The 72,089-nt window shown below is 37.9% G+C and overlaps 3 protein-coding genes and 1 long non-coding RNA gene across 4 annotated transcripts; 1 reads left to right on the top strand and 3 right to left on the bottom strand.

Moving 5' to 3' along the window:
- Nucleotides 1–2,044: 2,044 nt before the first annotated feature.
- Nucleotides 2,045–6,234, bottom strand: LOC140950395 (hydroxylysine kinase-like). Its single transcript, XM_073399614.1, has 2 exons — nt 5,321–6,234; nt 2,045–3,940 (listed from the first exon to the last, which is right to left on the bottom strand). The coding sequence occupies exons 1-2, from the start codon at nt 5,852–5,854 to the stop codon at nt 3,323–3,325; spliced, it is 1,152 nt and encodes a 383-aa protein (XP_073255715.1). The 5' UTR covers nt 5,855–6,234; the 3' UTR covers nt 2,045–3,322.
- Nucleotides 6,235–10,839: 4,605 nt separating this feature from the next.
- Nucleotides 10,840–12,480, bottom strand: LOC140950955 (G protein-coupled receptor 161-like). The gene has a single exon (XM_073400168.1). It carries the CDS (start codon nt 12,167–12,169, stop codon nt 10,904–10,906), a length of 1,266 nt encoding a protein of 421 aa, XP_073256269.1. The 5' UTR covers nt 12,170–12,480; the 3' UTR covers nt 10,840–10,903.
- A 9,167-nt stretch (nt 12,481–21,647) lies between these two features.
- On the top strand, nt 21,648–26,243 carry LOC140949839 (uncharacterized). Its single transcript, XR_012167125.1, has 3 exons — nt 21,648–21,856; nt 22,090–22,199; nt 25,950–26,243. It is a non-coding gene; the product is annotated as an uncharacterized lncRNA (long non-coding RNA).
- A 998-nt stretch (nt 26,244–27,241) lies between these two features.
- On the bottom strand, nt 27,242–56,347 carry LOC140949480 (uncharacterized). Its single transcript, XM_073398639.1, has 9 exons — nt 55,873–56,347; nt 49,794–49,904; nt 48,400–48,531; nt 47,226–47,470; nt 46,683–46,770; nt 37,469–37,618; nt 36,492–36,736; nt 35,513–35,600; nt 27,242–28,254 (listed from the first exon to the last, which is right to left on the bottom strand). Exons 1-9 carry the CDS (start codon nt 55,949–55,951, stop codon nt 27,242–27,244), a joined length of 2,151 nt encoding a protein of 716 aa, XP_073254740.1. The 5' UTR covers nt 55,952–56,347.
- Nucleotides 56,348–72,089: the final 15,742 nt, after the last annotated feature.

Raw genomic sequence — 72,089 nt, forward strand, 5'->3', positions numbered from 1 at the left:
GTCTGACCATCATCGCATACACACGTAGCCTGCGAAGCGCAGACGTATTTCCGGTCGTCGCTTCTCTCCCTCCGAAAAATAGCGTCTGCGAACCCGAGCGACAAAACGATTTCCGTGACGTAAAACATTTTTAGCCAATCGCGGTTTAGCTCTTAAAATCAAGGAACTAACTCGCGAGACTTCTCGCAGGATCGTGCGCGATGGATATGTTTTCAAGTCGAAATTGAAAGGACGACGTGGCTTCTGTATAGCCGTCCTTTTTTCTCAGAACGACGCGTTTACGAAAGTTAATTTGCCAGGAGTGTGGGACTGATTGACGAAATAAGTATCAAGAGGATTCATATCGAAGAAAAGATTAGAGGACATTTTTCATCTATTTGCCTACGGAGTCAATGATTTATCAGACGTAGTTGTTTTGATCATATTCGAAACGATAACTGTCCTAATGACAGTAGACGCATCATGCCGTTTGTTGCTTCTGTTCCTTTCTGGTTCCTGGCAGGAAAGTATGCCTTGGAGAACTCTTCGATAGTTTGTCGTGTGCCGTTTTAGATATTTTTTAGTAGATATCCTTTATCTTTGAAAGGCAGGACATATGGTAATTGATTTCCCATGCGTGGTTGCTTCTTGGTTCAGATAGAACTTTGATCAGATCGAAAGCATTTTATATTTGCTCCGGTATATTTCTTTAAATACATGTTCTTTTCAAGGTTCTCATTTCCATAGTTTTTTGTGAGATGAGTAGAAGCGTCGTAGCTGAAATGTCATTTTGACTATGATCTATTTACTGCATGCTGTAACTATTTTATTTCACGCTGGGTCTGGCCCAGGTTTATAATATTTCAGATCATTGTGTTGTGGCGATACTAGAATTATTAACGAGCGATTGTTAGAGATTTCTGCATCAGTCAAGGATGTGTCTGTGTAATTGATTCACCACCTTTTGTCAGCGCTGGTTAAATTGAAATAAATAAGTCTGAGCGCGATGTCATTAAGCTATGTTGCTTTCCTTTCGCTGTAGCGATTATTTTGTCCAGGTTTTGTTTATGTCACGTACTACCGTATTTTATAAAGCGAAACCGAAGGCCCACATCACATACATAGCTTAAGAAGCAGTTGCTTCATAAAGAAGTCAGCATTCAACGTCGCAGGAAACCTTGTTATGGTCGTGAAATTCACGTTCCAAAGCGTATTTGGTAATTCTCTCCAAAATCCAAGACACTTCAGCGCGCGAGGTCGCGAGGAGTCACTCGAGCTGTATTCTATCCTTTGATCTGATTGGCCTACATCAAAACAAAAGGTTTTACGTCACGGAAATCGTTTTGTCGCTCGGGTTCGCAGACGCTATTTTTCGGAGGGAGAGAAGCGACGACCGGAAATGCGTCTGCGCTTCGCAGGCTAATACACACGCGGCATTGTGAAATATTACGATTTTATAAAGTACTACAAACACGTTATGGTGCAGCCCTTGCGTGACCACCAATTAGGTAGCAATTAGCGAAAAGTTCTACATATGACAGACAAGATGCATGGCAGCCCATGTCTGACCCATGCGAAATTAAATTCCTTTAAATTCCTTGTAATGTAGAATTACGAATGTAAAGTTTAAAGGCATCAGACTTCCATCGGCCAAGAGCGCGAATCTGGGCGTCAGAAAAACCTTTGTCTGCTGCGAGGCAGGCCGCGCCGATGCGAAAGCTGTGACTCGTATAGCGTTGAGCATTTAAACCACAGAAATTTAAGCAACGCCTAAGTTCGGTGTTAAATTGGTTAACCGTAATCGGTGTATTGTCTGTATGGCAGAAGAGGGGACCGGGCTTGTTACCCCGGAGATGGCAATACCGGAGTACGAACTTAACAGGACAAAACGGCGAATCTGACCGATTGAAACCGGTGTGGACCTAGGCGATCTGGTGAACACAGGCGCGGATGACAGGTGTTCGAAGGGGGAACCGGAGGGGGAGTGAACGTCACAACGTGTTCCAAACCCCTCCCCACTCCCTATCGAACGCCTACCACGCAGGGTAGTTCACCAGACTGAGTTCGCATAAATAACAGTCTAATCACAGGCATACAATCCTTCTTTTATTTGTGTCACGGACCTGGGTACTCTTTAAGAGGCATTTTAGTCAACAATTTTCTAAATGAGATATGAAAGTGTTTTTAAACAGATCAACACAAAAAAATATATTTACAAATAGAAACAAGATGATATCAATTTTTTTAAATTATGCGGGCGGTTTGACTTAAGGTGTTTCGATAAAGTTTTTCGGAGACCATACCGATATTTCCATGCGCCATAAAAGTGATTCAGTTATCCTTGTCCTATCGCTCAGTGAAAAGTCGCCACTGACAGACCCGAGTTTAAAAATTAACTGTTTTGACGTTACGCTAATTTTTCCAAATTACTTTCATTCTCCAATTTTTTTTCTCCAGTAGATAAATTGATTTGAGGTATTGTAGAACTGAAAGTCTTGTATCAGTAGGATAGGCTTTTTGTAGTCCGGCTAGCAGTAGGCATACATTTATTTGGTTTTGATTTTTAGAGCAATCCGAGTATCAATCCTAAGGCTAAAGTATTTTGTTATGTTGTGGAATAATTTGAAAGAAACCGTTCACGAGTTCCACAAGGCAGTCATACTTTTTTTTGAGCAAGACCTTCACCCGTTTTCTTTCCTTATTTATCCTTATTGACTGTGTTACCAGATAAATGTTTTCTTTAACATATTGGTTTTTCAGGGACACCCAACGACAACTTCTTCCTAAACACATTGATGAAGACACTTTTTAGGCTATTCACAGTAGTTTAGAAATACATGAAATACATTCTAAGTAGCGCTGTGAAATTTGTATCTCTTCGGTCATCCTAGGGGAACTTGAGTCTTTCTGAAATTGTGAGGGCTTGAGTGTCCTTTTCCCCTAAATTTACGATGCAATTTGACGAAAGAGAGACATTTTCTGATTCTTCTCTCCATCAAATTTTTGAATCCGCAAATTTTAGGTTTCCTTTTTTCTACGAAAAATGGTCAAAGTTGGGAAGTAAAATGTGAAAATTAGACTTCAAAAAATCGTTGGGAATAAATTAGATAAGCTTAGAAAATTGTACATGAATGGAAAGGTTATCTAGAAATTTTTAGCCGTCCTCAAGGGATAGAAAAATTCTAGGCGATAATCGCTTCTCCGAACAGATATTTTACAGAAAACAGTCGTTGGGTGCCCCTGGTTTTTATTTTTCACCTAAACATTGAGAGGTGATAATATTAGGACCAAGATTGAAAATTACCTTAATCCCTATGATTCCTACTGGAGGCAAGCAAATATTTTATTGCATGAGGAAATTCCCGGCCTTCTTTAGCCCAATTTTCCTCCAACATTTCAAGACTTCTTCCTTAGAATTCTTAAACCAAGCTGTGAGATTAGCAGAGTATTTTTCTAAAGTATGATTAAGGTATCTGTTGTCTGGATGTTTTATTTGTTCTTTATTAGTGATGATAACAACTTGACACAAACGGGCCAACACCACATCGTACAAGAGATCGAACTCCAGACCGGGAATGGGACAAGCAACCTGGTAACCAGCCACAAGATAACCGCTGTCCACTAACATCTGGTCTTCGTTAATGAAGGATGCTAAGGCGTTCGCTAACTCAAACACCACACATGAATGGCGTATGTCACCAAAATCAATCAGCCCTGAGATTTTAAGACTACCTTGGGTCGTGTCGACAAGAAGATTTGCCGTAGTGACATCGTTGTGTATTATTCCACGACGAAGATGTGAAAGCTTTGGAATCACTTGAGTTTTAAAAGTACCCATTACTTTGTGAATAATGCTTTGGATCTCTCTGTCGTTGACAAAGGTGATGTATTCCTCAAGAGAAAGAAAATTCTCCAAGCTCCACCTGTCGAACTTCTGTGTCAACACGGGAGATTCAAAGCCCTGTAAATAAAACAGAAGAAATAAGAGTCATTGCTGAAAACAGTCTTGAGTAGAGGAGCCTAACAACGGTCTATCTGAGATACAGCCAACCTGTAAATAACGGCCCTGTATATTACGGTCACCGGACAACTTTCCAAAATTTTCAGTGGCCTTATATTTTCTGCAAAGTACATAACGGTCACCTTGGCATTTCCCAAAGGTTGTACACTACAAGTCTCCCTCGCAGCCGTTTTTTGGATGTCACGCAACGCTCCCTCTCCTGCTCTTTTGGGGGAGCGTTGCGTGACATCCAAAAAACGGTTGCGAGGGAGACTAGTTGTACACAGGTTTGACTGTAGTTTAGAACATTGTTTTCTTTAATTGGGAGTTTTAGCAACGACGATGGCAACCAAAGGCTACGAGAACGTCAAAACAGCAAATAGGTTTATTAAACAAAACATCAAGTTTACACGTGCATCACGCTTTTTCAGTACATTTCTTTGCCGTTGCTCCACGACTACGACGTGAGAATGCCTAATTTCACGTTTTATGGAGGACGTAAACAAGCGACAGGGAAATCTTGTTTCTCTTTCTAAACTTGAGTGGGTCCCCAAGAAATCAACTCTAGGGAAATTTACCTACATTAGACATTTTCAGTGAATTGGAATTAACGCGATAAAGTTTGAAAAACGCTAAGTCATTTTAAAAATGACGATTTCGCTGTCGTAGTCGTCGTCGATGCTAAAACTCCGTAATATGAGGGTGAAGGCGGAGGAAGTCGGGAGAGGTGCATAATCAAATTCGCACTGCTTGCGAGTAACAGTCTGCCGGCTCCGCAGTGGATCCGCTGGGTATCCCAATAAAATAGAGCGTTTTCACTCACGTGGCTAGCATCTAGCCAAATTTATTGGAACAAAAGAAAGCGTTTGAATAAGAAAAGAGTTCGACTTCCACAGGATTGGTTTGGGACACCAACATGGCCGACGTTTCATTATTTTGGGACACCAATATGGCCGCCGTGACGTCATGTGAAAACACTCCATAGCGTAGTAAGCGCGCGGGGGCCGATGGGCTGCCGGGCGTTTTTTTTTCTCCTTCTCCCCAGCCTCTCTACGACACAAATAGGCCTTTGCGGAGGAGAGAGACCGGGACCTAGCCCTGTGTTTAAAAGTTGCAAATTTGCCTAAGAACTAACCTGCGACCAGGTCAGGTGATCCTTCTTCCCTTTTCGCAAATTTGCCACCGACGTTCGGCGCTATCCCCGAAAAAAGAACGCCTGATTGCAGGTTACCTATAAACTGGCGGCTGCAGCAGAATGAAGTCATCCCTATTACCTCGAGCGTAATTAGCATATCTCGTAGCTGTTGTGAGGACTATTATGCTATTATCTCAGCATTTTACCTGAAAAGCCCTACTTAACCGCCCAACAAACTGGCCTATGCAGAATAAGTTTTCTTGGCTTATCCTCCCCATACTTTCAGCTGTTTCTCCAGGAAGGAAGGAAACCAGTCGAACGATACACTCCTCTGTTTTTTCGTCATCTAGATCACGTGGCAATGGAACTCGAGCATATAATTTCGTTCCTGAGCTCCCAGTAACCGGGTAAACTAAAGCACAAGGAAAATCTCTGCTTCTTAAATATCTCATTGCTTCATTTTCAGCATCAACTAAATCTCCGTGTTTACTGTCATCCGAATTCAATATTTTGAGCACGTATTCCCTGTCGTCCAAGACCATAACTGATTGATCAGCTTTAGTTAAGTGTGGTTCTGTTTTCGGCTTCTGCTTCCCTCGAATGTAGAAATTCCTATCGCAGAAACTATCCAACTCCTTTATCTCGGCTATTTTTTCAAAGCTGTAGAACTCCTTTGCTAATTTTCCTGCAAAAGTGTGGCTAACACAGGGCCTACGAAGTATACAACCGTCACCGTCCATAGCACAACAAAACAACAAAAGTCGGAGAGAGCATTTCACGTGACGTCAAGGCGGCCATATTGGAATTCCAAAACAATGAAACTGTGGCCGTGTTGGTGAACCAAGACAATCCTGTGGGAGTTTAACTCTTTTCTAGAGTAAACGCTTTCTTTTTCGCAGTGAATCAGCATAGCTGCTAACCACGTACCGTGAAAACACTGTATAGTATTTACAAAATTAGCATAAGCACTTGTTTTAAAGTCAATCAAGCATAGTTATATAGTAACTTAGAGCATAACAAGCGCTTGCAGGTGATTCAAAGCATTGTTGCACTAGCTTCTTGATCGACAGCTTCTGAACTGGAAATGTTAGGTAAATCATAGTCATTAAAAGGGAGCTTAAACAACGACGACGGCGACCGAGTCAACGAGAAAGGCAAAAAAGCAATAGGTTTGTATCGACAAAATAACAACACTGTGAAACACTGTAGGTTCATCACGCTTTTTTTGTACATTTCTTTCCCGTCACTGCACGACTACGACGTGAAAATGCCAAATTTCACGTTTCTGGAGGATGTGAACACAAGACAACGACTTTCTTTTTCTTCTCCTGAACTTCGTTATACGGTCGTTTAGAATTCAACTCTAGAAAATTTTTTTTGACCAATTCAACGAGATAGAATAAGCGCGATAAAGTTTGATGCAGCGCAAATTCACTTTTTAAGTGACGTTTTCGTGTTCGTTTTGCTTAAGCTCCCCTTATGATAATATCAGAGCGGTGGGCAAGCAAACTGATTTTAACTAAAGCGACTTGGACTCTAGGACCTTGCTACCCATGCCCGGGGGGACTCCCATATAAAAGTGATGGTGATACTCATCGCCTCACATTGGGGTGTAAATGTCAAATTTCGGTCTCACTTAGGGTGTTTGGGATGGAAAGTCATTATATTTGTCCATTCAGGTATCGCTTAGTACTGTGCATAAAGAAATTTACAAATAATGCTCTGACACTGACCACACAGAAATCTCCCTTAGGGGCAGTTTAAGCTTGAGCTACACCCACATTGGTCTCCCTTAGGGGTTAATTTAGCCTCCAACGCAGGCGTTTTTAGGGGAGCTCGTCTTTCATCCCTCTCCTAAAAACGCCAGCGTGGGAGGCTAGGGTTAATTTGACTTTTCCGATGAGCATCCCCGTCAATTTTATATGGGAGACTCCCGGGTACCCAAGATGATCTTTCGTGCGCAAAATCACTTATGGGCCTAGCAGCAGCAGTACTAGAGCCACTGTAGTCATATTGGTAGCCTAGCCGGGAACTGCCAAGAAGAAACTTACAAATACACTCAAACGCTGTATTAAGCGGTCACCCTTGCACGGGGAGTGGCCAACTGACCGCGTAATGCAGGTTGACCGTTCTGACATGTTAGCAAATGTTAGCTAAGATATAATTAAGACAGTGAAGTTACCAACTGAGGGAAAATGATATCTCTCACAAGACAAATTGACGTCGAAGTGTTTTCCCCTTTTATTGCACTCAGAAAAGGAAGAAAGTGAAATACTGCTAAACGTAACGCCATGGACAGTGTATTTATAGCACTAGTATGGCCCATCTTGACTTCGTTTGGGTCTGGAATTGTCCAATCCATGTTCGGGCTGAAAAATGGTACGACTCATTTACTAGCAAAGGCTCTAAGAATTGTTTGGAGGGACAGCGAAAAACATCGCTGACAGAGGCACCATTACTTACTCTGACTGAAGAAGACTGACATAGCTGGTGCATCAGGGTCTGAAGGAATTCTGTAATGGTGAAGGTAAGTTACATTTCTAAAAGGTAAGGTACATTTCTGAAACTATTATTCTGAAACTATGTGCCATGTTTGTTGACAGTCATGCCGGATCCTAAGGTCATCTCTTTTTGTCCCCTTATTCATATTAACGAGGGAAGCGCGTGGAAGATGCGCGCGTGAGGAGATGGGAAGAAAGGAGTTCCTTTTCTCTCTCTCCTTGCCATCGTCCCCTTCGCTAAGATGCCGTGACAGTCTCCCGCGACGGTTTCAGGACCGCTTACAAACGAAAAGAGAGGCCTGGGGACGAGTGAGCTTCTCAGCATGCAGCAACCAGTCATGCGGAATACAAAAATACATACGCAGATCACCAGACAGGGGCACCCAACGTTAATTTTCGGAAAATATCTGTTCGGAAGACGATTTGAGAACTAGAATTTTCGGAACATTTGTAGTAAAATTTCTTGCTTGCTTACCTCTCCTAGGATTTTCGAACATATAAAAAATTAGACTGCTCACAGTCCCCTATTTTTTCGTGAGATCGTTTAGATATACCACGTCTTACCGTCACGGCTATCTTGATTTTCAAATGTATCGAGGGGGCGGACGTCGGGGATTATAGTTCGGGGGGGGGGTGGGTGCGAGAAAAATAGAGGGACTGTAATGTTAAACATCACTGCAGCTCGCGTTCACGGAGCGCGTTGTACTAGCCTGAGTATCAGGCCTTCCTAAGGGGCTAGGGGAGAGGAGATTTTAGATGGGGGAGGAGGCTCTCTCCCTTTTTGGCTTCCATCTTTCCCCTTTTCCGCAGAAACGCCTGATACTCAGGCTACGTTGTACCAGCAACGCAGGCGTTTGATTAGTCATTAGACAATAGATGTTAATTTGCGTTGACAACGGGTTTAGTTTAAGTTGCCGACATTGACAAGTCGACGTTTCCATTAACGTACACTTTCATACCATAAGGCACATCTTGCGCAAACACACGAAGGATTTTTGGTATTTTGATTAGGAAAATGTTTTCTTGTGCATGTTTGCCGATTTGATTTCGAGGAATGGCCCAGAAAACATTATAAAATCACTGTTTCGAAAGGAGATATATTACGCGTAATCGATGCTAAATGTGTCTGGCATGTTTTTCATCACCAGCGGAGTTTCTTAATTAATGAATGGTAGTAAAAGGCGTGAAATTCCTGTCACGCCTCCTGAACTTTTCTCGCTTCCTCCTAAACAGCCCCCGCCCCCGCCCCCTAGGTAGTTTTGACACTCGTGCAAGAACGCAAAGCTCTCGATCTCGATGATCTTATGGAAAAATAGAGGACTGTGAACAGTCTAATAAAAAATGGCATAATTGCCCATTTTAAACGGATTTTTATCCTAAAAAGGTCACCTAGAATTTTCGGGAGCCTTTTTTTCTGGCTGAAGCGTTCGAAAACGTAAGTTTTGATCCCTATAATTTTCGGATCACTAGACTTTCAGCTAGACAAAAATATGCCTATATCTAGCGTTCAAATACTAAAATACTTCCATTAATGCTATGTTTAAGTGGTTTTGAACCATATTCTCTTTGGGTGCCCCTGACCAGAAGGCGTCAGTTACTATACCTAAACCAAGAAGAATCTCAAATCAACCTCCAAAATCAAAGGAAACAGAACCCCCGCAATCCGTTGTGAAAATCTCTGTGATTTTTTACATGGTCTTTGCATTACACAGTTCCGGGAAGAGATAAATTGTGGTAAAAGCGACCGGATAAACCTTTGACATTATTAGCAAAACGTGGATTTTAAAAAATGACCGAGTGCAACTTTCATGGCCTCTCGGCAAAGAGGTACAACCTCCTATGACTATAGACTGAGTCTATAGACTAGCGCATGCTCACTGGAGGGGAGGAAGAGAGAGCTCTATAACACTACGTTGTTACCAAAACTAAATGCAAGGCTGGCAGTACGGTAAAGGGCTATTTTACTATAGGCCAATATTTCGGCCAACGGAATTGGCCTTCCTCAGGGCCAGAGCTATACCAGCTTTTTTCTCTCGGTTTTGCTCTGGCACTGAAGAAGGCTAATTCGTTTGTTAGCCGAATTATTGGCCTATAATATTAAATCAGCCCTTTGCCGTAGTGCCAGCCTTGCATTCAGTTTTGTTTCATTACGTCTGGCTACAGCATCCCTTTTTAAAATTAGAGATCCGGCAAGAGAAACCAGTCAGTTTTATTTACGCGTTGCGTGGACCTCAAGCAAAGAGTTTTTACCAACCTCGTTCCCAGTGTTCTCTCCCTACGAGTGGGTAGGAGAGAACCCTGGCAACGAGGTTGCGTTTTTACTACGTTTTACCAGTTTGCTGTTTTAAGCAAGTTTTATGAAGGTTAGCCTGGCCTGTGTCTGCTCACATCTGAACACATGTCCCCACGAACTGAACGCCTGGAACATGACAGGCTAACGTTAGTCCAGTTTCAAAACTACCCTAGGAATTAATCAAATACATGAGAGCAGTAAACACTAACCAGTCCCCCCAAAAAACTTTCGGTGGCCCAAGCACTTCAAACATTACCATGTGAAAAGCCTGTTTTGACGTTCCTTTTGACCTTGATACTTGATTGATCCGGTCGAAATATAAATAAGAGAGTTAATCCGTGCGCACGCCTTCTTCAATCCGTTTTACTTCAGGTTTGGTCAGTTTGGGTGGTCTTGCTGACAAACAAATGATGCCAAATCTCTGGGAAACGTGCCTAAACTAAAGTATTTCACATGCACAGGCGCCAAAATGGCGTGAACAGGCCACCCAGACAACTTCCGGTATGCGGCTGTTAGAATAATGTGATAAACACGATACTATTTTTTAAGTTTTTTTGGTCAACACATGTATTTTCAAAGTTTACGAGAGACGCCATTGAGCAGAATCAATTTCGCCATGCCTCAAAAGTTCAGTTTTCATTGGAAGACTTTGCGTGCGAAAATTTAAAAGGAACGAAAAACCTACTGACACGTTGTACTTCTTTTGTTGCTGTATATCTCTCCAGATGTAACTTGAAACTTTGACCTCACAAATGAAAGTTATTCATTCGCACTTTCTCGTCTTCACAAAGTCACAAGAATTTTTTGAATTTTAAAAATGGAACAGTGTAAAGTGAACGGTTCGGTACTTTACAGAGATTAATGAAGAAATGACAACTTTCCTGCGAAAAATTGATGAGGACTTAAAGTCTTAAAAAGAGATTGAAATCTGTAACATTTAAAATATCTCTTTATTTTGCCTAAAATCCGAACAATTCATTAAAAATTTGTCCGACTTAACAATCCACACTTCCTGGAAGGTTACAGAACTCCAAATCGGTGACTTCCGTTGATCTAGTTCTGTTGGGTTTGTTCTCGATTTCAAACTCTTCTTTGATAGCTGGCAACCCAAGACTCTCGCTTTCCCTCCGAGGTGAAAAAGTCATGTCAAACGAATTCACAGAACCATCCGAGACTGATCTATTTCTGAAAGAAGCCGTTGGCGAGACAATGAACGTGGCGTTGCTTGCTGGACGCCGAACAACATTGCCGCACAGTAAGATAGAAGCTACGAGTCGCCTGATACTTCGCCTGATCACTCTTATGTGAAACCCGTAGATAATAGGATAGAGAAGAGCGCTTGAACACGACACCATAACAAAAGTAGTCTGTAATTCATATCGTACCGGTATTTGCTCCGACTCTAACAAAATAGAAATGGCATAGGGTCCCCAGCAAAATACAACAGTTCCCAGAACTAGAAATGTAGTCCGCAACGCTTTTGAGCCCGTGAATGTGCTTGCATTTGACGTTATAGAGTTTCGGTTCTGTCGGTTTGTCGTACGGGTTGCTGTTCGTAGCCCTGACACCGATGCGGGTAACACGGCTATTACTGCGACTCTGGCCTGTCTTCTTGCTGCTTTAAGTATGTAGTAATATGCCCAAATCATGACCGATAGGGGAATAAAAAGCGTCACTATGCAGTAAAGTTTGCTGTATCCTTCGCTCATCGAGTCACTCCATATGACAGTGCAAGAAACTTTGGCAGATTGATATCCATATTTACCCCATCCTACTAAAGGTAATAACGCTAAAAACAAACATGCCAGCCAGTTACACGCAATGAAAAAGTTTGTACGCGTCGGTGACATTCTTGAGTTGTAATTTAACGGGTTTACTATACAGTGATAGCGGTCGATGCTCAAAAACATAACCATACCCAAAGACGACGATGAGAATAACACAGTAAGAAATCCACTGATTTGACACCATTCGCCTCCAAATATCCACTTTTGCTTTATACTTGAACCGACTACAAACGGAAAAACTGTCAAGGAGAGTAAAAAACTAGACGCGGTCAAGTTCACAAGTAGTTTTCTTGCCGATGAATGCGATAGTAGCTCGGGATCTTTCATGAGCACATATCCAACTAAGGCGTTACACATCAAAGAGGCCACCGTAAGTAAAAGTATTGCTGTGGATTGGATTCCGACCGCCGTTTCAGACAAATAAATAGTCGTCGTTTCATCATTTGAAGTCGTTCCATTTGTTAAGCTGGACATCTCTCCCTATTGAACAAAGTTCTGCGCAAAGCGCAAGGCAAAAGCTTGAAATTCAATATAACATGATAGACGAAAATTTTCCCTCTGGATACACTGAGATATGACCTCCAGAAATTTCGGCTTTGTTATGTCATGACAGCGATTGGTGTAAGATAACAGTGTTGTTACAAATTAACGAAGATCAGACAGACACTGATAATAAAAACCGAGGTCACCTGTGAAAAGGCGAAAGGAGATATCCCCAAATATTTCCGAACTAAAATAATACTGACAGCTTTATATAATGGAAAGTTGAACGATAAGGAAAAACAAAGAAAATAACCAAATGGTGGTCCAACGAACGTGCAAAACATTTGGCAAAAAAAAGACATCTTAGGTGTGCTAATCTGTTTAATCCTAATATTTGGCATTTCAACTTACCGCAGCATTCCCCCTAACACTTCTTATTTTACTGCAAGGTGAAACGGAAAGGAATTATCTCTCAAAAACGCGAGATAAGTACCATCCAACTAGGTGGTCTTCTCGGGGGTACTTGGGCTGCCGGGAGAAACCCTCAAGGAAAAATATCTTTTCCCCACAGTGGCCTCTTGTTGTCCCGCCCCCCCCTCCCCCCCCCCCCACCCGGAGACTGGGAAGAAGGGAAATCTGTGCATTGTTGCTTGTTTTAGACTACGAGTAGTCGCGTAGGCGACACGCGGCGGGGAGAGAGAAAAATTTTCTCTCTCCCCGCCGCGTGTCGTCTTTTCTCGCGTGGGGTGATTTTCACGCGCGCTCGCGTTTCGCTCGCTCTACTATCCCTGAGGAAAAATGGGGGACTCACTACTCGTAGTCTAGTAGCTTGTTTAGGAGTTGTTTCGTTAGGAGAGGAAAAACTCCGGGACGGGGGTGGGGTAGAACCCGGGTGGATCACTGATTCCGTATAACTGTCACGTACAACCACAATGTTACAGTGAAACCTCGATTTAACGAAGTGCCAGGGGACTGGGGAAATATCATTGTTCGTTATATCGAGGGTTCTTGGTATCGATTAAAGAATTTTTGGGAAACCCAGGGGGGGGGGGGGGGGGGTACGGAAAACAAGCAAAATGTTCCTTTTATCGCGGTATAGTTAATGATTAATTTCCAACGCCCAGCACTTCCGGATCTGAACAGTTTCTATACTTCTATATATAAACATTGGTATTTGTCTCGAATTTGTCTCGAGTATTTTTGATGAACGAATAACACCCGAGAACATGTATTACAAGGTTTGCAAAATGGCCTTAGGGGTTCACTCTAAAGCAAGTAACCATGCTCTGAAGGGAGATCTCGGACGTTTTCCTCTTCATCTTATTATTTACACTAGAATTTTAAAGTACTTCTTAAGATTACTTACCTTACAAAATAACCAAATTTTAAGTAGTGCCCTAGAGATAAACATCCGCTTAAATAATGTAGGTAAGCATTCATGGTTTACTACCGGTAAGACACCTATTACACTGTACCAAATTTAATGATTATACTCCAAATCTGCCACATCTTGACTACAGGACATTTCCTCAACTGGTTAGAATGTTTAAAAGAAATTTATTTAAAGAATATCAAGAATATTGGTCGAAAAGTCTGAACAAGGATAAATTCGACTCCTCAGTTGGCAATAAATTAAGTCTGTATAGTGAAGTGAAAAACGAAGTCAGATTTGAATCTTACTTGATTTAAATAAAGAACGTTAAGACAAGAGTGGCAGTAACCAAAATGCGAATTTCGCCACTTGCTACCTATTGAACAGGGGCACCCAACGAGAATATAGTTCAAAACCACTTAAACATAGCATTGTTGAACGTATTTTAGTATTTAAACGGTAGATATTTTCATCTGTTCGGATTTCCTAGCTGAAAGTCTAGTGATCCGAAAATTATAGGGATCAAAACTTACCTTTTAGAAAATTTCAGCCAGAAAAAAGGCTCCCGAAAATTCTAGGTGACCTTTTTAGGGTAAAAATCAGTTAAAAATGGGCAATTATATCATTTTGGGGGGTTCGAAAATCCTAGGAGAGGCGGGCAAGGAAGAAATTTAACAACAAATGTTCCGAAAATTCTAGATCTCAAATCGTCTTCCGAACAGATATTTTCCAAAAATTGTCGATGGGTGCCCCTGATTGACTCTGGGCGCTACAAGAAGATAGCCAGAGTTGAGAGGCTTTGCCCCCTTTGTAATAGATCCGAAATTGGTTATGAATTCCACTATTTGTTGAAATGTACCCGGGGGGCGCACTTGGGTATTTTTTGGGTGGGTATGTGCCGCCCGGGACTCCAAATTGGCACCCCGTTCCAAAAAAAATTTCCTCTAAAATTGATACCCCGTTCTAGAAAGTTTGTAAATTGAAATAACCCTGTTTTTTCAAAAAGATATTTCTTTATTTGTTCGACTTATACATCAAATAAATGCTTCTTCATAATCAGCAACAATTTTAAGCAGAAGATAAAGCCGTGATCCACAATTTTTTATACCCCGTTCTAGAAAACGCCTCTGAAATGGATACCCCGTTCTAAATCAGCAGCTTCAAAATCACGACCCTGTTGGGCGGCACATACCCATATAGGTAATGTATGGGAGTACCCCCCCCGGGAAATGTACCCACTCATCACTTTCTCATGTAAGGGGTATCTTTTTGGAGAGCCTATACTCGATAAACAGTAATTTTACAAATATGTCTTGCAAGGCACTATTTTTATATATCATGTCTATGTGCGATCAAAACATCTTAAATCTCAGTGCCTCTTATATTGAAAATATTCTAAATTGTTATGCATCCGAACTCTAATTGAACTTTCTTACCATACGAGTAGGGTAGAAGCCGTACATAGCCAAGTAATTTTTTCTTTTATGATATTCAATTGTTCCTTACTTAACTTTTATTTTACTTTTTTCATTTGTTATTGTTTTGGTACTGACATCTTCATGTCGAAGATAAAGTCAATAAAGTTCATGGTATACGAAGCTATTGTCACAGTTCAGAGCTGTACACAGCTACGGCACTAGAAGTACAAGAACACCCAGGCAAACAAAAAATGTTAAAAACTTCTGTACACATAAATTTTATCCTGTCCATTAGCTATCTTTCGGCCTCATGTTGACATTTAATCGTTAAATGACCTCTTATGTTATGTTAGCGGCGTTGCTAAAATGAGGGTAAGGGTAACACCAAGGGTGAGGGTAAGGGTGGGGGTGTGGGTGGGGGTGGGGGTGAGGGTGAGTTTAAGGGTAGGGTGAAAGCGTATCGAAACATAACTGTACCGATGATCATGCAGCTATCATTCATCCGTTACTCTTACTGGTTTTGTTAAGCACAAAAAAGAAATTTTCTCACAGAGATGGCGTTCTTTTGCGGACAAAGCCAAGGGAAAATCAAGAGTTGAGGAAGACCGGGAATCAATGACAGGATTTTTGTCTACTGATCTCCCTCCCCTGGTCTGACCTCAGAGTTCTCATATTGATCTACTCATGGAAACCAATTAGAGAGTAAACCTATCTATGGTAATCACGTGATCATGCAATCTTAGAACGTCCACAATCCCTCATTCCGAGTTGATATTTCTTGTGTGGTCGTTTCTCTCTTTCTTGAGTACCAAGTATTATATTACACCAATCCTACATCAGTTTCACTGATGTACTAACGGGTTTGATATTGTTCGCAATATCAATTCATACCCCCAAAATATCCCGACAATCTTTCAAATATGTTACATTTGGAGACGAGCAAACTGTACATCTAACACTCTCCCTCAAAAATTCAAATGTATGGTCTTCAAACCGCGCCAAGTTCAACACGTACGAATTGTAAAATTCAAAGAAATATTGGTAATTAACATCATGATTGTTCGAGTATAAAGGATACAATTTTTTTTTGAGTAATTTTGGATGAAAATCTAAATTGGAATTCCCACAACTCGAACTTCTCGCTATTGAAATTTTGCCATTCGATTAGTTTTATTTTCTTCTTTTCTTATAATAGCAATCCCTCACCCCTACCCTCACCTTCACCTCACCCCCACCCTCACTCTCACCCTTGGGGTTACCCTTACCCTTGTTTTAGCAACGCCGGATATCCCAAGCCGTTCGAACGGATGACAACTCTTTTCAAACGGATAGTCCAAGTCGTTCGAACGAATTTTTTTTTGAACGGATACCCCGAGCCGTTCAAACGGATACCAAATCCGTTCGAAAATGGCAAACCGTAAGGAACGTTTTCGCGTGAGAGGTCACGCCAAAGGACTGACAAAATATGTTCGTTATGTCCATTAATCCATAGGTTTAGTAGCTCTTTAACTTTCGTCGTGTTTAATATTTTCGCAAATAAATTGTCGTGGTAAAATTTTTGTGTTTTTTCTTTGTTACTCTCTTACGCGTCACGAGAACCCTCTGGAAATATTTCCCTATCGTGACCCACCCCCCTCCCCACTGGAAAATTAGGCAAACTAACCCCCTCCCCCTGGAAAATCCGCTCCCTTCCGTGGGGGGGGGGGGGGGGAGGGTATGGATATTTTCTGGAACCACACATTTATATTTATTCTATTTGATAATGATGTACTCTAATAATTTACTCTCAGCTGAACTGCCGAGTCATTTGCCTTTTTATCATCTTGATGATGATTCCTTTGTCATATGTATATGAATTCATGCATGGACGAGTTATATATGATCCTGAGCGTCTTGGTTCCCTTAGCTTTAACCCAATCACTGCTAATAATTACACAGGCCCTTCCCATGATTTAGATCCAGATCAACATTTTCTTTCGGTCAGCGATTCTAAATACTATACTCAAGATGAGTTTAATAGTATTACCCAGTCCTGGACTTCGCGGTTTTTCTCACTTATGCATATCAATGCTAGAAGCATAAGACATAATTTATCTGAATTAACTGACTTTCTTACGACCTTAGACAACAGGTTTCCTATTATAGGTATTTCAGAGACCTGGCTCACGAGTAATCCAGATGGTGTTCATATTGACGGTTATAGCTTTCATCATAAATGCCGGGCAGATAAACATGGAGGTGGAGTTGGGATCTTTGTTAACAGCTCTATTAAACACACAGCAAGGGATGATTTAAGTTTTTTTGACCCTGAAATTTTAGAACCTGTACTTCTAGAAATTGAACAGCCCCATCAAGGGAATATTATTGTTGGAGTTATCTATGGGTCACTAGGAACAGATCCTGTTAAAACTATGTCCAAGGTGAGTGAACTGTTAGCTAAAATTTCGAAGGAGCCTAAATCATGTTACCTCTCAGGAGACTTTAATTTTGATCTTTTAAAATACCAACAACATTCCTCGACAAGTAAGTTTTTAGACTGTATGTTTTCCCATAGTTTCCTTCCACTTATTTCACAACCGACACGAATTACATATCATACTGCCACTCTCATTGACAACATTTTTACCAATCACCTTCCTCATGCTGCCATAATTGGTATCTTTTTTTTACCGACATCTCTGATCATTTACCTATATTTACTTTGTTATCACAGGCTAAATCGGTAAGTCCAAGAACTAGGGTAATTAGATGAACTTGAAAACTTTAATTGGGACAATTAATAAATAAATTTATATCAGTATCATGATCCCAACGAAGCCTACAATTACTTTATTTCTAAATAATTTACAATGAAATTTATAATTTATGTTTTCCTTTCTCCTTAATGCCAAAAAGGAAGTCTAAACTGTTAACCAAACCCTGGATAACTCAAAGTTTGCTTAAGTCTATCAAGACCTAAAGTAAATTGTACAATGCTTTCTTACGCAATCCATCCTCACTGAATCATGTTCAATATAAAAAATATAGAAATAAAATTAACCATCTTTTAAAAATATCTAAATGCAATTATTATGATTGTAAAATTGAATCAACCAAGAACAATCTGAAAGCTGTCTGGAAACTTTTGAACACTATTATCAACAGGTGTAAAATTAAATCACCAATCGCTAAACTTTTTAAAGATGGTCAACAAGAAATCAATCACCCGGTCTCATTGCTCATAAATTTTGTGAATATTTTACCAACTTAGGTCCTACTCTTGCTAAGAAGATTCCTAATTCAACCTTCTCGTATCGGGGTTTTTTAGGAAACCAGATACTTGAATGTTGCTTTCTTAATCCAGTTTCCACTGTGGAATCGAAATTAAGAGACTGGCTACCTCATTTAAAACTGGGAAAGCTTGTGGTTTTGACAATATTAACATGTCTTATACTAAATCAGGGGGCTCCTGACTAAATCCAATGTCAAAATTTTATCTACCCCACTTTGCTTCTTAATCAATTTGTCTATTTCTACTGGCATTGTCCCTGATAAGATCAAAATTGCAAGAGTTGTTCCTGTTTCTAAAAGTGACAATTCTTCCCTATTTTGTAATTATAGGCCAATTTCAATTTTGCCCTGTTTTTCTAAATTTTTTGAGAAGGTAGTTTATAATAGGCTAATTGATTTTATCGAGAAACATAACATGTTATTTTCGCATCAGTATGGCTTTAGATCTCAACATTCTACCAGTTTAACTCTCATTCAGCTAGCTGCATGCAGCTTATTGATGAAATCTCCTCATCTGTAGATAACAAGGAGTACTGTGCTGGCATTTTTTTAGACTTGTCTAAAGCTTTTGATACAGTTAACCATGCAATTTTAATTAACAAGCTTGGACACTATGGTATAAGGGGTCTTGCTCTTAAATGGACGTGTAGTCACCTCTCTGATCGAAAACAGTATGTTGAATGTAACGGTGTGGCTTCTGAGTATCTGACAGTTAAATGTGGTGTTCCACAGGGTTCTATCCTTGGTACTTTATTTTTCCTTTTCTACATTAATGATATCCATCTCTCATCAAGTTTACTTAAGTTTATACTATTTGCTGATGACACCAATGTCTTTTTCTCAAATGCTGACTTCAATATGAAAGTGTCTAATTGGCTGATGGCTAATAATTAAACTCACAGTAAACATAAAGAAAACCGACTTTTTTTTTAAGGTGCGCCGAAAACAATTACCCTCTGTGCTTTTTAAAATAAGAATAAACAACGAAAATATTGAACGTAAGTCACATACTAAATTTCTACATGTCTATGTTGATGAGAATTTAAACTGGAAAGAACATGTTAACTTAATTGCCAATAAGGTCTCTAAATCTATTGGTATTATAACAAAAGCCATGCAGATTCTGCCTTTCCATGCCATCGTTGCGCACCCTATATTTTTCCCTTGTCTATCCTTACCTGCAATATGGAACCATTGTTTTGGGGGTCTACGTATAAAACTACTTTGAATAGACTTGTTGTATTGCGGAAACGTATCATAAGAGTAATCACCAAGTCCTGTTTTGATGCCTCCAGTGCTCCATTATTCTATGAGCATAATTTTCTTAACTTAAGTAATATCTATATGCTACAGATCGGCTTGTTTATGTTTTCCTTTAAGAATAAGTTACGTCCAGTAGCCTTCGATGGTATGTTCTTGCCTAGTTCTCAACTTCATTCTTATAATACAAGAAACGCCATGAATTACAGATCTCAATTTTCTAGAACCAATTTTAGGAAATTTACCATAGCATATCAAGGCCCAAGACCCTCCCTGCTGAACTCAAAGACGAATCTTCAAAAAATGTCTTTACAAAGAACTTACATAGATTCTTAGTTCAACAAGCTAATCTGTCCTAATTAATTCCATGTTTTTGATTAATAATATTTTGTATAGTCTAGTTTTTCTTTTGTGTGTGTCTGTGTTTTATTTTTCTCTTATCCTACGTAATTTTGAATCAATAATTTTGAATCAATAATTAGATACCCTAAATTAATTTGATATTGTTGATTGATAATTATACCTCTTAACCTTATTACTTATACTGAGCTTACTCTTGCCATTTAGTATACTTAAATAACCCAGAATTTTGTTTGTAAATGGGTAGCCTGAATGGAATAAGCCCCATGGCTTTCTATTCGAGCTGCCCTGCCACTTTTAGTGGTAATCTGATCAATAAGTAAATAATTATAAGTTCATCTTCCATTTTTGTTATATTTTTGATAAAATGACACTTTTCAAATGATCCATGTAGAAGAGTGCAAATAGGAATTTTTTTTGATAGTGTGCAGAACATTCATTGACCCAAGTAGGGCCGCCCATCTCTGAGTGGGCAGTGCCAAGGCTGTTTATCCATCCTTGAGTGGAAAAAATGGTGCTTGTGTCCTCCTATTTTTTGTTAAATTTTGATAAAATGACATTTTTCAAATGATTCATGTAGAAGATTGCAATAAGGGAATATTTTGATAGTGGGCGGAAGATTCATTGACCCAAGTAGGGCCGCCCATCTCTGAGTGGGCGGTGCTGAGGCTGTTTATCCATCTTCGAGTGGAAAAAATGGCGCGCGTGTCAATGACCTCCTATTTTTTGTTAAAGTTTTGATAAAATGACATTTCAAATTATCCATGTAGAAGATTGCAATTAGGGAATATTTTTCATAGTGGGCGGAAGATTCATTAACACAAGTAGGGCCGCCCATCTCTAAGTGGCCAGTGCCAAGGCTGTTTATCCATCTTTGAGTGGAAAGATAACTCCAGTGCTTGGTGGCTAGCCGGGTCACTTTCATTGAATTCTTAGTCGCCAAAGTCAACGTTAAGTGGCCCTGGATTACCAGTATATTTAAAGGAAAGAGGAGAGTGCGTGGTCACCCATGGTCTCCCTTTCATCTAACAGTTTTGAAATGTTCGTGATCTTTCGTTTTTTCGTAATTACTGTTCGATTCCTGCCCATCTTCCTTGTGTCGCGTTTTTTTCTTTCGAGGCTGCTCACAATCAGAGATAAATCTACACATTTTGTCGGTCTTTTCCAGTTGATTTAGTATTCCAAAGCTGCCAAGGAAGCGGGAGCGACGAAAGCAGACGGCAAAGTACTATGCGTAAGACTTGAGTCACGTGAATGGCGCTTGTGTCAATGATCTCCTATTTTTGTAATATTTTTTGATAAATTAATGGCCATTTTCCTATTCATTAATGAGGAAGATTGTAATTAGAAAATATCATGTTATCTGCGGGATATAGCTGTTTATCCGTCTTGGAAAAGAAGAAAAAAAACATTTTTTATATTTTTGCCAAGGCTGTTTATCCATCTATGAGTGGAAAAAATGGTGCTTGGGTGTTTGCAGATCTCCTATTTTTTGTTAAATTTTTGATAAATTAGTGGGCATTTTCCTATTGATTCATGAGGAAGATTGTAATTAGAAAATCTGTTTTTGTTATGTGCGGGATATAGCTGTTTATCCGTCTAGGAGAAGAAGAAAAAAAACATTTTTTATATTTTTGTCGTATTTTTGATAAAAAGATAGGTCACAATTAGAAAATATTTTACATACAACTGTAGTTCGAACAACATCCATTTACTCAAGTAGAGCCGCCAATCTTTGAGTGGACAAAACCGAAGCTGTTTATCCATTTCTATATTTGAATGAAAACAATTTCAACCGGTAGAGAACTGTAATCAAAGGCACTAGGCATGACATAACACTTGAGGCGAGAAATCGTCATTTTCATATTTAACCCAGTTTTTCTGTTCTTTAACCTTTTAAGGTATGACCATGATGAAAATAAGAAAGTGGAGGAATTACTTACGAAAGAAGTGCGAAGAAATCTCGGGAAAAAAAATGGGTCAAGGCAGAGATAAAAGGTATGTATAAGTAGTTCTAGTAACCAAGGTACATATACTGTACATTTAGACAGGGGACGAGTAGAAGGTTTAGGCTATCATTGCTTTCATTTCCCAGGTGTGCCCTCAAATAGTTGGATTGCTTTATCACAGTATAAAAAAATATGAAGTGTGCTTACTTTAAATACTTTGTGAAAAAATCGTTTTTCACATAAGATAATAGCATATATTCACCTATTTCCTAAATTTTCCAGCGGCAATTTTTACGTACTGGCGGAGCATCCGGGATGATGCCATAAGAAGGAAGAATGGAAAACTTTAGGAGCATAGGATCATGACAAGACGCCGACTGAGAGTGAGATGGGTAGGCTATTTTCATAATAAAAATCATAGTTTAATTACAGTAACTAGAAAACTACGTACACTGTATTCTTATAGCGGAGCTCCCGCGCGCGCGAGGCGCGCGCAGCGGAGCACCATGGGTCAGAGAATTTGGTGAACTATCCATCCCAGAAAATTTGGTTATGACGTAGCGTACGCCCGCCCGTCCGTACACACACTTCATGTAAGCCGACGTCAAATGTCACAATAGATCTTGCACAACTTGACTAGCCTCTTAGTTATGTAAGCCATACGTATGAGTACGATTAGATTGACAGCTGTCAAAATCAGACATCCGCTGACAATTATCACATGACCGTCTTGCGGGCTCCGATAAAAGACCAGTCGTTTTGCCCCCATATATAAGCTGATATAATATGTCACCTGTATGTCACACTTACCAATTCAACATAACGAAACTACGCTGGGCAAGGCTGTCAGATGGCTGACAGTCCTTTAAAGTTACATTGGCAAGCCAAATTAAGGTCAATTGACAGCTGTCAAAATGGGACATGTGTAGACCACTATCACAAAAATAATAACGAGGGCTCAGGTTCGCTCAGGTACACGATCTGGCATTTTGCACTACATGCCGGACGGAAATGTCCTACTCACACTCGTAGTCTGTGAATTCGAATATTCGCCATTCTAATGAAGGTTAATTGACAGCTTTCAAACTAGAGTATACACTGACCATTATCACCTGAGTGGATCGCGGGCTCATTTTTCTATCTATTGAGGTCACGTAGTGTTTAAAGTTTTGCGCTGATATTTTATTTGATCACGGGCTCAATTCGAAGCCCCATAGCTTTATAGAAAATCTATCCATCCTAGAAAATTCGGCAATCACGTGACCGTACACGGACCACCCGACCTTCCGTCCGTCCGCACCACAGGCATACCAATCTTTAATCTCACACTTTCTAGCTAGTTTGGGAGCCTGCAACCTGATGTTGTACATCCATGTTTTGATTAATTGACAGCTGTCAAAACAGTGTTTCTGCTGACCAGTATCGCCTGACCGTATCGCGGGCTCAGGTATAGACCCTCTGAGTTCGAGTAATATTTTGAAGGTATCCGCTGACAAGTTGCTACTTTTCAAATGATCGCAGTTTCAAGTTCAATTTTTTTAAAATGCATATGAAATAAGTCGTGTTTCATGAGCCGCACTTTTAAAATGTTGATTTCGAACTGATCTCGAACACGAAAATTCAACCGGCTTTTACATTTACATACAAAGAAGGCAATCGCTTTTGACTTTTCTCACTGTCACGCGTTGATCACGCTCTACGTCCAATTTTTAGGTTCTGATTGGTCAAAATTTGACAGGTGAGTTTATGCGGAAAATTTATGCAGCGTCTGGAAACTTGCTTACTGATAGCTGGAGCTGAGAGAGTTTTGTGTCATCTTGTGATGTTTTAAACTGTCTTTTTCTACTTGGTGTACAAAATGAAATACAGCTGCTATCAAGAATGTTCTGTAATTCGTGGCTGGTTTGTTTATTGCGCTTTTTGTTGACAAATGCACCGCTTGTCAAAGTCATTGGAAATCCGATTTCGGATTGCATCGTTTTCAAAAATGAGCTTACTCCCTTGCCCTTGCTTGAGGCGTAAGAAGGTTGAAAAGTCTCAAGCGATTCTGGAACACTTGATGACCTTCAGAAGCAGCATCTCGACTGGTAAGCCTGAGCCAGTATTGTCTTTGATGTGTTTTTTTCGGTTTCCTGAAGTCGAGCGTATGGTTTATGGGGCTTAAGTTAAAACACGAGCAATGATCTAACCTACAATAGTATCGGGTTTAAAAAGCCTTTAGACATTTTTTGATCCGCAAATTCAAAGAAAAGGTTCCGAAGATTATTTAGTTATGATTTTGGCTGTAAACAGAAAGCTCTGAGCGATTTTCTTGCCTCGAGTTCATCTTGAAAAAGAGCGAACACCGGGAAGCCGGCTTAAAACATAAATAAGCTTATGCTTGCCTGACTCATGATTTTCTGAGACACTTTACTCTCAATACTTCTCTTCGTGAATGAAAATTATTGTCTCTGTACATGTTTCACCGAATTAAACTTACTTTATAGATTGTTAGTAGTCCCTCTCGCAATTTCCATCGCTGCACCAGTTGTTTCCAGTCGAACATAAACATCGCATGTAGGAATACTCAAAACGCCGCGCGTAAATATCACTCGCTTTTAAAGATTACACATAACAAAATCATACACAGTTTAATGAATAAAGGGAAATAAAACCTAAACATAACCATTTCTCTATCATGTTGAAGCGTAAATGGTAACTCTATTAATCGCACTGCAAATTTGGTGCCTGTCAAAAGTGAGAACCCGTCCGGCTGGCCGAAAAGTGATTTTGGGAATTTTTTTTTATCGTTTTCATTAAAAGCCCATAATTATTACCCTGCATATCACATAGCACCAGATTTTTCTAACAGAAAACGTTTTATAATTCAATGCTATAATTTGTTGTGCAAAGGAAGCGCGTGCTTTGATCGTCGTGGATATTGAATGGGTGCAAACTCTCTTGCAAAATTGTGAAAAACTGCAGGATTGTAGGTTTAAATAGGGCAAAAAAGGGCAAATTCTGTCCGAGGTCTGTGTACTGTTTACCTGAGACGTGATGAGAAAAAGTATGTTTAAAAGGCTGGTTTACACGCCACCAGATTCGTCGCCAAGATTTACTAGTAAACTAAACTTGTCGAACACAAAAAATCCGGCCTGATTTTTATTTTGGCCTCTCTTTTAGACAGAGGAATGCAACGTGTAAATTGGCTGCCACCAAGGACTATCGTGGCGCATGTGTTTCTTAAAATTATATTTCGGGGTTGTCCAATTATCCATATTCTCTCTAACGGAGCAATGTTGGAGACACTGGTGAATGCCACATTATGATGCTACAGCTAATGCAAATACAATACACGAATAGGTCTATTTGTTTTCCAGGCCTAATCTACTGTGATCGAACATGATTGCTATTTTTCGGTGTACAAATAACTCGATGTAAAATTTGTTTCACTCTTGGACGGTCAACTTCTGATTTTTCTCTAAAATCACTCAGCCTTTGCCTCAAAAGTCAAATGAATGTGCCCTGATCTGTGGATTACAAGTTTATTGTTTGATTTAAATTATGAATTTATTAACGGGAGCTTCGCTTTTAGCCCTGGCTAAATCTTTATATTATTTAAGGGACTATGACAACAGGATTTCGTGGGTTATTGGTCAAAATTATGTTAAAATCACTGGTCCAAAGAAAAATTTAAAATCCTTTCTTAAGGAGAAACAAACTATTGCCAAGAAATATCCATTTTCCAAGACACGCGGAGAGAGCTTGAAAAAATGAGCCAAATGTTTAAAATTGCAATTCATTTCCATCGTGGCCATCTTGAACAAGACAATCGTTAACAGTTTTAGCTGACTATTAAAGACGGCAATCATTAACAAAAACGGGCCATTATATTTAGTTTTCCCTCCACACCAATTGTAATATGTGATTTGGCTTTCCAAAGGGATGATTCAAATCATGACATATATCTACCACTTTCAACGCCAGTTTTCGCAAGCGTCGGAGTCGTGGTGGTAGAAAGGCCGAACGGGCATCTAGTCCGTTACAAATTCTGCTTACGATCTAGCAAAAAACTGCATTATATAGTCGAAGTTGCAAGTAAAAGCGGAATAACTAATTAAACCAGTAACAATGCATGATATTCCTTTGTTCTTGGTCTTCAGAAATTGGCATATCGTCAAGAAATGGTGGAAAAATCCACTCTCTCCCCACAGGACAAAGAAAAAATAAGTGCACTCTAACAGTTGAAAAATGCCGTGGAGTTTATGTCCTCAGAGGAAAGCGAGGAAAGAGAAGCAGAGGAAACATTGAATGGCCCACCTGGAAGGCACATCAAACCACTTCGGTAGGACAGAACTGGGTTAAGGAACATTAAGGTTGTCCTGGATGCCACCTATCAGGCTCGCATGAGTAAAAGGAAAAAAAGGACAGGAGCTAAACTTTCAAGAATAGCTGACCAAAATATGTCAGACAGACCACTCCCAATAGACTGTCCTTCTTGGGCAGGGCGCGTGGCCAATGGCATAATTTGATTGTGCATAGAAATTAAGGTGGCTCCTTATGGCGGTGAATCTCATGAACCAAAATTGCAAGACAAGTCTTAATGTCCAATCGGACTCAATTCGAGCAAAACTTTTTGGAAACGTCGATTTTATTCGCGTTATTTTTTACTTGTTTCTCTATAACTAAACCTTTGCTTATAAGTCGACGAAAGCTTTGTTTATAGACTTGAGAGCCACTTTAAATATTTCTTTATCACTCTGTCTTTGACATATTACCTAAAATATCCTGTTACTGCCTATGGATCCCGTTTTGATAATTTTGTTACAGTTGTGAGTTGATGATTATTTTTTTTAATGCTGCAAGGCCCTAACATCATCACTAGTTACAGTAAATCAAAAAGAGGTTAAAATTGTCTTCTGACCTTTGTTCCTTGCAGCTCAACATTGGGCAGAAACGGTAATTCATAGACCTAGGTAAAATGTCAAACACAGGATCAAAGATTTCAATTTGAGCAGATTGGCCGCTGTTGATCGACGCGCGTCAAATACTAAACATGAATTTTATTGGCTTCCAAAAAAAACATTTCTTTGACACTTAACTACATGAAACAAACAGTTTTACATTGTATTTCTGTCCCGACAATTGCGACCAAAACAAACTTTTGAAGCAATGAAATATGGCCCACTAAATTGACCAATGAAAGTGCGCGTACTGAGAGATATTCTTTATGATAATGAAATGTACTATCTTAGCAGCAGTTTTTGCTTTAAAATGTTACTCTCACTACATATGTACACACATTTACAATCAGATGTGACATACGGTATATATAATATGACTTATAAAATTCCTAGTTACTAAATTTCTCTTTAATTAATTACTTCATCCTGTGGGTGTAACTGTATCGGGAACTTGGAATTAACAATTTAACGCGCATACATAAGCAATCTTTTTAGGTCCACCTGTACAGAGTGCTGTTAATGTTCTTTTTGTTATTATTTCCTGAATTAGCAACAGCCAGGTAAGTATAACCCTTGTATTCAAATGTCGTCATATCAATGGCTTCAGAGGTTGAAATCTCTTGATATTTTGTGAACTGGCCATAAGAGAATCGATATAGCGAGGATTTTGTGCTGGACCGATCAGTCACCCCCAGAAACGTTTGACCACATCGGACAAATGAATGCAAGCCCCACGTTCCACGAGTAGTAATAGACTGAAATAACACAAACTTACTTCCATCCCACTCGTAAATAAACGAGTGACCATCAGAGACAATGGCCAGGAACGCGTGATCATTGATATAAAAGAAATTTGCATCCTTTGCTTTTTGGAGAGTCTGCAGTTTGAGGAAGCCTTTCCCTGACCACTTATAAACGACTGAATTTCCGAGAGCGTTAGCAAAAGCAACGTAGCTTTCATTATTAATTTCAAACGCAACACTTGTACGACATCCGTTTGTTGCTATCTCCTGAAACTTTTCAAACCTTTGGTTTTTCCATTTGTAGATGACTGAGTTTATTCTATTTGTAACATCGTCCCAAAGATTGGCTGCGGTAAGAAAGGGTTCTTTGTCTATCGTAAAAAAATTAAAGTCGTCTCCTCCCAGCGTTGCAACGTTTTGAAAGAAAACAAACAATGTTCCATTCCAACGATAAATAACTGAGTTCAGTCTGCTCGTAGTTCCATTAAAATTATTAGCAACAGCAAGATAATGTTCATCAGATATTGTAAAATATTCTACGTCAAGCACTCCACTTGCACCTATGGTCTGGTAAAGGAAGAACTTTCCAGTTGAGTCGTTGGACTTGTAGATGAATGAGTCTGTGTTGTATTTTTCGGAGGTGTCGCTTTGGTAGTTTGCGAAGGCGAGAAATAGATTTCCATGGATGGTGAAATGTTCCACGGCGTGAGCTCCTCTGGTTGGTAAATCTTGGTATTTTTTAAAGTAATAACCGGAACAACCTGGATAGAAAAACGAAAACATAAAATTCACGAGTACTCGAAATACCTACGCGGCAAAAATTCATGAAGAAAGTAGGCAGAAAAAAAAAAGAAAAAGAAATACTTAATTCCGCGAATTTGGCAAGATAGTTTTTCGCGGAGTTTTGTTTTCTCGATTTCTACAGGCAAATATGAAAAAAGACCATTAAATTTCGCGATTTAAGCGTTCTCAAGGTGATTTTATTTTTCAAAAAAAAATTTCTAGATAAACTGGAACAAGCAATGTGTGAAATCTTTGCTATTAACGCTATTTCACAACTGAACATACAAAATGGAACTTTTAATTGCCAGTAAAACCAATCAACAATTTGTGGTGTTTGTTGAACATAATGTATATGTTGTTGCTAAATTGTTAATTTTTTTTTTGGCTAGTTTTGAATTTTCTACATGGGTTTTAACATTTCGCGTGGATTTATATTCGCGGGTCTTTAATTTCGCGATTTTTTTAGAATCGCTAAAAAAGCGAAATTTAAAAGTACCAATCAGGTAGTATAATCCTTCACTTAAGAAGGGGGCAAGACGTCGAATTTATCATGAGACCACCTAAATTACGAATTGGGTGGACATTAAGTTCGACTTAAGGAGTCCTATTCACAAGCCTTATTCTTGGCTTTCTTGGCTTTCTTGTGCTCCGTTGCCTCATCTTCTTTTAAACTTTCTTCGTATATGTTTGTTTGTGTGGCAAAATGATAATAAACAATAATCAATAAACAGCTCATAAGGTGCGGTTACACACACTTTTGTAAAAGACATTTCTCCCCATAAAGAAAGCCGTGGTATTACTAATCCCTTGGCAAAGGATCGGGTCATTTAGGGTGAAAAAAAAAAAGTGAATGGAACTACGTCCGCATTCCAAGGACTGTTGTAGCCCAACAGCCTCATTACTACTATGGGTCATTTTTCATGCATTGCTACGTAGAGTGTCTGTTATTTTGAATACTGTGGCGATCAACTGAAGAGGTCGTTTGACGATTTATGTGTCGATATGTGATTAATTTATGTGATTAAGTTGGCAAATTACGGGTTCAGGAAGGACAGATTCTCACTAATCCCGGCAGACTAACATTTTAGGGAACTGAAAATCCACTGTCAATTTCACTATCATCTATTACTCTTTCCAGATAAAACTTTCCTGTTCCTGGAAGTTAGCCAGCCGAAATTCCGTAGGAAAGAATGACGATAAAGTGGGCAACAAAACTAAGAAAGAGAACAAGAAAGAGGGATCGAAATAGATTTGCCGAAAAAGGTCTAATTTTTGGCTCAAGCGCACAACAGGTACTAAAAAACAAAAACGAGATTGATTCGTTTACATCCCAAAAATATTTCCCATTTCCCATCCCATTTCGATTCCATGCTAATTTGTGGAAAACCAGTCGAACTAATAAGATTTTGTATTGTAAGGGTTTAACTCTGTTTACCGTAATCGACGGTCAAGACCATGGCAGGATCTTATGTTCAGTTGATAATTTTAATGCGTAATTTTGGTAAATTTCAATCTGGTATGTTAGTCCTGATAATTTGGTAAAGGCATATAGCTATTTGTTTTAGTCTTGGCCCTAGATTTCATTGTTTGCATACCATCTCGAATACGTGCATATTTTTGGGTAAATATCGTTCCTACATCTGGCTCAACAAACTACTCATAAATTCCCTCACAGAATAAAATATTGTACAACAAAGAAACAGAAAACAGCTTCGCCGTGCAAGCAACTCCTTGACCACTGCACTACTGTGCCACTCAGTTTTTGTCGAAGTGAATTTGTTTTTTTAAAACCATTTTTCTCTTCCATAGACGCTGTTTGAAAAAAATAGCTTAAGCGCGTATATCAAAGCTATTTCGCATTATTATTTTGGGTTCAAAGCACCGATCGTTGTAGAAAATCAATCAAACAAGCTGTACTGAATTTAGTGGAGAATTGAGAAATAAACAGAACCCCGCACTCGAAGGGATTGATGAGAAATACGGTCGATTTAATTAGCGAAGAAGATATGGAATATAAACGTGTGTGACTTCTGAATCGACCCTCCTATTCTGGAGACTAGACGTTGCCAATTTCATCCTCTTGCTGGTCCCGTAAACACGGCCCGCGACACAAATTTTAAAAACAAAATTACACAATTGCGGACACAAAACACCAAGACGGTTTACGCAAGCAGATACGACAAAGTTCACGCACATATGATCTATTTGCCTAGCTTTTCATCTTTTCCCCAACCTTTCTGGTTCAAATGACCATGGTGTCCCTTCCAAATTTGCGCAAGCAACCCGACTGGCACTCGCCCGTTAGTATGCCTCGCGTGTCTCCCTCGCGCGCGCCGGTTCCCTCTTTCACCTACTACTTCCAAGCGCCTGCTACGAAGGCCAGTGACGTCACACTGGCAGTGATGAATCGGTCACAGACAAACACATGAAAACAATAGAGATAGCCCCTCCCTCTGGTTCATTACTTTTTCAATATTTCACTAAAAAAATATACCTATCTTAATAGCTTTATAAAGAATATTTTTAATAAACAGATATGGGTGGTTGTCGCTCCATCTTTTCCCTACCCCACGGTACTTGCATCCGTCTAAGAAATTACTTCCCGCCGTCGTGATCAGCTTTCGCATGGAAGAAAAACAACCAATGTATCGTTTGAAGAGTTAAAAGGAAAAGGCACTTTCTTTGCGCGTGAATTGTCAAGGCAGAAAGGCCTAGAAAAACTCTGCGAGATATTTGAAAGCTAATATAAACTTCGCGTATTGTACGATCAATACGACAATCTGACAATCTGGTCAATGCGACAATTCATGCAACGGTTCCATCGTGATCAAAAATAATCATGTAAAGCGCGTCGGTTGTTTGTTAATATACTATACTAAACATCTTTGAAAATAAGAAAGGTATCATTTAGACTTTAATTATAGTTCTATCATTTAGATTAATCGGATCAATGTAATGTTTTTTGCAATAATTAGTGAACTAGTGGCTAGGAGCGATTTGCATAAGGTGCCTCACGCGCTAGTTTGATCAGATTATTACAGATTTCCTATAAATATGGTATTTTCAGCTTATTTACTGGAAACTGCAATTTTGGTGTTGTCCCGGGTGGGCCATTTGCACCCTATTTTTAATCCCCACCGTGGGGTTTTGGTATGAACGCCCGGCCCCACCGTGGAGCATTTGTAGCTTTTCCAAAACAAAATGACAAATGCCCGACAAATACCCGAAGGGGGATGTGCACGCTTGGAATTGACTGAGCCATACTTCTGTGCCCTGCTTTTGTGCGGTCGTCGCGAGTCAAAATAATTCGCCGATCAAATTCGGTATGGTGACTGATACACAAGCAAGGAGAATAATCACAGTCTCAAATATTGATCAGGGCCGAGTTGTTCGAAGGCCGGTTAGCGCTAACCCAGGGTTAAATTTTAACCCGGGTCTCTTTTTCTTTTCATCAAAAGCATTTTCTCGGAAAATTTTCTCTATTCTATTTAGAGTATTTAATCATTAAATTGTAGACAAAAAGAATTAAACTGAATGTGCATTTTAAGCTTTCATATCTGAAGTCAAATTTTGTACTAACCCTGGGTTATATTAACCCGGCTTTGAACAACACGGCCCAGGTAATTTTTTTCTTAATCATGTTAACGCATTGTTTCTTTCCGGCCACAATACAGCTAGCAAAATGCAACGTTCGTATGATTCGAGATACAATCGACCTTGCTAAGCCACTCTCCAACAAAATATTTTGGTCGACCCAGGGTTGTGACACGATACTTTTGTCCTCCTGTGCTTCATTGGATATATATAAAAAAAGGCATTAAGGCATTCGTGTACCACTCCCACCGATTGCATTAATTCCACTAGCGAGGATTCAGACTTTTTACATGCAGCTTTACGCTGTAGCTTGTTTCGTTTTAAAACAGTGATTTGTCTATAGCTGAGATGTACAATGTTGTATGCTACTGAAAGACAGTGTCTTTGTACTGGGAATTAACAACTTTAAATGCAGCTAGTTTAAAGACGAGTATGAGCCTGGTTTTAGCTACTGAACGCTTAAAACTGGAAGTGGAGTCATTTAAGTGACGTCATCATAGTGACCTCTTTTATACGGACACCTCTCTAATACGGACCCTTCGCTCTGTCCCTTCGATGTCCGTATTAGTCGGGTTCGACTGTAATTGTGTCGGACTAAGGATTGGAGATGGTCAACCATGGTTTGGCGTGGCCTTAACTCAATGCATTTCTAATGGGAAAAAATAAAATTTATTATGTGCTGTTTATGTGCTTTCACTGACTTAGTAAAAAGCAGTAATTTACTTTGTTACCATCATGGTTGGCAATATACCGTGGTCAAGGGCTGATAACACACCATGGTCACACCCCACGGTCGAACCATGGCCGACCATGTTCAAACATGGTCGGCGTTGAAAAACCATGGTACCATGGTCCACGTCTTGCCGGGGTGACCCGGCCCGCTGTCGGTGTGAAATCACTGGCGGCCCAAGCTCAATATGAGAGTACTTGCGGTTTCGTAATTTTCAAAATGACCGTCATTGTAAACTGGATTTGTGTGGGAATTCAGGTAATAGATTCGAGAAGATAAATACTCGCATGGATTTTCAATAAAATACGCTTTGACTTGTTTACTTGGTGACTTCTTGCTTCCTGTGTGGTTATTTTCCCGATCCGTTGCGATTTAAGCGATTTCCTTTATCCCGAGTTTTCACTAATAAAGAGAGGACAACGCCAAACACAGGCAGTATGGACAGCCCGCCGAAAGAAGCCAAAAATTCCAGGTCAAAATTTCCCCACGGCCAAAATTCCACCGTATCCCAATGCAAAGGTTTAACTTTCATTTTCGCTCCCTAGCCAAGCAATCGCGTCCCGGCGAGCGAAGCCAAACGGCAGTTTGTTTCCCCGATTAAACGGTCCGACGCTGGTAGAAAATCGCGTCCAAAACCAACACGACAAGAACCATGACCGCTGAAATCGGCTTGGTAACCACGCTACGTTGCCGGCTTCAGGAAAAACAACTCTACGACGCTTGCCTTGATTGATTTGCATGAAAAAATTTCATCTGCTATTGATCGTGGTGAATTAGTGGTTGGTGTCTTTTCAGATATCTCGAAAGCTTTCGATACAGTCAATCATTCCATCTTATTTGATTTACTTGAACACTATGGTATACGTGGCTTGGCTCTGAAATGGATTAAGAGCTATATTTCCAACAGACTTTAATTTGTAGAATACAATGGTTATGTTTCGTCTCGTGCTAATATCCTGTGTGGCGTTCCTCAAGGTTCAATACTAGGGCCTTTGTTTTTTTCTGCTCTACATCAACGATATAATCAACACGTCAACAATATTACAATTGATATTATTTGCCGATCATACAAACGTATTTGTGTCTCACAAGGATAAAGACTGCCTGACTAATATACTGAACGCCTGAGCTAAATAAGTTGTCAATATGGTTTAGAGCTAACAGGCTTTTATTAAACTTGAAAAAAACCAAATTCATTGTATTTAAACCATGCCAAAAGCGTACAAATCAAACTATTGAACTTTTAATTAATAGCCAAAAAATTGATCAGGTAATAGAAAAACAGTTTTCGTGGGAGTAATCATGGATGAAAATTTAAATTGGAAATCTGAAATCTCACATGTCGCCACTAAAGTTTCTAAATGCACAGGAATTATTCATAAATCCAGTTTCTATTTATCTACGAAAACCTTACGAACACTATATTTTTCTCTAGTCTATCCATACTTTTTTACTGCAACTTAGTTTGGGCCTCTACTTACAGAACTAACCTTATTCGTCTTGAGATTTTACAGAAACGAGTGATCAGAACTATAGCTAAAACCACTTTCGATGCGCATACTGATCCAATCTTTCAAAACCTTGGTATCTTAAAATTTCATGATATATACTTAATACAACTAGGCTTATTCATGTACTCCTATCAAAACCATACTCTACCTTTAAAATTTCATTGTCAATTTACCTTACAAAGTCAAATTCATTCGTATAATACAAGAAACTCGTGTAAATTTCGTCTGCCTTTCTGTCTTAGTCGAGCCAAACAATTTTCCGTTTTTTATCAAGGACCTAAATTTTACAACACCTTAAACACAAACATCATCAACGCTTCCTCACCTTTTTCTTTTAAAAGAGCACTTAAGGCATTTATTTGTAAAAATTATTAGTATACTCCAAAAGCCTTTTATTATACAACATTTGTAAACTTCCGTAATATTGATTGTTATTTTAATTTTCCACCCTATATTATTTTGTATCCGTCTCCATAATTTTTGTGCCATCTTCCAAAATTGTAATTGAGGAGGCCTAATTAACATAAGCTTTATAGTTTCCTTTAGGTCTCCTCGCCATTTCTTCCTACATTTTTTTTTTTTTGGCATCTTTTTGTAATTGTAATCGTGTGGCAAATAAATAAATACAAATACAAATCTTTTGGTGCAGTTTTCTTACTTAATTGAATTACGAGAATAAAGATAAACTGTTTTTGCTGATTACAGGGAGATAAGACTAAGTCGTATTGAAACAGTAAGAAGAAACAATATACTTCCAAATGAGTGCAAATGGTCTAGGTTTTAACGGCCTGTAGTAGCTTTTAACGATCGTTAAAAAGGCTGAATAACAGCGTCTAAAATTTGCATATTTTAGCCGCAAACGATCGTTCAGAGATGAAATGCTGAGAATGGCAGTTTTTATAAACTATTTTCTCATTCTAACTGCAATTTAGTCATAAGGATGGATAGTGGTATTGATGATATAAATATAAGGCAAAAGTGTTTTCGAGTCTGAAATCGAGTGGAACGCTTTTAGGGACATTGCCTCTTAAATGCAGACGTAACCACTCAAACTGTTCGGTAATCGAACTTTATCGAACTCAATCGAACCTAATCGAACCGGGCAGTATAAAAGACGGACTGCAGACTGCGGACAACGGACTGTGGACTGTGTAAAACACGGACGGTGTATATAAAAACAGCTTTTAAGTTCGCCAGTAGTTGCAGTCGAAGTAGGTGAAGCAACAAATGAAAAGGTGAGAGATAAGCGGGAAGAATAAAAGAAAACAGAGCCCTTTAACATCTTGTCTATTTGCTTATCAAGTGCCCCGGTCCCCCTTCAAGCTCTCAAAATCTGCAAAGACGTCTCTTTTTTTTACTTTCAAAATAGGTGGCAGTGCACCATTTAGTCAATAAACTTACCATAAGGACATGACCCTGCTGTCAAGGAGAAGTCGTCAATTGCTATGTCACCAGTGTCACTGCTTCCCACTACGCCTTCAAATGTTACCTGTCAAAGGTGCAATCAGTCCGGAAGAGTCGCTGTTATTATTAATGTCTTGAAATTAATGAAAAATTATCTTCGAATTTGTCATAAAACTGCAAACTTAACAATAGAAATAAGGAAATGTCGGCTAATAGCAAAACAGATCCTCTTGGAAACACCAAGCGCATCATATTTTGCACTACATTTACGGACTTACTTGCACCACTACATGTATGAGTAAGAAAGAATAATCTTGCTGTGACTAAATAATGTTACCAAATGGTACATCACTTATATTTCATGTGTGCTTAATTTATAATTAATGGTAAAGATGAAGTATTATAACGGATGCAGTCTTGTCGACTTTTTTGGTTTTTCATTACAGACCGAAGTAGAGAAACTTATGGCTAAAGTAAGATTCGGAGAAAATAGACGCGAGAACCGAAAGACGTCTTCTGGAAGGTGGACCTGCGCACCCTTCAGACCAGAAAAGTCTTGTTATTGAAGGTTCTTTCAGTAAAACTGAAATTACTACCACTTAAGGATCGCAGATGGGAATCTACGTTGTTTATGTAAATGTAACTAAAAAACAGCGAATGATGGCCAGGGTTGGTGAAAACTATCAGTTGTGAAAAATTCCCGGACCCTCTGGTGTACTTTAATGGCAATTAAATTAACAAAAAAAGTGAGCTATTGGTGGCTTATGGCTCCCAACCCGGTTAGCTTTCCCAATTACCGCTCTCAGAGAACAGCGTTTTACCACCATTGATGGGGTCATTAAAGTTTAAATTCTAATTTTAGTTTCAATAATTTTATTATCCTAATTTATTGTTAAGCAATGAGTTGATAAAAATAAAGATTGGGTTGTTGTTATTGTTGTTGTTAGAAGAGACACAAAAATAACGCATGGCTTACCCTATGCAATCCCTCGATAGCTGATACATTAATGCTGGCTTTACGCCACAAGCCTTCTTTATAACCACGAGCAGAGAACACTAAGTTCCCACTTACGGTGACATTCAGGCTTCCAGTAGTTGCACCAGACATATGATAATAGAACTGTAGGCACATATTCCCAAAGAATTCCAGTGGAGGACTGTACAATTTTGCGTTACCACCTGGTTGTCTTGGACTGGATGCTTCTATATACATGTAATAACCTTATAGGGATGAAGATGGTTAGAGGGTAGCAACTTAGTCTTTTCAGTAGAGGACGGTCCAATTTTGTCATATTATTCAGCTCTCTCCTGTGGACTAAATATTTCTAAAAAATGCACATGTAATAACCTACAAAGAGGAAAAGATGTAAGGAAGGCAACAAGAAAAAAAATTGACCAGAAGGCACTGAAAAAGAATCCAGTTGACTTAAAACAGTATTCTAACTGTTACAACAGTAACAGTTAGTACCTGAAGTTAGTTAGTTAGCCAGTTAGTATCTGAAGTACCTATTAGTAAGTTCCCAAGTTTCGTTTGATTCGTTTTAGTTTTTTCTTTGAAGACAGACGTATTATTAATGGTAGAATCAGAGGGCAAATGACGACAAAGCCCACGATGTAAAGAGTAACTACATTGTTGTAGTTGCACCGATCCCGAGGTAGTCGAAATTAAATTAGATACTCTCGCCTACATTTGATACACCTGTGCAACGTACAAGCAACAAAAAAAGAAACAAAAACAAGCAGTTTAATCTAAGAAACAACAACAACAACCAAAATGATAGAAAAGAGTGACATGTAATTAAATTTGCAAGACTAAAACTAGCGATATTTTCATGCAAAAAATGAAGTAGAAATGCCGACCAACTGACTGTTAAATTTTTTATAAGTTATTGCAGTTCTCGTTGCTCATAGTCGGACTGGCTAGATGTACTGATGAATTAGTTAAGAGCTCACCGGTCAAGTTTCCAGTGGTGTGATCAAAGGAAGGTCCTTTACCATTAGAAGGTGTGCTTCCCTTGTGTCGAGTCCAGTCAAACTTGTCATTAATGCCTTGCACGAAACCGCACATTGAAACATCAAAGTTGCATATTGTTTCAAAGTTGCCTATTTTTTGTAAGTTAAACAAAACAAATAAATTCTCATATTGAAAATTCAGCCTTTTTTTTCCTGGGGTCAACGATCACCTCAAGGGCATGATACGAACCTAGAAAGTACAATTACACAGGCTGACCACGAGTTAGTTAAATAAAGCGGTGAGGCTTAACCCTAATTAACACCTAGGTGTAAATGCAAGCGTAATAAGGAAACATGCTCTCCAAGTAATATTGGAATTCAGGTCTTCTAAATTGACTAGAAATGCATCCAAGAATGCTCGACTGCTATATTTACTAGGAGGAGAGGCGCATCGTTTCCAAAATATTGGGTTGAAGGGCTTCATAGCCCGTTGCTTATTTAATAAGGGCGGGCTTTATCTATTTATTTCTTGCTTCCTGTAGACTGCAAAACAGTCGGTTTTTTTCTCAAAATCAGTTAAGAAATTGGTAAAGCGTGGCGTAAGAGTCTTACGCGCGCGAAGCGTGCGAGCCTTACATGCCCATAGGGCGCGTTTGGCGAGAGAGAAAAAACCAACTGTCCTTTTTCCATACAATGAGTTCGCTCCGACCAGGGGGTTCAAAAATGTCGTCGAGCTGTCAAAAATCTGTTCACAACTCCGCCCTCTTTGTGAATTTGATACACTCGGTGATTGATTTCAAGGGAGAATAGCGCGTGTTATTGTCTGCATTTGGCTTCGAATCTTGACGCTGTAATCCAGTAATTCTAAAGCAGTTTTTAGCGTTGCTTCTCTGTGGAATGTAGTGTATATAGCGAAATGTAGTATATGTAGTGGAGGATCAAAAATGAGTGGAAGTGGCAGTACGACAACAAAGCCTGTGGCTGCTCCTGGAAGAGGGAGAAAGCGCCGAAAGAGCCGAGGGCGACACGCGTGAAAAACGCAGTGCGCATGCGTGCCTTTCCTGCTTCCAGCGCGAATTTGCCAGTGCCTCCCCCATCGAAATTATACGCGATACCAAAACAAACTAGATTCCGGCCGCGAAATTCAAAAAAGTAAGCTCCACACACAAAAGATAAACTTAGAATTTCACGAACACAAAGTTTATTAATTGCTTTAGTTTCTCTCTTTTGCACCACATACTTTCCTCCTTGCACCAAAGGCGAAAATTATGTTTGAAAGTCCACGCTCGCTCTGGCAGCACTTCGCCGTAGCCATTGTTGCTGTTTTGGTCATCATGTCGCTGAGCTCGGTCAATGCGAACAACGAAAACGACCAATGCATGCTAAGTGGAAAAACAAGGACGGAAAAACCTTGTACTGGACGACTTTACCAGCTGTCTGAAGCTCTCAGCCGTGTTGTTGGTTTGCCGGTAAACTCCCATGTTTGCCGGCGACATTGGGATGAGTTGCGAAGAAAGGACGTGCGCTGTTCCTGTCCAACACATGACAGGAAAACCCCTTCTCGCCTGGATTCAAAGCCAATTCCTCGCAGATTTTAACCAATATTTGACGAGATTGGCTCTCTAACTACAGCATATCGCCCGGGCACACGGTGGTGTTATCACTGCACAGCACGAGGTAATAAACAGTTCTCGAGTCATCTTGAGTTTACTGTCAAACCACGAAAAAAGCCAGTCGAGGTAAGTTAGTTTAAGGAATTTTTTGTTGTGCTTAATACTAGAACCGGCTGCAAACCATTAAACATATCAAACATTCCTAAGTGTTTTTCAATTTAAATGGGGAAGATTTTGCAAATTTTAATTATTGAAAATAGAGACCTTGCGCATGCGCAGACGTTTTGCACGCGTGTCGCCGAGGGCTTTAGTCCAGTCAATCTAGGCATCAACATCAAACTAATTGCAACAGAATTGTTTTCAACGCCATTTAAGTAAGGGTGGCCTATCTAGCAAAATACTAAAAATTCGCCAAAATCCGTTCGGTGGAACATGCAAAATTAAGCGTTAAACATTTTGAGCTTTTAACACAGGGCACCCACTTTAGTTAAAATTATACGGTTAAACAAAAAAATGCACAAAATGTGTTTTTACTTTTATGGAAAAGTGAAAGAAGAAAGAGTAACTACTACCTAGTTTTCGCTGATAAAAACAAAGTGTTTCTTTTTTTTCAAAGGGATAAATATTAAACATGGTTGGCTTTTGCACAGGAAGCCCATGTTCCACTCAAGAAACCCCAAAACAACAGGAGGTTTTCAGCGTAATAGAGTGAACTGTTCGCTGTAAAACTACAACAAATTTAGTCGTAGGGCTTTAAAGCTGAAAAATGAAAGCCGTTACTTAATCATTAGCTTTTAAAATATATCCTTTTTTATCAGATTTCTGTTAGCCGCAATGGTAGGAAAAACATATATCAGAGCTGGATTTTTGAATAACGTTAGAACCAAAATAAAGAAGTCAACATAAAAACTAAGAGTGCAGTCATTTGCCTTCTTCATTCTCCTCCTTTCTTTCTCCTCGCTCTTTCTATTTTCCCTTTTCTCGTTTTTTTTCTAGGAGGATTTCGGGCTCGACGTCTTAAGGGTCTTTCTTGGCATGAAAATTAGATGACGACATTTTGTTACTAAATCCTGACCTTAGGAGGTTTTCTTTTAAGGTTATATATCTTGCTAAGGTGTTTCATTGACCACTGGATGAATCAATTTAATTCGCTCGTAGTTTAAGGAATGAAATGGCTTGCACAATGCAACCCTTACTTAAATTCAATAATCTAGAAGAGCGCAGCATTGGGGCACTAAATGCTAAGTGTTGAAGTGGGAGGAAAGTTAGGTTACCTCTATCCTACTTAGTTGCTGGGAATACACCACTGGTTTCTTTCATGTTCTTTGCAAGAAATTTTGTAGCATGGGCTCGCTGGACCAAACCTTGCGGCCAGAATACGAGTGACAGTAATAATGATTGTCATTACGAACAGAAAAACGAGAATTTGCCACAATCGGAAAGTGAATCTACTGTTCAAAAGGTTCTTAACACCATGCTTCTTGGTTTCCGAATTCGTAGCAGCTGGTTAGAGCTCTTGCACATCGAACTGCATCATAACAGTAAACATGGCGCCTAGTAAGAGTAGTGATGAACCACTTGACTCCGTAAGCCACAAAATGCTTCACAGCTCCCTTCAGATGATCACACTTTTTATCCAGTTTTTAAAAGATAAAAAATATATATTTTGCTGAACTTTGATCGGTCTAAGGATATTTACGTCATCTGTCGATAACTTCCTTTAGCTACGGATGGCTGCAGATTAAGCAGATGCAGTCTAACCTCTCCTTACAGACACCTCTATAATACGGACAGTTCGTTTGGTCCCAGAAAAGCCAAAATCATACATTCCTTATCTCCATAATACGGATACCTCTGTAAAGCGGACACTTGGTTCTGGCCCATTAGTGTCCGTATTAAAGAGGTTTGACTTTAGTGTAAATGTAATATAACTACATTATTTTTGTAAATGTAATATAACTATATTATTTTGAAGTTCGAACTTTTATAACATCAGTTTCTAATTATAGTCTCTGATTCTCCATTTTCGTGGTTCTTTAACCAAAGCACGATTAGGTTAATTAAGACTGAATTATTCTAGCATCTCACTCTGTATAAAATTGTAGAATGTTACAATCGATGATAAGGAATCATGAGCGGGCCTCCATAGCATCGCCAATGTGCCATCCAGGGTATGTTTTCCTTCAGTCTCTTTATTCCATATGGCATTTTAAGTTAATGGCTCAATCAATTCCAAGCGTGTCCATTCCCCCCGGGCTTTTGTTGGGCATTTGTCATCTTAATTGTCGGCCCCGGTCGAGGGGATTTGTCAGAAAACCTCTGCCCATTGTTGACATGTTTTTAAGAAGGTCTGAATAGGGGGGTCCACCTCTCGGTTGTCGGTTAAAATTCAGTTAGTTTGTCGGTAGTTGGTTAACATTTTCGATATATGTCGGTTGTCGGTAAATCTCAGTTAATAGCGGAGCCTCTGCGCGCGCGAGCGTGGAGCTCCATACCTAAGAGAAAATAGAAAACTGTCGATGCCAGAAATTTGGTTATGACGTCACCATGCGTCCCTCCGTACGTCCTTGCATTCTTTCCTGGTAGGGGTAAGTAGAAACGAATTCATCCCCTCTCCCCAAGAGAGTTTTGTTCCCTGTTGTTTCAAAAGGCTTTAGAAGTGATTCATTGCCCAGAATGCTATCGTCTTTTGCAACATGTACTTACAGTGCCCAGTTTTTTAATGCGCGGCATAGTAATTGGAATAACTAAGCTATCGGAAAGCCGACTACTCCCGTAAAAGAATCGCTAGCTGTCAATGAAACGGTTTGAATACCCTTAGAATGATCTGACTGATCTGACTGCGTGCGACGGCTAAACAGTTTCTCTCAATACACTGTAAAAAAGCGTTGTCAAATAGCAAAAGAAATGAGCGGACACTTCCTTTTGTTTCATCGTAGCGTTTCAGTTTAGTTCAACCGGTCAAAGCAGCTCATATTATGGCGTACCTTTGCGGGCAAAAATAATTGAAAATAAAAGACAATTTGAAGTTCAAAAATTAGAATATCCATGTCGAAATCTCGTCATATGAATCTGAAATCGCAATGAACGCAGTCGAAATAGCATCATTCGAACTTGAAGTTACTTTGAACAAGTTGAAACTATAAAGGGAAAACTCGACATCGCGGATGTTGAAGTTCAAATCACCATTTCAACTAAAATGCAAATTACATGCTTAGAACTCAATTCACCTTCTCCTCTCTAATAAGCCACTTAATCGTCAACAATGCAACCATAATCTTCCGTAAAATTCCAAAAGAAACCTTTAATTTGAACTTAAAGTCACGTCACATATTCGAATTCGAAAAACCAAAATTTCAATTCCAAACGAAGCGGAAGTAAAAATACACAGGAACAGAGTAACGACTTGGTACGAGTCTACAGATGGGAGGCTTGGAACCTGAGCTTTCCTCATCTCTGATGTGATCATCGTCATGGCTGCTCGATGGCTACCGAACAACGAAGAGTTTTTCGTTAGACTGGTTAGACTGTTAGAGGCATCAGAAAGTAATCTAAACTCAGCATCATATGATAATTCTGAATTTTTATTTCGTCGACTTGATGCTCACGAGAAAACTTTGTCAACTCTGCTAACAGTGTTGACAAGCCTACATGACTCCCGCAGTTCGCGGATGAATAAAAGCCTTCATAGCTTAGCTTTAACTAGGATGTCCTTTGGGGATTTTCCCTTACGATATGAGATGATGGGGGGCTCCTTAAAGATTTCTCTCAGTTGCGGTTGATTTTCTATAATTGCCATTTCCCCATGAGTGTGTCCTTTAGGCTAGGCAACGCCGGATGGTATTGTGTTACAAAGGGCAGTATTTTCTTAGGTGCGGTTTTGTTTCTCTAGCGACATTTCTCTATCAGAAAATTTAATCCCTGAAAGGTGTTTTTCTACAATTCTAGCCGGGTTAGACTGCAAAACAGCCTCGTTCCAGACCTTTTGTTTGACTGCTCGCGCTTACTTGAATACGCAAAAATACGGACTGTTTTGCAGTCTAAGCTGGGTAATCTCTATTCTGCAGGCGTGTTTTGAAATTACTCATGTTTTCCTCAAAAGTAAATTGAGAGGAATTTGTTGTCAGAAGCCTTAATGCTTCTCCTTTTATAAAGTTTAAGTTTGCTACTACAGCCTTCGCAATCTGTTGGATTGTCTTAGAGTCACCCTTATCATTCACATTGTCCGCCATATTGACCAGAGAGTTCAAGTGAAGGGAAATCTTTTCGCGCCAAAATGCAGTTATTCAAACGTCCCGTATGTACAGTGTAGCGAAACTCTTATCATTTATGGTTCCTGTGTAAAAAAGCCAGAACTTCTACAAGGACTACATAGTGCTTATTCATGTGTTATTTTTCATGTCAAGCACAAAAAAATCACCATTTCTCGCGGTTTTAACCTGATGTCCAGTTCTTGGCAAAATCCAAAATGGCGGCTAAGATGGCCACCATTGTTGGTGACGTCATAGGCCTCCAGGAGCGCCACCACCTATTAATGATATACCTCATCCTGTTAAGAAGGTCAAAGGCTTTCCACTGTTTTGAAATACTGGAACATACCAAAAACTCTAGGGGAGGGCTCTATCCCCCCCCCACTTGTACTTCTGTGGGAGTGTGAATTTGAGTGTACGTCCTAGGGTTAATAACGATTAAGTATAAAGACTGCCATGTTGGTTTTTGCATTTGCCTTTAAGTCGGCTGAGACATTACTTATCGGTGGATGTCTGCATTCCTTATAATTATTTTTCCTATAACTTAAAAAATGAAATATATTATTTAATAATATCAAAGACTTTTTAAAGTTCCGCTGTTTGTACAAGTTAAACTGACATCCGAACAAAACGCGACAAGGTGAGAGTCAAATCAGCTTTGTGTCTTTTGTTAGAATTCAATCTTTAGGCAATCAGTAAAATTAGGAAACAAATTTTCAGAAACTAAACAGGCTCTTGCCGTTTTTCTAGCTACAAAAAAGCCGCAGACGCAATTGTGTGTGGTAAATACTGCACGTACCCTAATATCCATCCACGTGATGGGTGTTTTCTGTAAGCTATGTAATTTTTGACAGTACAGTGTATTAAAAAAATCTTATAGAAGCGGTTATTTTATGCAACATACACTTTATTAGACATTTTTGGACAGTAACTTTAATAAAATCTTTCAATGTATGCTAGTTTATATTAGTATGAAGCACACAACTCGCGCGAAAGGCAGACATTACATCCAGCCACGTTTCCATGTCGTGCTTTAGGGGAGATGTGGGGTTCTAATAAAACCCGTTTTTGGCAACTTCCCCCACAGCGATTTCCAGGGAGCTTTGATATGTTGTAGAGGACATGTTGCTGAGTCAAAAACGGGTAAAAAAACCTTCTTTTGAAATTAGTGACAGGTTGACCTATTTGTTTTCGCAAAATGCCCGGACTATTAATTATTAATAGTTGATACGTATTGCACCCAGTTTCAAGACTTTGATTCTTATAAAACGTAAGAATGCATCATTCATTGTACTTTTAAAATTTCATTTCATTTAACTACGTATTATTTATGCAACATGCTCGTTTATTTCACCTTTGTTTGCCAATATAGTACCGATAAAATCACCAAAGCTTTTATTGTAAATGGGAACTTGGTTTTCCTGTTGATTACAGGGCACAATAAAAAGTAACCAAGAGAGGTTAACTGGACAGAGGAAAACGTCCACTTCAGCCTTTTGGATACGTCAATTTTTTTTTTAGTAAAAATCTACAAGGGGTGACATGCTATACGTCTATACCGGCGTGAAACCGTGTGTCGTAGGAAATAATAGGTCGTTCTTTAAACATTTGGCAAAGTAGTGATTGGTTTTGTATGAGATTTCACTTTTTAACTCATGGGTACGCGCGAACGTAGACACGAGTTATTTGCAGGGAAAGGGATATGAAAACGAGTCACTTGCTCACTGGTAGTAGATGGACTTCGTAATTAATCAGGTTTGAACTCGAGAGTGCCAAGATGTACCGTTTCCGAAGAAGTACGCGCTCGCCGAAGTTCGGTGGGATCAAATTAATTCCTCGCGTGCATCGTGCGCTGCTCAGAGTTTTCTTTGTGGCAAATTTTCAACAGCACGGTTAGAGGTCTCACCAAATTTAAGACACGCAGGAGTCTTTCAGACTAGTACGATGGCTAACTTGGGGATTGAATTTCAAGGGCCTTTGACGAGGGTCTCAATGGGGTGGTGGCTTTTACGGTTATCGGCTAAAATTTTGGCTCTTTTACGGCTATCGGTTAATTTTTTTCAGTTACGGTTAATAGTCAATTTAAAAATAATTTTTGTGAAAAAGCAAAAGCAAACGCGCGAACGCCCAGAGATATGCCGGGGCCTGACATTCATTGTAAAAGAAATGGCCGTTTTCACACTAGAGAAGTATTAGTCGTGTGAGACGTGTTATCCGTTCGATGATTCGCGTCAGATAGGTAATAAGTCTTGATTTGAAAATGGAATAGTTTCAATTTTGAAAGAACAATCCGCCTGACCTTTGAAGACGGGATTATCTGTTCCAGATAGCCTGTGTACAGTCGCCTCCTCCCTTCAGAAAAAATCAGAGAAGGGGTGTCTGTAGGGAGGACGCGACTGTACACAGGCTAGTCTCAGATGGATAATCCATTTCTAGCTCTAGCGTGAAAACGGCCAATAACAAAATTCCCGTTTCCTGTGTTTTTAATGATAGCGAAAGAGTGTGCGGAAGGACTTTCTACCGTTGCTTTGTCCGTAGGCAGCATTATTCCGCGCGGCTAATGCGTTTCTGGTTACGGGGACTAGCGACTTCGCCACCGAAATGCCTTGACCGAGATTGCATGAGAAGACGCCGTACAGGGACTAGGCAAGGCAATGTCTACTGTAGCGTCAGAGAAAAACAGGAAAATGTTGTTTCTGGACAACGTGTTTTACAAACAGTGACATCTCTGCGTGTTGTTTCACAAGTGTTTCGAGTGCAAGACCTCCTGAAAATTGCAAATATTAATCCCCAGCTAGCGAATTCTGGCCTATGAATAACTAACTTCAACTTATACTGTTCACGACACGAGAAAGGATACTCAACGTTAACTAGTCAAAAATAATAATTTAAAAAAAAAAACCAGCAAGCACTCAGTGGACGATGGGAGGAGGGACTGCGTCCCTTCCCCCCCCCCCCCCCCACCTTGCCTTTTCTTCTCCCCTTCTCCCCAGCCTCGGCCTACGACACAAAGAGGCCTCTGCGGAAAGGGAGAGAGTATTCCGTACAACGTGTATAGCCGTCGCATCTACTCGTTCAATTATTTTCTTTTAATTTGTTTTAAGCTTAAAAGCAACGAAAAATTGCAACGGGAGAATGCTACTGATATACGCACATATTACAAATAAATTCACCCTTTAAGTGTCATCCGACGATATACTTCTGTCACTTCTTTTAAAGACAACCGTAAACAGTTTCAATGCAAGTATAAAATACTTCGTAACAAATACATATTTTTTATCCATTGTTGTGAAGAAATCTTTTTTCCTTCTCAAAATACGTGAAAGTACACCCTTTGATCGAAGTACTTACCATAAGGACAAGACCCCCCTGTAAAAGAGAAGTCATCAATTGCTATGTCACCAGCGATATTGCTTCCTACTACGCCTTCAAATGTTACCTGTCAAAAACATGGTATTACAGTGTAATCAGTCTGGAAGGGTCGCTTTAATGATGGACTTTAAAGACAAATTAATATTGCAAAAATGAAAAATTAACTGGAATGTTTAAAGAACTAAATAATTGAAACAAACAGCAAGCACATCCGCTTTGAAACGCTAAGTGATATTTTTCTTTGCATTTACGAACTTTAGAGTGACATATAACTTACCTTTTGTATGTGTTTAATTTATAGTTAATGATAAGATGAAATATTATAGTTTTACTTGATTTGCTGATAAATACAGAAAGTCCGTCTAAAGTAAGATTTGTGGAATTTAGACTCTCGAAAATTCTCAAAAGGTTGTCAAAGATTCCTGCCTTATGCCTCTTAAAATCATTTTTTCCTACTGCGTTTAGAGAAAACTGTTTTCAGACGGTTTTGATACAAATCGATGTGGTCTCATTAATGCTTACCCAATGCAATCCCACAATAGATGATATATTTATACTAGCTCTCTGCCACATGAATTCGTTATCACCACTCGCAGAGAACACTTCTGTTTTATTTATGGTGACGTTCAGGCTTCCGTTAACTGCACCATACATATAGTAATAGAATTCAAGGCACATAATCCCAAAGAACTTCAGTGGAGGACTGTACAATTTTGCATCATCACCTGGTTGATGTGGACTGGATGCTTCTATGTACATGTAATAACCTTTAAAGAGATAAAGATGGATAGAGGGTAGCAACTTATAACTAACCAGTAGTTTTTAGGTTGAGGACCGACTGTCCAATTTTGTAAGTTCTTGTTGACTAGATAACTGTAAAAAATGAATGTGTAACAACTTACAAAGAGATACGGATACAGGAAACTCAACCAGACCCTAAGAATAAGGCCAGGGCAGCCGGTCTCGAGGATAATTTTACTTGGCCCTACGGGCCTCAGTCGCGCTTAAAGAATAAGGAGGGGGCCCTGGCCTCTCCCGAGCCCCTCTCTGGCCCTAGATCCGCCAATGCTATAAAGCCTTTGACATGACGTCACAACGGCTATGTTGGTGTAAACGCTTTTTTTTTTCGGAATAAATTTGAACAGCTAACGACCACGCGAGTGAAAACGCTCTATATGGAGATAAGGTATGAAAAGAGAATAAACAAAATCCCTAATATAATTTAAAAGGCATGCAGGTGTAGTAATTCATTTTTCAGAGTCAGTTTAATAATAAGCGCTCGGTTGATTGATTGATTGATTCACTTTATTGTTCTAACTGTTATTATCGTTTTGCACTGTGGTGACTCAAGAAACAATAATGTTGCATTATTCCCTCTTGGGTTACTCAAATATAGACGGAAGTTTCTATTTTTGGGGGGCAGGACTGGGGGTTAAAATATTAATGTTGCTTTCAGAATAAGAAAGGAAAGTGGATATTCTTGCCTATATTCAATACACTCGGGCTGGACTGCTCAAAGCTGGGTGAAGATAACCCAGGATAGTGAAAATTCGGATTTAGATATGAAGGCTTAAAAAAGACCAATTTTAGTTTAATACTTTTAGTCTAACAATTTGATGACTGGACGCTCTAAATAACCGTAACTGTCTCTGCTAATAGTTAAAGTCTGGCAAGCTGCAATTAGTTAAGAGTTCACCTGTTGTGGTTCCAGTGGTGTGATCAGAGGGAGGTCCTTTACCGGAAGAACTTGTGTGTCGAGTCCACCTTAGCTTGTCATCTTTGCCTTGCTCGAAACCGCACTCTGATGCATCAAAGTTGCATGTTATTTCTAAGTTGAGAAGACGAAATGAATCTTAATGTTATATTGGCCGTTTTCTGCCTATTCCATTCAACGTACTCCTTACGATCCTAAGGCCCTGTTTATTCGGAAAAAACACTTGTCGTCGGTAGAGGGGTCACTCGCCTACCCGAGCTACCCTCGGCGAGCCAACATTTCCTACATCTCCTTATAAAACTTGGCAAACCGTTAACTTGACAAACAAAAGTTGGCTCGGCTATAGCTGTAAGGGTCTTGCTGTTTTGGACAAAAAGAGCGTGAGCGTGAGCATTGGTTCGTGAAAAGGGGTCAATTTTTTTTCTTATGTAAAGGCTCGCAAAGTTGGCTCGGTTGGGAGGGTGACCCACTTTTCCGGGACAACTTTTCTCCTTAAAAGCGGGAACTAACATTGAAGTACAATTTTCAATACCAGGTACCGCGGAGCAGGGTTTAGACAGGGGATGGTTGAGTCGAGACACAAACATGCAAATTGGAATTTACGGTTCTTCCGCTAACTAGCTAGAAATGCATCAAAAATTGGCTCATCCTCGTTGTCAGAACCTGTAATAAAACGAGCGATGTAAAAGGAAGGTAACATCGGATTCAACACAAAATAGTTAAAAATAGTAATAATGATAACTCAAAGCACAGATATACTATACGTACGGTTCCTACATCCAGGAGAAAATCTAAGACTATTATCTTCTCACCATACATTCAAGTTTCATTCATTATTTCGACAAGCGATTGTGAAAATCTTAAGGTAAAGTTGATCTTTCTTGATCGAATCGTAGCGCAGCTTTTTCCAGTTCGAAAATCCTTCGTGCAGTTCGGAAATTCGCACCAATGTACTAATTCCCTTTGAAACATTTACGACTGATGATTATAACGTTTTTTCCCTTCTGCACCAGGGCATATTCGGTTGGCCCCTAATTTAACTGCATTGTTTGAGAGGGAACTTATTCCTCTTGCTCCTTCGTAAGCAATAATTTAAACTTCTCAATTTTAGCTTTTTTTTGCCCGTAAGTCGATATAAGCAAAAATATTAAAGATAACCAAATGTTCAAAATGCGCTCTTTCAAAGAGGCAATTCACTAAGGCAGTTCCCTTTGTATGTCAGTTATCAAATGATTAATGAACTAAAAATACGTGTCTTGCAAACCGTTTTTTTTACTTATTTGAGTCTTTCTCCCATCCTCGAAGACCGAGTAGCGGGGAATGTTTACAGCAAGTGACTAGCTGTCTTGGTTCTCCGAGGATGTTTCTGTCCGTACCTTGTTGGCAACTGACGTCAATCTCTCTGACAAATTCATCCAGTAATTTCCTGGCTCTTTGCTGCTCTTTATTTATCTCGTTCTTTTTTTGGTTTATGTTATTGGAGTACTCTGCAAAATGAAGTAACAAAGAAGGACAGGAAATTAATACCCTCCCTAGGTTAATGAAAATGAGCAACGGAACTACATTCAAAAGAACTGGCTAAGAGTACTAAATTTACATTTATTAAGTACAATAGTTATTCATTTAGTTTTCCGAATTTAATCGGCAGCAGTAACAGGAACAGTACTTTAACAGATCCACAGCGCGCGTGCCCCAACTTATAAGTATGCTGGGCATGTTTTCTTCTCTAATGTTTCTATAATAATAATAATAATAATAATAATAATAATAATAATAATAATAATAATAGTAATAATAATAATAATAAAGAATAATAAGGAGTATCTGCGCAGGATATCTATTATATGGTCCAGCCCCCTGTCTGATTGTAACCGTGTACAGGCAACTAATCAGTATGCACTCCCGGTCCTGCGGTACTTAATGTGGACACAGCACTGGCCTCTATCAGAGTTAAGAGATGTGGACAGAGCAGCTCAGAAGATCATAGTTGAGAACGGTGGCAAGCACCCAGCTAGCCTAACTTCTTTGTTATATCTACCGAGGGAGAAAGGGAGTAGAGGCCTGCGATCAGTCGAACACGAGTACAAGATCACTAAAATCAATCGCTACTGAAATTGTATCAGAACTCGGACCAGACTGTGGAAGCAGTTAGAGAATTTGAAGAACACGCCATGGCATCAGGCCACCAGTCGCTTGTAAAGGAAGCAGCTAAGTACGCTGAAGAACTCAACATCACAGTTCAGCTTGATACCCTAATTCCCATGTGTGTTACAACAGAAGGAAAGGTGGTGACCGCAGCAAGAGCTGGGAATCTGTTGAAGCAATCTCAAGAGAAGCAGTTCTTGGAGATCGCTAAAGACAAAAAGTGGCGAGGAAAGCTATTCCGTATCAGATGGGAAGATGAGAGCCTAAGCATAACCAGCTGCTTTGCATGGTTAAAAGGTTGGGCTACATGCCCTACATATACCATCGCGGGCATGTACGAACTGTATGAGCAGTTGTTACCTACAAAGCTCTACACAAAGGAGAAGACGCAAACCTCCACCGACGGCGAAGTCCTATGCAGGTTATGTGGGAAGGTAGCTGAGAGCGTTTCACATGTATTGGCTGGATGTTCCTCCCTGGCACAAACCAAGTACCTATACAGGCATAATGCAGCTTTGAAGATTCTGTTTTTTGAGCTCCTGCGAGAGCATGGGTTATTAGAAGAGGTTCCACCATGGTACTCACCGGTGATGCCAAAACCAGCCTACCAGAACACCACGAGTGAGGCGTTTTGGGATATTTCCATCAATGCAGTGCACAACGAAGTTAGAGCAAAACGGATCGACGCGCGACTTGTCAGCCACGAGAGGAAAGAAGTCTGCACAATTGAGAGTAGAGTTAAGAAAGATGAGGAAAAGACGCTCAAGTATGGGCCCATGATGTGGGAGCTGAAGCAGAGATACAATGGTTACAGGGTTGAACAGTGAAACGTAATAATTGACGTTCTGGGTGGTTACTCTAAACACCTAGAGAAGTCCGTGAGGAAGCTACTTGGAGCGGGAGCACGGAGCGTACTTAAGCGGATGCAGAAGTCGGTCATCTCAAACACTTTAAACATTGCCAGAACATTTAAGATAAATACTTAGTTAGGGCGCTAAGGACTCCAGTTTTTAGGTTTTTTTCCTCTAGAAATCTAGAAACACAAGTTTGCTAATGTTTTTACTTAGATTTTTTAGAGTATTAGAGTTTGATATTATTCTCAATAAGCTTTTAGTAGAGATAACCACATTACGATGGCTTCGTTTAGGTATATAAGAGATAATGAGAGTATAAAAACTGAATAATTTTCTAAATAGGCTTCCAGTAGAGATAATTATATCATCATGTCTTTGCGTAGGCTTTACAGAGTATAAGAATTTAATAATATTCTAAATTGGTTTTCTAAGTAGAGGGATTCATATCATTATGCATATTAGGATCGTATTAGTTTCGTACCAACCTTTTTTCACTTCTAAGTATAGCTTCTCAAGTGGTGTAGGTTACGTTATGCGCCCTATACTACTCATAATGTGGACAGCATTCCAAAGTTTTATACTGCGACATAATAATAGTTTCTTTATTTACCCTCGGCAGTATTAATTTATAGCACTTATGCTAGTGGGGTTGAGCAAATGACTGAAACAAATAATTAAAATCAAACATAACAGGTTAAGAATCCAAACTGGCCGACGGCAAACCAGCTGGCTATTTAAAAGCATGGTCGAAGATTTGAACTCGGGACTACTGTGAACAAATCCAGCTAGCGGTCAGGGCGGGACTTGAACTCGGCGCCCCCGAATTGAAAGTCCAGCGCCTAACCACTCGGCCAAGCTGCCTCCTCCTCTGCGATTTGTCGCGAGAAAATCAGTAGATTTCACAAAGGTTGAGAAGGATCTCCCGACATATTCTCCTGCAGCTGGTTTGCCAGGAGTCCTACCCCTGGGGCAAGGCGATGACATGTCCTTAAGCGTCAACTAAAACCAGGTAGTGTTCCACTAAAAAATATGAGACCCAGCTTTTGAACTGTTGGTTCTTAGTCTGGAAAGCGTTGTAGACTTCACATATATCAATGAACTCCTTCAGTTGCTTGTTCATCCCTGGTCATCATAAAGATGTTCTGGCACGCCTAAGGGTTGAGTCTTTGCCCATTATGCGCAATTTCAGTTGGTAATCAGGATCTTTCGCATGCAGTGCCGCTGAGACTAGTATGCGATCACTCCTGTTTACGATTCCATCGCTAAATGACAGTTCATATTTAACGTCCCAACAGGGTAAAATTTCAACAGGAACCTTTCGTTTGTATAATGTCCAGCAAATCGATCATTATGGTGGATTACAAACTGTAAAAACTGTATCCTGCTCAGCTGCTTCGGCTATGGCTTGTTATAAGCTTGTTATAAGCTTTGATCTTCGTGAACCAGTCTGGTTTTTTTCAATCTCTTATTCCAGCTTGCTTCGGTTCTATCTGCTCAGGGCGTCTGCAATAAGGAGGTCTTTGCCTTTAATATACTAGTCATTTCCCATGATTCTACAAAGAATTCGCTGTATATTCATCAAACAAGCTTTCCTTTAACATGTTTCCTCAGTACGGCAGTAAGACGCTTTTGTTGTCATTATTGACCGTAACTTTGCAACTCATAAGTGTTAATAAAGGTATGAAATCTAGTGAGCCTAAATACAACACTTTGCTTCTCTTTCTAAATTTGGCTGTAGCATTTTTCAGTGTCAGTTCATACTCTCGATGCAAAGTGTATAAGTTGGCCACCTTGCATGAGGCAGGCTCCTAATCCACTTGTTCACCCACTTCGAAGTATTTCAGCACTGGTGGGTTTAAATTATGGGTCTTTATTTTATCAAGGCTTTCTGTTTATTTTATTCCTAGATAAACGCATTGCTGTTCTTCAGCAGAGCTCTCAGTAATTCTGATTTGGTTAAAAAATCTTCTGAAAATCGTGAGAGGTAGGGAAAATCACCAAGTAGTTTTCTCAATTCATCGTTGTTGGTTGGGGCAGGTATGGACACAATACAATCTTGTTTCCTGGGGTCAGGTATATATCCTTTGTCTGTTAGGCCACACCTATATGCATGTAGAACAGTTCAGTCTTCTTCAGCCGGAACTTCTCCTTATTAAGTATAACATTCTTCCGCTGGCATCGCTTTAACAAGGCAAGCAATTTCTTGTCATGGCTAGCTGTTGCCTCTTCAAAAGCTGTCGTCATCACCCCAGATCAAGATGTCATCGACTATAGCCTTTACACTTTCCAATACTCCTAGATTCTCATCAATTATTCTCTGAAATTCTTCAGGTGCTACACTGATGCCAAAGGCATTCATCCGCCCAAGAGGTTGTCAGCAAGGGGCTTCCTACATCTAATGGTACAGGCAGTCTTGATAAAAGCTAAAGAAATACTCTAGAAGCATTGCCAATTTCTGTAAGCAGATGATCAACAGCTGAGTTTGGATACTCATATCGCTTGAGTGCGATGTTCAGTGGTCTACTGCCTATGCAGAGTCTAATTCCATTCTTAGCAGAACGTTTGCAGTTTACAACTGTAGGAGCACTCACCCATTCAGTGGGATCAGTCAGTTTCTCAAGTGTACCTTGCTGTTGGAGGTCTTTTACTTCAGCGACAAAATCGTTTTTTAATACACAAAGAGGGATCTCTCTAAGAGCTCTTTTGTGTGGAATGACATCATTACTTGTGTACAGGTGTAGTTCGCCGTCAGACTTTCCTATACTTTCTCCAAAGACTTGAGGGTAGTCGTCCGGTCAGAACGGTCTTCAAGGGGAGTGGTGTTGGCACAATTCACCAGCAGTTAGAGGATTTAGCTGGCCCTGGTACAACAAAAATGTTCTAGATCTCCGTAAGACCTTAATGAGTCTGAGAGTTTCATAGTCGTTCAGGCCAATGAGGGTTGCTAGGTCTCTTTCAACAATTCTGAACTGAACAATCACTTCTTCGTTGGTTCAGGATTTACTCCTGATAAAGACTTTCCTGGTTCCCAGTGTCTAAATTTATTGTTTCTTCATCATAGTTAAAAAGAGCACGCTTGTTTGCATTGAGATTATAGACTCCACTGATGTCTTTGAACACATCCGCACAGGGAGAATGCTACATGCAGAACCAGAGTCTATCTGTTAGCTAACAGGAATCCTTCTCTTAACGGACAGCAATATAGTAGGCTTGCAAAAGCTTTCTTGTCATCACAGTTTTAGGGTTAAGTACACAAATTTCGTCAAGAACTTTATAATAGTGAATCCTCACCACCTTCTTCCACTCTCAGTACAAATTATTTTGTGGATGATTTTGATTGTTTGTGATCTGAGTGTTTCTCTTGTATCCCTTTTTGGAGTTGTTTACACTTCTTTGATCGATCTTTGAGTCTTGACAGTGATTTTTGATCTTTCACTTTCTGTACTGTTCCCCAGGTGGGGCCGAGTTTCTTGCCTGAAAAGCCATGAGCTTCCATTTTGCTGGCACAGTAATTACACTTGAGGACTTTCTTAGGCTCATTTTTAGAGGCTGGTTTGTACTACTTTAATAAGCCTTACCAATTTTAATATCTTCACCTCTTGCGAGGGTGCCTCCTTTTCCTAGGAATCGTTCTTTCTGTTGTTCATCAGATACACTGTAAGAAGATGATCTCCACCTTGTGTAATCTTCGTCTACATAATTGCAGTCTCTGCAGGGGTTGTCTCTCTAGGTTTTTGCACTTGTTCTTTACATTTCTTTTCGAAGAAACAATGTCGTTACACTCTAGACTTACTGCTCTCTCTAACCGGTTCGTCCCGGACATCGTAGTTCGTAGTCGTAATACATCGTCACCTTCAAACTAGTCTACGTTGTCGTAGATCTTTTGGCCTTAAGGACCGAGCAAATCTTGTACCAGTTCGAAATCGATTCACAAGACGTCTTTTGGATATGTAACCACTTTTCTTTTTAAAGGCTCTCAGTGCTTCTAGGCGATTTTCTTGAGGAGCGAATTGAACTTTTATCGTTCGAAGTTCATGATGTTTCCCTTATAAAATCCAGTTGGGTTCTGTACTGAACCTGCTTCGGCACCGACATTTTTCACAGCGCAGAGAAATTTATCACAGTTTGTCACAGCAGACACGAAAATTCCAGTGAATTTGCACATCTCCCATGATGCACATCAATATGGTTACCACCCTGTAACTATCAGTTAATTTGTTTTCAAGAAAAACATGGAAAACCCCTTTTTGTTTGCAACGCGGTTTCACCGGAACTTGACCAACCAGGGACGCCAGTACAAGAGCTTTCAAGGGCACCAAAAAACACTTTTCCTGTTTATACAGAGAATGAATTGAAACATACAATCGCTAAACCAATTTCCATTTAAGGTTGATAGAATAAGAACAATTATGTTTTGAAATTGATTTACACTTACAATAATTATACTAGTCATTACCTTGAATGTTTTGCTCTGATTTTAATATCACTGGGAACAAGATCAAGGAAACAGTGATAATTGTTTTAAGAACATCCATCTTTGATCTGCAAAAAAGATAACACGCTCAGTTCGTTTTCAAATGGCACTCGTTGACAAGACGATATAATGAAGAAGGACTTTAAGGAAATTTTCACAAGATTTGTAATGCTCGCATTGGGCGCTCCTGATCATTCATAGGGAAGAATAATATTGTAAGAAATGCATGAGCTGTAATTTGACGGGAAGTTTTAGTTACAGACGAGTCTTATCTTACACTGTCATCTTGAATGTTCTTGATTATATATATCTTAAAATTCCCTACCTTCTATAAGAATCTTTGTAAATATTATTGTTCTCAATTACGCCGACACAGATTCTTATGAAAAATATATTTCAAAATGCTCTCATGGTATAAGTTGGCAATACCCATCTCATATGCAACAAGCTCAACCTTCTCTTTCCTTCAAAATATTGTAAGAAGTTTAAAGCGCAATCTTGATGATTTCGAGGTTCATTTATTAGACGAACTTCAATATAGGTTTAATGTTATTAGAGTCACTGAGACTAAGACAACTGAAGATAATCCGAAAATTCCATGCTTTTTGTTTGAATATGTCCTGTCGCCTCTTACTAGCTTCGGAGGTGTTTCACCCTGTCACCAGCGTCTTTCTTTCCTCTTGCTGGATTTTGGCGTACTTGAGAAAGACTCTGCTCGAATCGAGTGAGATCTTCGTTGAACATACGCCGCAGGGTGCTAGGATATGGTTTCGAACCCAGGCCTGTGCTTGCGACAGTGGGCTCGGCCATGTCCATCGGATTATCAATAAATGGATGCTTGCACTCGAAAAAAACAGTTTGACGAGAGAGAACAAGATTGACTAGTCCAAAAGTTTGGGCTGCGGTGACCTGACAAAAAGGTTTGACGTGATTCAGGCAGAGCAATCGCCATCTTGCATTTTACCAAGAATTAGAAAGCAGATTACGTAGAATCGGGATAAATGGTCATTTTCTGTGCTTGATATGTAAAGTAACCCATAATACGCACTTTGTATCATTTCATCCACAAGTTATTTGTATTGTTGAAAAAAGTTAAAAAAACATGCATTTTTACTCAAAAATTGCTTGACCGCCTGCTACTTATGACATCATATCGCGTAACCATACTAACTGACCATCACTAAACTTGTCTTAAAATGCTCGCGAGGGATAAACGAACAGCTACTGAAAACGTCAGGTGCTGATGTTTCATCGTCTAGGAAAAATATCAAAAAACCTCATTGGGGTGGCAACCCTTTCCCTCCCTTGTAAGTCCGAGGGTCTATTCCGTAATCTGACCCCGTAAAGTTTCAGACATTTCAGTCTATACTAGAAATTTTTAAGTTGAGTGAAATGTAGCCAATCATATACCTGATGTCATAATGATCACAATGGCACGGTTCGTATCACTCCTCTTGGTAGAGACAAGGCGTTATTCTGGTAAGTATGTCCATTTGATCTTTTAGTAATGTCAGCTTTTTAAAATTTTACAACAACTAGCTGAGTGACTTCACGCGCGCTGTTTGCTGTTTAAAAGCAATGGTCGATGCCAGTATTTTTTTAAGACTTAATTCGTATTATGTGAAGAATATATACCATATGAGCCTCATTCAATAATTGTTAAACAGCTTTAGATATCAACCAATTACATTGCTCAAAGCACCAAGAACACTGAGTGTGTATATGCTAATAAAAGAAATACCAGACTATTCGGTTTTCTTTGTGATATCCGGAATTATCTATTGTAGGTCTTGGTAAGTGTAAGTGGTGAGAGATACCAAGACCTGCCCAATAACATCATCCAATAATTGTTCATTTCTACGTTTGTGATTGGCTCAAATCCTACAGTTAATTATTTCTTCATAACCAGCTAGCGTTGACCAGATTTGGAAGAAGTTTGCGATATCCGGAACAGTGACGTCAACAGTACAAAGTAATCCCCAGAAAAGGACCGGCAACCGAGAAGTCCTGGGAAGAGTTTGAGTTGTTTTTGTAGAGCAGTAAAAAATGGCGGAACATTTCACATGTTTCGCGAAGAAGAAATAGCCGAACCACTATCTAAAAACACAGCAAGAATACAACTTGACGGATGACATCTGCTAGCTATTTAAAGAATATCTGCCAGACTACTGAAACATTCCTTTGTACACTACCCCGAAGTTGTCGAGAAACACTGGGGCAAATGAAGACCGGCACCTAAAATGTACATCGATCGAGTTAAGTATTTTTAGCCTGTTTGAAGGCTTTTTTAACGGAATTATTTTGAAGGAACAATGAAACTATTATTGGATTCGGTCTTAGTGATAATTCTTCAGGTCATACTCAGCCTCATCCAATAATTGCTCATTATTGTTTAGGTTACAAGAGTCACAGATGCCTCAATTTTATCCTTTTTAGCTTTGGAATGTCCTGATAAGTGGAGTGAATATGAAGGTATTTGCTACAAGGTTGTGGATAGGTTAGGTTATCCGTGGAGATTTGATCACTTCATGGCACCAAAACTCTTAAATGGCCAGTGTTAATTAACGAATAGCTTCTTACTTATATCCTGCTTTTACCCTTTTTTAACTTTCGTTTTGTTTCGCAGTCCCTTTAAACCGTATTTATAACTGTACCCGAAAAAAAGAAACCATTTTTGGTTCTAACACTGTACATGACCAGCCATGCCTGTATTTATACAAACGTTTACACCAAGTTAGAATTACAACACCAATAATATAATAATTTTGTTTTATCTTCGTCCTAGTCTCTCTCTAAAATGAAAGTCTCACGGGTAATACTAAGGACATGATTGTTCATTGGATTCAAAGCATTCGAGTAGTTATAGAAATGGGTGTTGCGGGACACTTTTCTGGGACAGCTAATTTAAATAAAATTGATAAAATTCCTGAATATGTAAGCCAATTTCGTAAAGAGTGGCTTATTATAAGAGGGATTAATAAGGAATTCAGGTTTTGATTAATTATAACTTAAGAATTTACGTTTTATAATATAAGCTTAATATTATAAGACGTCATGTCTAACCAATCAAATGGTTTTAAGGTTTCTCAACCTTTTATAACAGATAAAGAATTTCAGAATTTGTCTTTGGATGAAATAAGACATATAATAGAACTAGAAAAAAAGGAACTCAAAAAAGATTATAATGAATTAGAAGAAAGAAGAAAATTAATTAAACAGTATAATAGATTACAAAAAGCTAGAGAAAAAGTAAGAAAAGGAATTGATGTAGTAAAAGAAAGGAAAAAGAAAAAATTAAAAAGAGAAAGTCATACCAGTGTGTCCAAAAGTAATAAGAAAAAGATAAAATCATTTGAAGAGTATTTTGAGGAATGTATAAAAAATAAAACAATTCCCCCAGATACTCCTTCTTATTTACGTGAAGCTCTTGAGAGAGCTATTAAGGAATACGATCAAGGTCTTATTAAAGAAAAATCATCTTTGAAAAACTTTGCTAACAAATATGTTATTAAAGGAGAACCTGGATTAATTCCAGTTGATTTTTTAAATAAAATTTATAGTACTTTAGAAGATTTTTTTACATATCACAGAAACAAAATTTAATATGCTTTTGGTTTGTTTAATGGAACAGCAATTACTTAGTAAAGATCAAGGAGTAATTGGATTGAATAAAAGTAAGGCTTACTTTACATCAGGAATTGGAAAAAATTTAAAGTCAACAGATTTAAGTGAATTAATTGATATTTCTTATAAAAGAATTCTTGGTGATTTTGATGCTTATCAAGAAAATGGAAGTGGATGGTATTTTAAAGAGGTAGTTCAACTGAAATTCATACTGTTGAGTTTAACCCATCTAAGGGATCATCTTACATTCCTCTTCCAGATTGGATATCAAACAAAAAAGCAATTGTTAATATTCAAAACAAAGATGAGAAATGTTTTCTTTGGTGTATACGTAGATATCTTCATCCAAAAGAATTGCATGAAGAAAGACTAAAAGATTTAGAGAAGTATAAAAATTCTCTTAACACTAAAGGAATTACTTTCCCTATGAGATTAAAAGATATTACAAAATTTGAAAAACTTAATCGAGAACTTCCAGGTATTAATGTTTTTTCAGCTGATAATTATATTTTTTATCCTTTAAGAATGGCAGAGAGAGATTGTTTAAATACTATTGATTTATTTTTGTATGAAGAAGATGGTGTTTCGCATTACACACTAATCAAAAATTTTCATCGTTTGATTAAGTCACAGAAAACTAAAAGTCTTAATGGTAAAATATTTATTTGTAAAAGGTGTTTTACACATTTCACTAAAGAAGAATTATTACAAAAACATATCTTATACTGTTCAAATAATGAAACAGTTTCTGTAAAAATGCCAGAAGAAGGTACAATGTTATATTTCAAAAATTATGAAAAACAACTTCCAGTGCCTTTTGTAGTTTATGCAGATTTTGAATGCTTTACTAAATCAATAAATACTTGTATTCCTAATCCAGAAAAATCTTATAGTTACAACTATCAAAAGCACGAACCATCAGGATTTTGTTTTTACATTAAAGGAATAGTTCCTAATAAATCATTTAAACCAATTATTTACACAAAGACTAATGATAGTGATAATGTAGCATCAATATTTGTTAACAAACTTTCAGAAGTAACAAAAAGTATATATAATGATTTTTATCGCCGTCCAAAACCACTTAGGTTAAATAAAGAGGAACAAAAATCATTTGATAAAGCGGAAATTTGTCATATTTGTAGTACAGAATTAAAAGAAGATAAAGTAAGAGATCATTGCCATTTTACCGGAAATTATCGTGGAGCAGCACATAACAAGTGTAATCTTATGTGTAAAAAACCAAGAATACTACCAGTCATATTTCACAATCTTCAAGGTTATGATGCTCATTTGTTTATAAAACAACTTGCTTGTTTACCAGGTGAGTTAAATTGTATTCCATCTACTAAAGAAAAAGATATTTCATTTTCAAAAAAGATTAAAGTTGGTGAGTATAAAGATAAATATACCGGAATAACTTTACCAATAAATTTTGAAATAAGATTTATAGATTCATTCAAGTTTCTTCAAACATCACTTGCTAATCTTGTTTCAAATCTACAACCGGATGATTTTCATAATACAAAACAAGTATTTAAGAAAAATACAGGAATACTAACTCGTAAGGGAGTTTATCCTTATGACTATGTTTCATCACTCGAAAAACTATCCGAAACACAACTTCCACCAAAAGAGGAATTCTATTCAAAACTAAATGATGAAGATATATCAGATGATGTTTATCAACATGCTATTAATGTATGGAATACTTTTAAATGTAAAACAATTAGAGATTATCACGATCTTTACCTTAAGTCTGATGTTTTACTTTTAGCAGATGTATTTGAAAACTTTAGAAAAACTTGCCTCAAACATTACAACCTAGATCCAGCTCATTATTACACATCTCCTGGACTAGCTTGGGATGCATGTCTCAAAGAGACAGATCAAAAATTACAGTTATTACATGATTACGATAAGTTAATGATGTTTGAGCGTGGTATTCGTGGAGGAATATCCCATATTTCAAAAAGATATGCAGAAGCAAATAACAAATATATGAAAGATTATAATCCTGATAAAGAGTCTACTTATATTCAATATCTTGATGCAAATAATCTATACGGTTGGGCAATGTCTCAACAACTTTCTACACATGGATTTAGTTGGATGAAAAATATAACAATAGAAAAAGTAATTGATATTATGGAAAAAACAAATCATAGTATGTCAAATCGTGGAAGAAAAGGATATATATTTGAAGTTGATTTGGAATATCCTAAAAAACTATGGGAATCACATAATGACTATCCTCTTGCACCTGAGAAGATGATTGTTAATGGTGTTGAAAAACTAATTTGTCATTTTAAACCCCGAAAAAACTATGTTGTACATTATCGTAATCTTAGACAATATCTTGAGATGGGAATGAGGCTTACTGCCGTTCACAGAGGAATATCATTTTACCAATCTTCTTGGATGGAGCCTTACATAAGAAAAAATACAGAACTTCGAAAAACAGCAGCTAACAGTTTTGAGAAAGACTTTTTCAAACTAATGAATAATTCTGTATTTGGAAAGACAATAGAAAAAATAAGGAAAAGACAGAATATAATTCTTATTGATGATCGTAAAAAAGCTGCAAAACTAACAAGTCGTCCAAACTTTGATAGAGCAACAATATTTGATCGTAATCTTATTGCGGTTCATATGAAGAAGACTGAAGTTTATTTTAACAAACCAGTATATGTTGGTCAAGCAATTCTAGATCTTTCAAAAACATTAATGTTTGATTTTCATTACAATTATATCAAAAAAAAAAATATACAGACAAAGCTAAGTTAATGTTTACAGATACTGACTCACTTTTATACCAAATTCATACGGATGATTTTTATCATAATATCTCCCATAATATTCTTGAAAAGTTTGACACTTCTGATTATCCTACTAATCATCGGTCTGGTATACCAACAGGTGTAAACAAAAAAGTAATAGGAATGTTTAAAGATGAAGTAGCAGGAAAACAAATTACTCATTTTATTGGTCTCCGTCCGAAACTTTATACTTTCAAGATAGAGGATGGAAGTTTAACCAAAAAGTGTAAAGGTATAAAGAAGAATGTTGTAAAAAAGGGAATAGAATTTGAAAATTATGTTGAGTGTTTATTTACTGGTGAAAAGCAAATGAGAACTATGAAAATTATAAGAAGTGAAAATCATGACATTTACTCAAAGGAAATAAATAAAATAGCTTTGAGTAGTGAAGATGATAAAAGACAGGTCTTAGAGGATAAAGTAAAAACTCTTGCTTTAAGATAATAAGATAATAAATAATAAATGACATATACAGAAGATCAAATAAAAAAATATCTAGAAATATTACATAATTATACTAAAAAACCAGTGGATGTAAGTAGAAAAGTTATATGTATAAATTGTCAAAGCGATAGTTTTTGTGTTGAATCAGGTTATAATATTTGCGATTCCTGTGGAACAACTAATGGATATGTTCTTGGTTATTTTAACTTGAAAGAATACGATCGATTTCATTTTCGAGAGAAGAGTATTTATCAGAGAAAGTATCACTATGAGAAAAAGGTTGATCAAATTTCAAAAAGACTACATCTAACTGATGATGAAAAGTACGAATTATATAGTAAACTAATGAATATAGATAACCATGTCATGGAAATACTAAACAAACAATTTTGTCGGAAGAGAATGATAAGCATTTTTTATTTAATTAAAAAACTTTTGGAAGAGATGGGTTGTGAAAAGTACAAACTAGTTTATCTAAAGATTAGTCCCCAAACTTTAGAAAATTATGAAAAGTGGTGGGATAGTTACAAATCACTTCTTTGTGAAAGCACCAGTAAATAATTTTATATTTTTAAAAAAATATAAAATTTAATCTTCTAAATAAGTATATCCACTTTCAAATACTCTAAAAATATCTAAAAATGCTTTTGTTTTATAATAAAGATCTTCATTTATTTCCGAATCTATTTTTAAATTAATAAGAGTTTGATATATTCCTTCTGTATCGATACCCCCATCTTTCATAGCATTTTCTACAAGTTTTGAAACATATTCAACTTTACATTTTTTTTCAAGTTCTGAACTATTTTCCTCAATTTTCATTAGATCAACTATGAATGGTTTAACTAATTCTTCTCTTTTTTCTTCTGTTATTTTAAATTGTCTGTGTAACGTATCAATATGATTTGAAGCAAGATTTTCTAGGAATTCTTTTTGTATTTCTTTCATTTCTTTAAATTCTGAGAGTATATACTCATCATGTAAAAATTCAAACATTTCATTTAGTAATGTACTAGCAAGACGTTTTACATCTTTTTGTCTAATAATAACAGCTGCCATTTTATTTATAGATTTATATTATTTTAATCCTTTATGAAAAATCCAATATATTATTCCAGTTAGATAACCTAATACTTCACTATTTATTGGAGAGTCAAATGTGTATACACATCCTCTTCCAATTTTGTAATGTTTATGAAAAGATTTAAAAGCCGCGTAAAACATTAGATGATTATTTACAATAGGATTATTAGATTTAATAGATCTATCTTCTATTTTATAAAATATCCTTTTTATATCTATATTTTCTTTAAAATAAACTTCATATAAATATCTATAAATGAGTGATGTTTTTATAAGATTTTCAGGATAGGGAAGATGTTTGTGAAAAGGATAGTAATAATTAACATAATGCACAATTGTGTTTAGCATTTTATATTATTAATTTATATTAATTTTTAATACATAAACAAAAGAAGCATTGAAGCGTTATGTATCAGAAGAAAACAAAATGATACATTTTATTAGACTAAATTGTAAGGGTCGTGAAACGAGACCTCAACAAAATGTCACAAGGGGGGTTTACAACATTTCCTATTTATTTTAAAAAGAAAATTAATTATGGCTTAAAGAAATAAAATTATAAATAAAAATGCAAGAAAAAACATTTATTAACCAACAACTTGGAACAAAGTTTAATTCTTACATCGATGAAAAATGTAGAGTATGGTTCAAAGCTAAAGAAGTAGCTCAAATATTAGGATACAAAAAAACAGAAGATGCTATAAAAAGACATGTAAGTGAAAATAATAAAAGAACTTTTCTTTTTTGTTGCCCCTGTGAAACGCGGGGTCAACAAAATGACACTAGAGGAAAATATTGTTTATTTGTTGATGAAGCTGGTTTCTATATAGATCAAGATTGCCTGCTGCAAAATTTTTTCGTCAGTGGGTTTTTTCCAAAGTACTCCCATCAATTCGTAAATATGGCTATTTTAAAATGTTTAAATCCAAATTAAAACAAAGAGTTATAATTGATGGGGTAAAATACTACAAACATCCAGTTTTTATTAGATATGCCGCAAGCAAAAATGGAGATGTTATAAATTTAAAAACCAAAAGAATTATTAAAATGATAAAATCTAACGGTTATTTATATTTTAACATTTGTGATAAAAAACTTGAAAAACCAAAGAATTACTACCAACATCGTTTTGTTTTTGAAGTTTTTCGAGGGCCAATTCCACGATTTTTTGAAGTTGATCACATAAACGAAATTAAATCAGATAATAGAATCAAAAATTTGCAATTACTTACACATAAGCAAAATGTTGAAAAAAGTAAAAATAAACCAATTATTTCTATTAACATTGAAACTGGAGAGGAAAGAAGATTTATATCTATTAAAAAAGCGGCTATCGAATTAGATATTAATGCTTGTAATATTTCTAGTATTTGTAGAAAAAAATCTAAAACAGCTAAATCAAAAAAAGATGGGTATAAGTATACATTTAAGTTTTTAGATTAGTTTTCAATATTTATCTAAATATTGAAAAACAGATAAATCTAAAAAAGATAGAAAAAATACACATTTAAATATTTTATTCTTCTAAACTTTCTTTTTGATTTTTTCTTGTTTCAAATAAGCTATCTAAACAATATTTAATACTTCTTAGATTACTAATATCATAACTAAATTTTTGACATTTTTTAAACAAATCTTTATCAAGAGAATCTTTTCTAAAACTTAAACAAAAACTACAGTAAGTTTGAGCTTTTTCAATATCAAATTCTTTATCATCTTTAATTAAAGAATCATTTTTTTCACAGATTTCTCTAGCTTCTACAGCCAAAGCTGTTTCGTAAGAACTAATTAATTGTTCTTCAAATTTTTCAAATTGATCCATTTTATTGCTAGTAATTTAATCTTTAAACCTTTATATTAAATTTTTCATTATACCTACTAGCAAATCTATCTGCTATAGGAGACTGATCAATTATCATTTCATCTATTAGTTTCATACGATCAACAAACTCTTGTTTGTTCCACTCATCTCCCCGAAGAGCTGCACGGAGTTCAACTAATACTTTTTCATAAGTAGTAAATGCAATTCTTGACATTTCAGTTTTCTCTTATAATTCTTTTTCTTTCCAATTCCCGCCACGACAACTCCAGCACCATTTACAACTCCTAGAACAATGGGGTTTAGTGTAATCCCACCAGTAATAGTTCCTATTGCAACCAGGCAAATTCCAGAGATAGAAAATACATCATCAAGAAATTTGTAACTCTTATAACACTTTTTGTAACACCAGTAGATCTTATGATAATGTTTGTAAAAGTCTTTGAGAGTTGTAACGTCTGATTCTGACAGAGATTTATCAATGTGATTAAATTCAAAGATATCCTTCATTTATAATTATATTATATAAGATCCATTTAACTTTTCCTGAAGCATTACTTTATGATATTGCTCAGAGTCAGTGTCGTAAAAGATTGCAGAATACATTAACCTTCTTATCACTCCATCTTCAGTTGCAAACTTCCAACGTTGATTAGTATTGTATTGAATGGCTGGTATAGTTAATGTTGCGCTGTAGTTACTTATTGAAACTTTTGTAACATTTGAATGAAAATCTTCTGCCAGCCATAAGACAATTATTTTTCCGTTAAAACTACTTAGCATGGTAAAATTTTGAGTTGTTTTGTTGACAGTTAAAGTTACTTTATTGTTTGATTTATTATAATCCAATTTTACTAAAATATTATTGTTTGTTGATAAATATTTAGTTAGGGTAAAACTCCTATTTCTCCAATGAGTAAAAACAATACATAAAGTATCTATTGGGGAATATGAAGGAGAAAAAGTAACATTATAACCATTAACATGTAATCCTTTTTCTGCTATTTCACTTAGGTCTTTATTAGGAGGTAGTGTAATATTAGGTCTTAAAGAATTAATAATAACTCCAGATGAACCTATATTTATTCCGTAATTATCCGCGTCAGCAAAGTCATAGAATTCACTAAAGTATTTTTTGTACAAAGCATTTTTAGTAAAAGGAATTAAATCTTTTACGAATGCAACTGTTGCAGCACTATTATTACTGTTTTTATCGAGATTAATGTTTAATATTTTTTTATTATTTGCATTAATATCAACATTATACGCCACTTCTGTTGGTTTAATATCAAATGCGGTGTGATAGTCGTAAACTTTATCTGGGTCGATATTGCTAAATGTACCCACAATACCATAAGCAATCATGTAACCCTCCTGAAAAACTCGCGGATATTTCGCAATATTATATCCTCTGTTTGAAATATCAACAAGAATGTGAAGAAAGAACTTATAACCAGATGACAACTTCCGGAAATTAACTATTATTTTATGGTAGTACATAGTTTGTGTTTTCCCTGTTGAATCAGTATACCTATGGTGTAGTTTTCTTATACCTACATTTCCAATTGATAATCCTGTTGAAGTTCCTTTGTCAACACTTATTTGAGTCTTATCCCAAAGATTATAATCTGTGTTGAGTATTTCCAAACACAACGTGTAATCAGTATTTGCGGGTAGTCGGTAAAAATTAATTCCCATCTTATACTTATATTTATTGTTATTTTTAACTATATACATGTAAATTACTTTGTGATTATAATCGTGAAAGTTGCCTTTGTTTGGTGGTAAGTCATCTATCCTATTTACAACAAAACTACAATGAGGGACAAAAGTGTTGACACACTTCCGTAAAATGGCCCCTTTTTGCATAGTGAATATACTTATCCCCTTCCCCTGTCTACCCCAACCCCTTTCCCCCAAAATCAATGTTGAATTTTGGACCCTCGAGTCTTTTTTTTACTTCAGACAAAATTGATTCGGGGGGTCGGGGGATTTACGGCGTTTAAAAGGAATGAAATAATAATGTCTTGTCCCTGATTGTCTGGAATATGTATCTGTGTGTTCCGGCTAGCTTTTTGACGCTGCTGAATTTTTGTGCGATGACGTTACTCTGTGGGCCAAATTGTTTGTTTTTAAACATCAATTGATAGAGTTTCGTCCTGATTTGTAGTATACGTAGAGTAAAATGTACGAAACGTATGTCATTACTTAATCTTGTACCCCCCGCGCGCGTTCCTGATACCCTGTCGGGTCGAGACGAAATGATTTGTGTTGTGATCAATGCCATTGCTGCGGATGTAATGTTTTCACAAGTATTATCAATAGTGGAAAAAGGATGGAAACATTAAGGTACAATGAAAATTGTTCTGGTAAATGGTTAACTTAAGCGAATGAAGTACTGCAGAGTAACAGAGGGGACATGCAATTATATTTTTGACATTGACCTTTGCCATTAGTGAAAGGACCTGAACAATATACAGGTTATGAACCTCATAAATGATGGGCCAGCCGTTTGTGCTGTGCCCTATATATAGATTTTTTTGTTGTTTTTTTTTGAGACCTTTTCTAACCTAACTGATCCAAACCTTTAGCGTAGGTAGGCGTCGAGGTTAGGTATGTACTTTTGTAATGATTTTACATGACCGCCTGCCATTTATTCAGTGGCATGATTGTTTATTGATGTTGGACGGACAACTATTTCATTTCCCAGCTCGTAAATCACATAATGCCAAAGAAATTGTTTTCAAAATAGACACACCAGTTTGTATGATCGCCAAAACAGCAATTACTTTGGCCCAGAAGTTCACCTGATGACAAGCAAAGCGGGATAACACGTGATCGATGACGGCCGTGCGCTGAAAAATTTTCCTTTTTTATGCGCTAATTCCTCACAAAAGGCAAAAGAAGATTCCGCTATGTGGAAAGTGCTTCGCAATACGTATTCTTGGCGAGAAAAATTCCAGCGATGTGGTGCAAATAAGGAGTTTCAACGGTTAACCACGAGAATACATATCGACATTAAGAGGTCATGACAGACTAATGTTACTTTCCGTTTGCCGAAACGTGGTTAACCGTTGTAACACGAAGGAAGCAGTGTTTTCCTCAGTTTGAGCTGTCGTTTTCTTTGAGAGTCAAATACCAGTTCACGTTTCAAAGCTCTCTTTTCATTTTCTCTGCCGACAATATACAAAAACACAGGGTTTCGCTTGAGCAATGCAGTCGAAATACACAGACATGTGCGCTTATGTCACGCTATTTGCGTTGCGTTATCATGTCACACAGGGTGTCACGAGGTGGGATTGAAAGTAATTGTTTTCGTGTACACTTGCAATGTTTGCTACGCTGTCCTTAGTTTTTTATTGAATTGGCCATGAATTTACCTTCACTTTTCCGTAGTTTCGATATTGAACGCAGTGACGGCCGCTCCTCACTAACGCTCCATATTTCCGTGGCCGGCCAGTGACTATCCCCACTACGTGTCAATCCTTACCCTATCCGTGATTGTTTGGGCCTTAACAATAGGATAATGTGAAGAACCAGAAATATCCACTTTATTAAAAATATTTTCAGTACGCACCCCCTTGAAATTCACCAAAAGTTGTACATTGGCGCGAGTTTCAGCGTCAGTTTTTAGCTTGTAAACCATATCGACGTTAATTCTGGATATCGCAGCCCTTTTATTACGTCATCGCGTAATTCGAATTGGCCCTATAATTCGGTCGTGAATAAGTCTATGTCACCCCCACCACCAACAACATAATTATGTCATTGATTCCTTTAATTTCAGTTAAAATCAGTGTTGTACACGGCTCAACTTGTGTGCAGTAGCACAATTTTGCATTCAGACAATGAGGGACAAAAGTGTTGACACACTTCCGTAAAATGGCCCCTTTTTGCATAGTGAATATACTTATCCCCTTCCCCTGTCTACCCCAACCCCTTTCCCCCAAAATCAATGTTGAATTTTGGACCCTCGAGTCTTTTTTTTTACTTCAGACAAAATTGATTCGGGGGGTCGGGGGATTTACGGCGTTTAAAAGGAATGAAATAATAAATGAATTAAATGTTTGTTAAAAGCACCCGTTTTAAACAAGTGTGTCAACTACTTTTGTCCCTGATTGTAACTCCTACATCTATTTCATCAGTCCATTGAGCCCCACTTGACATAAGATAAGCAAACTGGTTGTTGTAATGACTTGGTTGAACTGCAGTATGATGAACTAGTTTATCAACATAATCTTTGGTTGCAGCATCACTATTTTGGAGTGGTTTACCAATATTTATTATTTTATTACCACCACCATTAAGTTCTCCAGTCATAGCAACACTACCATCTTTTTCCAAGTAATCACTTAAATCTGGGGCAGCTGTGTTATCATCAACATACTTTTTGGTTGCAGCATCTGTGTTTGACACTGGAGTTGCGAGACCAACTATTTTATTATTTCCAAGATTAAGGTTACCAGTCATAGTGACGGTACCATCTTTTTCCAAGTAATCACTCAAATCTGGACTTCCAGCATTATCATCCACATATTTTTTGGTTGCAGCATCTGTGTTTGACACTGGAGTTGCGAGACCAACTATTTTTTTGTTTCCAAGATTTAGGTTATTAGTCATTGATACACTTCCATCTTTTTTTATAAAAGAACTAGTATCAGGTATCGAGTCATCCACATATTTTTTGGTTGCGCCGTCTGTGTCATTTGTTGGCGTTTTTAAATGAATTATTCCTTTGTTATCCATGTTTAGATTATTAGTCATTTTATTTGTTCCACCAACGTGAAGATACTTTAAATCTGTGAAAGCTAATGGTGTTGGTTGATTGGGACCCTCTGGAGCTGGCAGATTTAATATTCGATTGTTGTCCATATTAAGATTTCCTTTCATTGGGTAAGATCCATCTCTGTCAAGAAATGTGTTGTCTACGTAATATTTTGTTGCTGGATCTTTAGAATCCTGTGGTGTGATAAGATTTTGAATACGGTATCTATCCTTCATATCAATGTTTGAATCAACTGTTAGTCGTGATGTTGAGGGTGATCCACTGGAATTATCATCAACATATTTTTTTGTAGCAGCATCAGTATTAGCACTAGGTGCACCAACATTTCTTAGTTTTTTATTTATCATATCATAATCTCCACTTGAAGTGAGATTAAATCCAACTCCTGGAGCACCTTGAATTCCCCTAGCAAAGGGATGATCAAGAGATTGTTCGTTAAATATTCCCATTTTAATTATAGGGATAGATTACCAGTAAAGTTTTTTGCAATACGTTTTCTTGGTTTATCAAGGTATAGAAATGAATACGGTTTTTTAGTTGCTGCTTTATAATCTTCTTTATTAACTCCTAACTCAGATGATATTCTATTAGACTCCCTCGATGATGGAAATTCGTATAAACAGTAATGAGAACAATTCAGCCGAATGTCCTTTGGTCTTTTATAAAACGATTGACTGAGATACACCACCGAACAATTCTTATGTCTTCCTTGAATGAAATAATCAATTAGTTGTCTCTGGTTTTTATCACAAACATAGTCATCGAATATCACAAGTTTTTGATTGTCTTCGTAATCCATTTCTGACACTGGAGTTATTTCATCATTACTTACATGAAGTATTTCATATCCTAGTTTACTACTCAACTCCCTCATTTTTTGAATTAGATTTTGGTACTTATCCTGTTCTAAATTACGCGCGTAAAGATAAATCTCATCGTAATATAGTAGTGGTTTAATTAACATATGGTACAACAAATTAGTCTTACCACTTCCACTGTTTCCACAGATTAACATCCGAAATGTGTCTGATGGCATGTAAGGAAATAACTGTTTATATTTTTTATCTGGGTTGTCATTGGTATCATAGTTTGGTATTTCCATTTATCTAATGATTAAATAAAATGGATATTGAAGAATACAAAAAACTTGCAAGAAATAAAATTGAAGCTGATGCTTTGGCTCGTCAGGTGAGAGATGTTATAAAAATAACAAAATGGCAAAAACAAAATATGAGAGAGCGTTTTAAAGAAACATTTAAACCACTTATTGAATCACAGGATAGTGTTAAAAAAAGTATTGATAAACAGCAAGACTCATTAATAAAACAACTTCAAGCTAATCAACTTGCTCTTACACAAGGTCTTAATCAAAACAGACTTGCTATAACTGAAGGATTTGATAAACTTGATGAAGTAAAAAAATGGGATTTGGCTCAATTACCAGGTTTTGAAGCAATTGAAGAGCCTAAAGAAGATGATGGAGTTTTACCCTCTACATCAGATGAGGGATCAAAAATAGCAAAATTTAAAGCTGAAGACCTCGATAGATATTTAATGAGTAAAGAATCACAAGATATACTTAAAACTAACGAATATCACAAACTTCCTTCTGAGTATTTTAAAG

This window comes from Porites lutea, chromosome 10 (assembly GCF_958299795.1).
Source record: "Porites lutea chromosome 10, jaPorLute2.1, whole genome shotgun sequence".
NCBI classification, from domain to species: Eukaryota; Metazoa; Cnidaria; class Anthozoa; order Scleractinia; family Poritidae; genus Porites; species Porites lutea.

Excerpts from the sequence above, each read along its gene's own strand:
- LOC140950395 (XM_073399614.1), bottom strand. The coding sequence starts at position 5,854 with ATGGACGGTGACGGTTGTATACTTCGTAGGCCCTGTGTTAGCCACACT. Across the intron at positions 3,941-5,320 it reads GGTTAAGTAGGGCTTTTCAG|GGCTTTGAATCTCCCGTGTT; the intron begins GTAAAATGCTGA and ends TTTTATTTACAG.
- LOC140950955 (XM_073400168.1), bottom strand. The coding sequence starts at position 12,169 with ATGTCCAGCTTAACAAATGGAACGACTTCAAATGATGAAACGACGACT.
- LOC140949480 (XM_073398639.1), bottom strand. The coding sequence starts at position 55,951 with ATGGATGTTCTTAAAACAATTATCACTGTTTCCTTGATCTTGTTCCCA. Across the intron at positions 47,471-48,399 it reads CACCACTGGAACCACAACAG|GTTATTACATGTACATAGAA; the intron begins GTGAACTCTTAA and ends ATCTCTTTAAAG. Across the intron at positions 37,619-46,682 it reads AGGGGGGTCTTGTCCTTATG|GCAACTTTGAAACAATATGC; the intron begins GTAAGTACTTCG and ends TACAAAAAATAG.